The sequence below is a fragment of the Diabrotica virgifera genome, chromosome 1 (genome assembly GCF_917563875.1).
Source record: "Diabrotica virgifera virgifera chromosome 1, PGI_DIABVI_V3a".
NCBI lineage: Eukaryota > Metazoa > Arthropoda > Insecta > Coleoptera > Chrysomelidae > Diabrotica > Diabrotica virgifera.
The window spans coordinates 130,061,047-130,127,641 of NC_065443.1; the positions used below are offsets into that span (position 1 = coordinate 130,061,047).

The 66,595-nt window shown below is 32.8% G+C and overlaps 1 protein-coding gene across 1 annotated transcript; it reads right to left on the minus strand.

The window, feature by feature from the left end:
• Window positions 1–2,186: 2,186 nt before the first annotated feature.
• LOC114337215 (uncharacterized) lies at window positions 2,187–43,477 on the minus strand. The gene is made up of 6 exons (XM_028287622.2): window positions 42,891–43,477; window positions 21,535–21,674; window positions 19,695–19,943; window positions 14,649–15,018; window positions 11,700–11,866; window positions 2,187–2,519 (listed from the first exon to the last, which is right to left on the minus strand). Exons 1-6 carry the CDS (start codon window positions 43,336–43,338, stop codon window positions 2,493–2,495), a joined length of 1,401 nt encoding a protein of 466 aa, XP_028143423.2. The 5' UTR covers window positions 43,339–43,477; the 3' UTR covers window positions 2,187–2,492.
• Between the last annotated feature and the right edge of the window lie 23,118 nt (window positions 43,478–66,595).

The window sequence follows — 66,595 nt, forward strand, 5'->3', positions numbered from 1 at the left end:
TTCCTGAATATTATAAACGATCAAGAAGAGACAATAAAATTTACAATGGAAAAGGAATATAATAACACCCTGCCTTTCCTCGATGTTTTAGTCTTAAAGAAGGATACTGGATATGAGACTCAAGTGTATAGAAAACCAACACATACCAACAGATATCTCAATTACAAATCAAATCACAACATCAACGTTAAAAAGGGAATCATAAAATCCTTATATGATAGAGCCAAAATTACTTGTTCTAACGAAAATTCCTTTTTAGAAGAAAAACAATTCTTAACATCTGTTTTATTAAAAAATGATTATCCTTTATCGTTTATAAATAAGGAATTGTCAAGATTGGATCGAATGGAACAGAACAACATAGAACGGGATCCTACAACATTCACAAGAAATAATACGGGGAAAATATCAATACCATACATAAAAGGACTATCCGAGAAACTTAAAACAATAGGAAATAAATTCAACATTTCAACAACATTCAAAACAACCAACACATTGAGATCTATTCTATCTAAAACTAAACCTAACAATGAACAAGAAAGGACAAAGAATTGTATTTATAAAATACCTTGTGAATGCGAACAGTTTTATATAGGTGAAACATCAAGACCATTAAACGTTAGAATAAGTGAACATCAATCTTATATTAAAAATAGAGAATTTGATAGATCTCAAATATGTCAACACGCATGGGATAATGAACATAGAGTTCAGTGGAGAGATTCAAGTATAGTCCTGAAAGAAACAGATAGTAAAAAGAGAAAAATCAAAGAAGCGGCTCTAATTATGCTAAACGAAACCAATTGTGTCGCAAATTCCTCGGTGGAATGCAGTAGGATGTGGATACCCATACTGAAAGAGGAAGTCAATAGAAAGAAAATACCACAATTAGTAAGTCAATAACGAGTTAGTACATATTTTATATTTTAGTATTACTTATATACCCATGTATTATTGATATTATTTATAATTTAAACAAAATTATAGTAAAGTCAGAATTTGGTATTAATTTTGAGAGTAAATTAAATATAAGACCAAATACTTACGATGTCGGGATAGTATCACGAGGTTTTTCCTGGTTTTCCCTCGTGATTTACTATGAGATCTCTAACGCGAGAATTTTAATGTCACCGTTGCATGTGGTTGTCTTTTTAAAGACAGATCACATGCTATGATTTTTTTTGTGACGGATATTCTTGAGTTGGGGTTGATTTCATGTAATCGAATGAACTATCTTTCAGTAAAGTCGTCCCAGGAACGCAACTCATAAATATTGGCAATATCATTTTAAAGTCTTCTACTTTAAAATGTATCATATGTATCTGAATTGCCGATATAAATGAGTCAAATTAAATAAATTATTAGAAGAATTTTTTTTTACTAAGCAACAACATTTTTGTTTATATTAATAGTATTTTGTATTTTTATAATATGTTTAATTTTAGTCACTCGTAACTAAAGAAAAGCGTTTTTTAAAAATATTTTTTTCATATTTTTTTTATTTTGTACAGATATTTGCTGAAGTTGAAAACGCACTTTCTGTTGATGTAGGTCTGATGCTTTTTAGCGCAGTGAGTAATTTTTTTAAACGTACGGTCAGCTGATTTGCAACAATATAATAACGATAACGTATTAAATTTTCTATGTACTAATTTTTCATAAACATTATTTTAATTGAAAATAAATATTTATGTTATAATTCTGAGTGTTTCAAAATTAATCAGATCACCGCATAAACAAAAGAATATTTCTGTTAATGGATAAGATACATTCTGATTTAACGCCAAAATTAAAAGGTTTAATTTAATATATAATTGCAAAATAGGTAAATATTTTAAGTGGAATAATTTAAAATGATTATTAAGCAGACAAATTAATATTAATTGTAACAGAATCATTTATTCATTGCGAGTTAGCAATATCTCCGCTAATAATTTAAAATAAAATATTTAAAATATTTAAAAAATCCCGGGAAATCTGTAAGAATTCCCGGGAATCGGGATTTCCATTTTTTACTGATTTCCCGGGAATGCAGCTCTAGTCACTGGTTCAACTCCATCACTTGTTCTATTAACTGACCCTCCAGATTGAGGACTTCAGCATATTATTATGATAAAGACATATGGCATTTTAAACCCATTTTGGTATTTAGTATTGAAACACATTTTTTTGGCAATTAAAAATTTTATTTGTACAAATTTATATTAATCAACTCAAATATTTACTAATACGTCATTGTTTACAATTAATTTAAGTACATGTTCGCCTTATTCTAGGAACAGAACTAACCAAATTTCTTTGATTTAATTTTATTAACAAATATCTAAAAATTACACCAATTGAATGAGAAATACAATTATCACAGAAATGTTTTTCACTCAGTTCAGTTTTATATTGTATAGGTTGGTTCCATGCTGTCTTCCTCACAGCGATCCCGCCATCCGCCATCCAAATATTTTATTGTGTTAGGAGTTAAAATTGTACCATGGTTAACTAGGAAAATTTGATACTGATTTCTGCAAAAAAAGTATAATTAAGGAACCTTGTGTACAAATGGGAAAAGATAAACAAACATTGCAAGTTTCTTTTGGAAAATTATCTCGGTTCGTAATTTACCTTAACGAATATCGCACCTCCGCTCAAACAGTGTCATAAGTGTTTACTCTCTTATTGAACATTTCACTCCAGTTAAATATTTTAGTACTAAGAAATTTCCTTGTTGGTATTCTTCTGAGCCTAAGCAATTGTTAAACGAAAAAATAAAAGCTCATAAAATTTATAAAACCTTAAAGACTCCTCAAAGCTATGCTGATTTTTGTTATCTGATTTGTACATAAATTTCACCGAATTTTCTATACAAAATAACGCAAGGCATTTTTGGAAATTTGTAGGTAGCAAGCGTAAAAACAATTGTATACCTGACTCAATGACCCTGAATGACTATGTAGCTTCATGTGGCAATGATATTGCCAACTTATTTGCAGATCACTTTTCATCAGTTTATAGTGATATTACTTTAAATTGCAATGTCGACCATATCAGTCTCAACTCAATATCTCATCATATCGTATCCAGATTTCCAAAATTTACGAAAAGCTTTCATCATTAAGTGTCAACAAGGGTCCTGGGCCTGATGGTATACCACCTAATTTTCTTAGGGAATTCACTTTTGTACTATCGCGACCTTTGTTTCATATATTTAATAAATCTTTGGATGTAGGTCAGTTTCCAGACTTTTGGAAACTTTCTTATGTCACACCAATATATAAATCTGGCAATAAATCTAATATTAGTAATTACCGCCCTATATCTATTCTTAGTGTTATATCAAAGGTTTTTGAAAGTATTATAACTGATTTCCCCACCTTCGATAGCTCCGGGATCCTAAACTCTCAGCAATTTGGTTTTACTACAGGTAAGTCTGCTTAAAAATATTTTTTAAGCAAAAACTGAGCTTGTTGACCTATGTTCATTTTCTGTCTGAGGCCTTGGAAGAGGGACTTTAAGTTGATTCAATTTATACTGACTTTTCCAAGACCTTTGACAGAGTAAATCATGAACTCCTGATTCGAAAGCTTAGCTCCTATGGCATAAGTGGAGCTTTGTTACAGTGGTTACAGAGTTATTTAACCGAAAGATTTCAACAGGTCCGAGTGAACCACTTTTACTCACAAACTTTTTCAGTTAAGTCAGGTGTACCACAGGGGTCCCATTTGGGTCCATTACTCTTTAATATATTTATTAATGATATTACCAACTGTTTTCACGATTGTAACGCCTTGCTATTTGCTGATGACTTGAAGTGCTTTAAAGTTATAAAAAATCATTATGATGCTGCCATATTGCAATTAGAACTGACTAACCTCTCTGCATGGTGTTCACTTAACGGTATGAACCTTAATTCAAGCAAATGTCATGTAATTAACTTTAACCGTACTCACCACCCAATATTATCAAACTATTACATTGATGGCCAATTGCTCAACACTGTAAATAAAATCAAGGACTTGGAATTACACTGGAAAATTCTCTTTGTTTTAATACTCACATCATCAATGTCATTCAAACATCTATGAAAATGCCGGGTTTTGTAAAAAGAACAACTCGTGATTTTACAAACATATCCAGTATTAGAGTTCTTTACTTCTCTTTGGTCAGGTCTCACCTCGAGTACTGTTCTTCAGTGTGGTCCCCAGACTACATGGTCTACATTAGGAAACTTGAACAAGTCCAAAATAGTTTCTTCCGTTACATTGCTTTTAAGCTTCATACCTATCAAGATTACACTGTATGGCAGCATCAACTGCAGGTCCCCTCACTTGCAAGTCGGAGAAAACAAAGGAACCTTTTGCTATTATTCAAGATCTTAAATGGTATATGCAGTTGTTCTCAACTACTTAATAAGATCGCACTGTTTGTACCACCTCGCACCACTAGACAAGTGCGAACATTTTATGTACCATTCCATAGGTTTAATTATACACTTTTTTCGTTCGTACCCAGAGTCATGAATTTAGCAAACTCCCTTTACAATTTACAACTGTTCGACAACTCCATCAGTCGTTTTAAAAGAAATTTACATGGGATCAATATTTGAGTGAAACGTCTGTAATTTGTTAACTTGTTTTTATGATATTATTTCCTATTACATATTATTTACTTCTATATTATATTTATATTTCTGTATGTCTGTTTTTTATATTATATTATGTTATTGTTTTTATCTGTACACTATGTATTTATGTAACACATTATGTTCAATTAAAAAATGTAATGTATTTTTATAGAATTGGGCTTGCCCGTAAAATAAATAAATAAATATACAGGGTGTTTCATTAATAATTGTCCATATAGTAACTAAAACACTTAAATGGTTCCTTACCGAGTTACAGGGTGTTTTATCTAAAATATTAAAAACTATTTTTGCTCAGCATTTTAAAACTATTCGACGTATCCTTTTCATACTTGGCAGAAAGTGCGACTACTAGACACCCTACGAAATTATAATAAACAAACGTTTCTAGCTACTACCAGAGGCGTACGGCAGGGGATGGTGAATGGTTGACCCTTCTCAAATTCTACACCACTGGAGAAATTACTATTTTAGTGCCATTTTTAGATTCACCAATACTTTCTACGTAAATAATATGCTCTTCATTGGTAACGATAAAGTCATTAGTTTTCGAGATATTTGAAGTTAAATATGAAACGGCACAGTTATTTTGATTAATTTATGATATGATTCATATGATTAAAATTTTCAAATTATTTGTACCCAGTACTTTAAAACTATTTGGCGTATCCTTATCATACTTGGCAGAAAGTGTAGGTACTGTACACCCTACTAAATTAAGATAAACGTTTCTAGCTACTACCAGAGGCGTACGACAGGGGATAGTGGCTGGTTGACCCTTCCCAAATTCTACGCCACTGACGAAATCGCTATTTTAGTGTAATTTTTTCATTTTGAAATACTTTTTATGTAAATAATATACTCTTCATTCGTAACGAGAAAATGATTAGTTTTCGAGATATTTGAAAATAAAAATGAAGTGACACAATACATTAATCAAAATAACCGTGTCGTTTCATTTTTAACTCCAAATATCTCGAAAACTAATGACTTTATCGTTACGAATGAAAAGTATATTACTTTCATAGAAAGTATTGGAGAATCCAAAAATTGAACTATAATAGCAATTTCGCCAGTGGCGTAGAATTTGGAAAGGGTCAACCATTCACTTTTCCCCGTCGTACGCCTCTGGTAATAGCCACAAACGTTTGTTTGACATAATTTAGTAGTTTTTACAGCACCTATACTTCCTGCCAAGTATGAAAAGGATACGTCGGATAGTTTTAAAATGCTGAGCAAAAATAGTTTTTAAATTTTAAGATAAAACACCCTGTAACTCAGTAAGGAACCACATTTTATTTAATAACAAAAAAAAAGTGTTTTAGGTTAAATCTTCATATTTTGTGCTAATGTTTCTCCAGTTACTATATGGACAATTATTAATGAAACACCCTGTATAAGTCAAAAAAGCAAAGTATCGAGAAAACGACGTTTAAAATTTGTGCTAGAACTTTTTCGGGTTTAATTCAAAAATATTAAAAAAATGTTTTTTTTTGAGTTGTGACACTATACAGATAAAATAACTAAAAATTTACGAAATATTATTTATCAAAAGTGGCCCCTGCAGTACATATCTTTATTATTATCTGGTTAACAAACTTATACTTTTTAACGATGTAATTTTAAATACAAATAACAACATTAAACAAAAAGACTGCAAAAATAAGTGATAAATGTGTCGCTATTCTTGAGCACATCCACAGATTGTTTTGATTAAAGTAATCACATATACTGTCTTAACTCGACAAACGACTCTTTATACACATCTTAGATGGACAAATGCCTTGCACAAGTCGATATGTGACACTGTTTATGTTCGGTGCACCGTTGATTTTGGTTAATCATATAATGACACTAGTGTCATCTAACGACAAATACTTGAACTATAAACGTAACATTTTTTGAGATAATATTTTGTAGTTTTATTAAACTGTTGGTGCAATAAAACCGTTTTTAAATTTTGATTGTGACACTATTTGAGCGGAGGTGCGATATGGTAAGCAGATTGGATAAATATTATAAATTTAAATATAATAAAAAATAGACTTACAGTCCGTTCGCTCAACTAAGACGCGTTTTGACAGATTTAGAGTGGGAAATAGGAAACATACAAGATAAAAATTTCTACCTCACACTATTAACAGCTCAAATAAACTTACTCTTCCATTAAAAAAGAAGAATTATTGTAAATAGTGGGAATTGTCGCGTTGTCTTAACGTTTATTTTGATTGATATGGCTAATTTTGTGAAAATCTGAAAATATCGAGGGTATACCAGAAAAAAGCACTAAGTCAATTTTTTTAGTTATTCAACTATTAATGCAGTCCTATATAAAAAGATAGGCTCTATATACTGCAAAAACACACTAAGTCGTAATTATTATAATAGATAAAAATTTAATACTAAGTCAGTTTGACTGTTTCATTTACTAGCAGAATGCATTAAGTACTCTTAATGCAGTCTGCTTGTACTATTTTTGCGAAAACCGAACATACAACACTGCATTAACTTTGACTTAGAACATTCTGGTTGTACAATCTGTATACCTATCGTTAGGTTTAAATCAAAAGGTTAATATACGAAAAAGAAAAACCTTTTACCTAATTTAAGGGACATAAATGTGACAACTCATAGATCAATCCGTGCTAATCAACTATTTTTGAATATTGAAAATTTTCCAAAATTGTACTCTACGCCGATTAAAATTAGTTTTGCCAAAAAGAATGAGTTAATGCAGTTATGCGAGAAAAAAGTAATACCAGAAGCCAGAAGTATTTCACAGGTGGTACAAAGATTTGCCGTTTGATGAAAAAATGATGCCGGAACCTGATGTCTATGATTCATATTAGATCATCTAGCACTAAAATCACCGGAGTAAATAGATTTTAAATACAGCATCTAGAGACTTGCAACTTTTTGCATTGTGTTCAGGATGATGTCGGGAAAAAGTCTACAAAAGAAAAAGGGGTGGAAATGTATAATTGCAATTTAAACTGCATAACATGTATCGAAAAGTGCATAGACATGTCAATATAATTAAGGGATAGATTTTGTCACTCGGGGGCTTTTGGGGCCGCTGAATACGAATTCACCATCAGCACTGACCCTCGGGGTACCTAGGGCACAGTGTCACTGCTAAGGCACATCATCTTCTGGAGTTTAGAGGGGTTTCGGCATTAAATTGATGCAAACAGATAAGACGAATACACCTTCATAACGGACACCTGGTGTCTAGAATCACGCCATCTTCGAAGTTTCGAGGGATTTCGGCACTTAATGCCTGCAAATAGATTACCAGGCGGTTTTTGGAGTCACTTAGTACGAATACGCCATCAGAAACGAACCCAGACCACCTGGTGACCAAGGTCACTGCTAAAGGCATGTTATCTTATAGAGTTTGGAGGGTGTTTCTGCATCGGGGGTCGGTTCTGATGTTGTATTCTTATTCAGCGGTCCCAGAATCCCTCGAGTAATCTGTTTGCATCAATTTGCCGAGAACCCACGAAACTCCAGATCATGTGCCTTAGCAGTGAACCTAGGCAGCATGTGCTCCGGTGGTCGGTTCTGATGGCGTCAGCGACCAAAAACCATCGAGTGACAAAATCTGGCCCTCAATACACTCATTTGGATATGTTTATGCACCTTTGGATGCATTCTTTGCACTTTTAACATGCAAGTATGCATTTCCATCCATTTTTCTATTGTAGATTATTTTTCTGACATCATCTTGAACACAATTCAAAAAGTTACACGTTTCTATGTTCAGTATTTAAAATTCCTAAATGTCCTGGTCTAGATAAAGAAGACTAATCATATATTTGCTTTTTTTATTTGTTTTTTGTATCTAATAATTAAATTTCTGAAAATTTCTATTGTTCTTTTTTATTTTTATTTTTCAACAGGATTTTTTTAATGCCGAAATTCTAGTTGTCTAAGATTATAGGATAAAAAATTATAATCGTAAAATTGATACAACTAAAATTAACATTAAAATGGGATTAGTTGTGTGTCTACTTGTGTAAAATAGTAACATTATGAACAATCAGAATGCACTAAGTCAGTTCATTATTTATTAAAAAAATAATTACTAATTAACCAAAAACAATAACTGTGTTGTAATATATCACATTCTTTAAAATACCATTACTATTTCTATACAAGTAATAGAATTAAACTAAAAGTAATACCATTGTATAGAGGGTAATACTTTTTGTGTAATTTTGAATTATATTTAAAAATTTGACTAAAACTTGATTTTCTCAAATCAGTGATTTTTGACTTAGTGCAATCTGCTCGTATATACTCGATATTTGTATTTTGTACACTAAATAATTTTCTTATTTATTATCAATACATTGTCATTATATTATGGTGTAAATAAATAATTATTGATTGGCGTAAAATTTATGTTTTTTATGTTTTTTTACTCTTAATATTGGCGATGCCCACGTGTGCTTGGTTGTAGTAATTTCCAGCGACATTTAGGGCCGGTACTTTATGCAACTTTCTGTCCCGATTAAACCCCGGTTAGAGGAATTTTGTCATGTAAAATTCCGCTAACCAAGGTTTAATCGGGACAGAAAATTGCATAAAGTACCGGCCCTAAGTCTGTCAAAAGGTAACTAACTTTGCATTAGCAAACAGACTACATTTATAATCACTTTTAGTTACCCCAGACGACTGGTTTCGCTTTCTACAATATGCAAAGCATCATTAGGTCTCGGTACAGTAAACCAAAATGCTACAATTACAAAAAACCAGAACTAGTTTTAGTAGTACATTGTAATTGTAGCATTCAAGTTTACTGTACCGAGACCTGATGATGCTTCGCATATTGTGGGAAGCGAAACCGGTCATCTAGGGTAAATAAAAGTGATTGTAAGTCTATTTTTTATTTCATTTACTATGGACTCACATATGCAATATATTTAACATTTAAAAATTTGAACCTTAAAATCTACAATAAATTATGAAATATTTATACAGTAATGAAAAGTATACACACCCAAACTTATATGAAATCATCTGATATTTCTTATTATTTCAGGCGACTTTTAAAAAACGAACACACGAAGTCAAACAATATTTATTTTAAAGCAATTTAAGAAGTACTTTATTTTAAGTACATAACAATTAAATAAAACAATAAAGTATTTAACAAACAAATTGAATCTGGTTGTTTTACAGTCAATAGCATAAAAATTTTCAATGTAAAACGAATAATGTTTAAATTGTTTTTATTTATTTTATTTTTGCTTTTCTTGGATAGTCAGTGTTGTCACCTCTACTCCTTATGCAAGCTTCAGTTTGCGTGGGCACGCTTTTAATCAAATGATCAACATTTTGTTGTGGTAGGTTGCTCCATCCTTCAAGAGCAGCTTGAATTACCGTGCGGTGTTTTGTGGATTATCCCGGCGAGCTCTAAATTTTCTTTTAGGCATATCCCAGAAATACTCTATAGGGTTAAGCTAGGGTGAGCAAGCAGGCCACTCCAAGCAAGAGATACCTTCTGCTTCAATGATGTCTCTAGTCAATCTAATGGTATTTGGAGGTCCATTATCATGCAAGAACATTAAATTTTCTCCAGTTGCACCGTTTCAGAGCCTAACTACAGGTTATTAATATACCTGTGAGCACTTAACGTTGATTGGATGAAAACTAAAGGAGTTTTTTACGGATCATAATTCCTCTCCAGAACATTACACTTCCCCTTGTATATTTGTGAACAGAACTGACAGTTTTCGTTCTTGCTTGTCTTCCTCGACCTTTAAGTACACGATTTCGTGGGTCATCTGATTTTACACAAATCCTGACTTTTTCTGAAAATAGCATATTTTGTCTATTCCAAATACTTCAGTTTTGGTGGCGAATACACCAATTTAGGCGATCAATCTTGTGCTGCCTGGATAACTCGAGAACCCATAACTGTCTCGTGCTGTATACTTCTTGGCACCAACTCTTCTTCTTATCGTTTCGACTGAAAGAGTTACACCTGTAGCTTCTAAAAGCTGCCTTTGGAGCTACAAGTTAGAAATGGTTGAGTGTCTTCCAGCTGATTGGGCAATTAAACGATCGTGGCGAGCCGTTATTACTTTTTGGTGACTCCCCTTGCTTTATTTTCGGAATGGGGCGTTTCATCGCCGCCGTTTCGATGCCGCCGGTTCATCGCCAGTCCATTTCATCGCCGGCCGTTTCATCGCCAGTTAGTTAGTTGATCTTGTATTATGGGAGATGACACGACACGACGTTAAATTCAGTTCAAAACTTATGACAAATAAATAGATAAAAAATACTATTATATTAATTTACTGTTCTATTTCTACTTCCCCTAAATTTGATACTAAACAGTATTAAATTTGTAGTGTTAAATTATATTTTATATTATAAAAGTTTAAAAGTCTATTAAAAGATTAAGTATGGCAACGGGAATGGTCATATCTCGCATTTCCTAGAATTCCTAATTAATACTAAAAATAAATAATAAATGTAACTGTCGAAAATTGGTCGAAAATTCGGAAATATATCAGCGATTAACTGACTGGCGATGAACCGGCGGCATCGAAACGGCCGGCGATGAATCGGCCGGCGATGAACTGGCGGCATCGAAACGGCGGCGATGAACTGGCGGCGATGAAACGTCCTAGACCCCTTTATTTTTGAGCTTTCTTAGTCATGTTACCTAGCATAGGTTTTGGACAGAACGCCCTGTGTTACGCCTAGCTCTACAGCTATGTCCCTCTGAGAACATTACTTGGTCCACAAGACCAATAATATTTTCCCGTTGTAAGTTCTATAACCCCACATGACGCATATTTTCGTTTTTGGACCAAAAGTTAGTTTATTGATTTTCGTTTAATTTGCAACTCAAGCAAATAACCTATACCGTACCGAGCTGTACTATTTGATTGTCTTATAGATCTGTTTATTTTCAACAAAAACCTTTATTCTTCACAATAATAACAAGTTTTTTTCAAAAGAAAAAAATATTAGAAATACAAGGTGATTCCATATAAGTTTGGGTGTGTGTATATAGGAAAATCTATGTTTTACTACACTTTGTTACCTTTATCCCTGGTTCCTTTTGAAAATTAACATTGCCGTTCTTAAACTGCTGATTTAAAGATGTATTCGGGAGAGATGTAAAATGATCTTGCTCGTCTATAGAAGAAACAGTACCGCTACCAGCATAGCCGTTTATTTCTGCAATATGGATCTTCTCCAAGTTCAAAACTAAAACAAACTTATGTCTTTTAATACAATCATTTATAGTTTTTTAACTTCATTTATTGTAATCCGTTATCAATATAACAATAAACAATTTGTTTGAGGTAGAAAAATGACATAGTCGGTGCTACACCCAGACCCAATGGTTAGCATAATTTACCTACATTTAGTTTATATTATCAAATTTTTGACTTTTATACAAATAAGTAAAAATGTATAAACATTTTCAATTTCTGTGCAACATGAAAATGCAGCAGCTGCATAATACTCTGGTTAAATCGGAGAGTGCAGGAAGAGTCTATACCGGTTTCGGAGGTCTTTTCCCCATCATCAGTAGTCCCATATCCTCTTCTCTCCGATTTCTCCACGTATCATACTTTGAGCCTTTCCGAATTGCAAAGAAAGAAATGTCACGGATGAACTAGAGCCATCTACCGAAAAACAAAGTAAGTTATCAATCGAAGTAGCACAGGAAAGGACAATAAATATCGTTCCCATACCACCAGATTGACAACAAGTGGAATACTTTCTTTGGTTATACCTCCTGAGATTTTCAAAATTTATAAATCAAACAGGATGCCGAGGAAATTAAGATGAGAGAATTTTAAATAATTCACAACTCATCTGTCAGCGTGGTAAAAGTTCCAACAAGAAAGATTCCTTAATACTCCTACAAAAGAGTAAATGAATTAAAAATGTATAAACATTTTCAATTTCTTTGCAATACGAAAATGCTGCAGCTGCATAATACTCTGGTTAAATCGGAGAGTGCAAGAAGAGTCTATACTGGTTTCGGAGGTCTTTTCCCCCTCATCAGTAGTCCCATATCCTCTTCTCTCCGATTTCTCCACGTATCATACTTTGGGCCTTTCCGAATTGCAAAGAAAGAAATGTCACGGATATCTTCTTTGTTATACTATCATGGTAGCTGTCTATCTCCTACTGAAATTTAGTTTCTTTAGTTTGTTCTACGCGTTTGTATGTACAAACATTTGGCTTTGTGCAAGTAGTCAGGTTAAACTTCTTTTTACTTACTGAGTATAGTTTGAGACATTAAATTCTAAACTAAAGTAAAAAATATAGATCTAATGAAACTCACAAATAAAGAGAAATATCATTCTTTAACGTTACTTAAGAAAGGGAAGCAATGGACACTAGACAGATTAAAACTGTCAAACATCCTGAAAATATAATGGTATGGGGTGCGTTTAGTGGAAATAAAGGAAGGGCAGAGTTGTATTTCTTGCCTAAGATTGTTACAATGAGGGCAAGCCACTATTTGATTGTTCTAGAACATTTATTGAACTTTTGGGAAATTCACTAATGTGATTTTTACGCACAATGGTGCCTTTGCTCACAAGGCCAAGACAGTGAAAATGTTCTTGAATCATTACAATATCAACGTCTTGGAATGGCCGGATAACTCGCCCGACCTTAATCCTATTGAGAACGTCTGGAATATTATGGAAAATAAGGTTCAAGAGAGTGGACCGAATAACAAATCAGCTGAAAGAGAAGTTGAAGAGATTGTGGGTGACCATGATGGAGATTATTTTAAACGTCGTTCAATCCATGTCCAAGAGAATGCAACATATGCAAAATAATGTGTGTGTGCGTGTGAGAGAAAAAAATGGCTTGGATGCGGGTCCGTTAGCCACAGATTTTTATTTTATTTTTACCTCAATTTATTAGTTTTGTTATATTTATATCTTTACAGTTTTGTTATATTTTAAAATAATGATTATCCTGATTTATGCGTTTTATTCATTTTGTAAAAAAATTTTTGCCGGCACTGTATTTAATATACAGGGTGTCCCAAAAGTAGCGGAATGGTCAAATATTTCGCGAAATGGCTAAAAATTCCTGTTCAATATTTTTCAAAAATCTATCTAATGACACTAGTAAACACAACCCCCCTTGGAGGTGAGGTGGGGGGGGGGGAGCGGGTAACTTTGAAATCTCAAATGGAAACCCCCATTTTTTATTTGGATTCCCTACGTAAAAATAAGCAACTTTTATTCGAGCCATTTTTTCGAGTCGGGTAACTTTAAAATCTTAAATAGGAAGCCCCATTTTTTATTGCAGATTTGGATTCGCCATGAAAAAATAAGTACCTAACATTTATTGGAAACAACATTTTTTAGAATTGTTGATAGATGGCCCTATAATCAGAAAAATGCGATTTATTAGCGCCATATATCAACAATTATTCTAAAAAATGTTTCGCATAAATGTTACTTAATTTTTCAGAGGAAATCCAAATCTGCAATAAAAAACGGGGTTTTATATTTAAGATTTTAAAGTTACCCCCCACCCCACCTCCAGGGTGGGGGTCGTGTTTGGTGTCATTCGATAGGTTTTTGAAAAATATTAAACATGTGTATTTGGTTTTTCATTTTACACGTGAATTTCTCGAGATATTAGACCGTTTCTATAATTTGCCTATGGTATCACGATAAATGCGTCATCTACCGACAATCCGAAAAAATGTCTCGAATAAGAGTTGCTTATTTTTACGTAAGGAATCCAAATATGCAATAAAAAAATGGCGGTTTCTATTGAAAATTTTAAAGTTAGCCCCCTCTCATCACCAGGGGGTGGAGTGGGGGTTGTGTTTAGTGTCATTCGATAGATTTTTGAAAAATATTGAACAAGTATTTTTCAGTTTTTCGATCCGTTGTTCATTTCGCGAAATATTGGACCGTTCCGCAATTATTGCGACACCCTATATAAATATAAAGAAACTAATTAAAATAAAAATAATTAATAATACCTTAAATACCCTTACCTTCGCTATTGCTTCCAGTCTTCACTACATTCGTAAAAGCATGATTGTGTAATTCAATAAGTTGATCATTAACAACTTCTTGCAACTGATTCATTTCGGAACGGATCTCGTTGATTTGAGAATTTCTTAAATCCAAAATGGCGACGAACTTTTCTCGTTCTAACGCAGCTACTTCTATTTGATGCTTTAAGCTAATACATTTCTGTTCTAGGCCGTTTTTCTGACTTTTCAGTTCGGAAATTTGGGACTTGAGATCGTTTGATGAATGCTGCAATACTGTTTCTAGTTTGGCTGTAACTGTTTTTAATTTGGTTTCCAGTTTTTGCTTTTCGTCTTCAAGTTGTTTTACACGTGGTGTTAGAATTTCGTTCTATAAAAACATCGTATGTTAAATTAATAAACAAGTATGTCGATACCTCAGTTCCGTACAGATACAACTAAAAAATTTCGTATTTGGAGTTAACTACACTTCTCCAAGAAATTAACGCACCACCTTAAAAATGGGTCATTTTTGATGTCTCGAATTTTCTAAATCTGTTGTCCGATTTAAGTGATTTTTTAAATATGTTATAGGCTCTTAGGGCCCGGATAGCTCAGGCGGTAGGATGCCTGACTTCCATGCAGGTAGGCCGCGCTTCGAAACCCAGCGCCGGCGAGAACATCTAGACTCTAGACAATTTTAAATGTCTATAGGCCACAGGTCGACTCAGCCTGAATAAAATGAGTATCTTGGGTAAAACCAGGGGTAATAATAGGCGGTTGAAGCGTAGCACTGGCCCTGTTACCTTCCTTGTATACCGTAGGTCCTAGAGATAGCAGACTACCCTGCTATAATCCCAAAGCCGCGTTAGCGGTATAAAACGGGATACTATTGTGATAGGCTTATTCCTTAACGATATCGCTGTAATAATATTGTTGCTAGGCAGGTAAATTGTCATTGTATGCCGGATGTACCAATCAAACTGTGACATTTTTTCTCAATGGTCGCGTGGTTCTGTGGATTATTCTCGCATTTATAAAATACTGAAATTAAAACCCAACAACAGCCTTAGGTTTCCTTAATATTCTGTTTTTTGATTCATTCGCTTATGTTGGGTTGGATAATAAAAAAGTTAGGTACTTTAACAACTAGCCTTGTTTTTCGTCAATAAAGGGTGTTTTTAAATAACTATGACAAACTTAAGTGGTAAATCTACATAAAAAAATAATGACACTTTGCTTTATAAACATATGTCTGCAAATGCTTCGTTTCCGAAATAGGGGGTGTTAAAATTTTTCTTACAAACTGACGATTTATTTATTGCTCTCAAACCGGTTAAGATATACAAATTAAATTTGGTGCGTTTTAAGAGCTAGTTATTGCGCATTTTTTGATATACAATTAGGAATTTAATATTCATCATTGGCGCGCATACGGGTAATATGAGCCTTATGTGCGCCAATGGTGAACATAAAATTCTTAATGTTGTTCTGAAGCTATTTCCTTGTGGCATTTTTATAATTAAGTATTTTCTATGGGAAATAAGCCACAATTTTACTAAAAAATGAATTTATTAACGTTTCGAAGCCCAAATCGGGTTTCGTTGTCAAAATACAAAATACTATTAAAATAAACAAAAATGGTGTTGCTAAGTAAAAAAAATTCTTCTAATAATTTATTTAATCTGACTCATTTATATTGGCAATTCAGATGTATATGTATGTATTATACATTTTAAAGTAGCAGGCTTTAAAATGATATCGCCAATATTTATGAGTTGCGTTCCTGGGACAAAACTTGTATTTTGACAACGAAACCCGATTTGGGCTTCGAAACGTTAATAAATTCATTTTTTAGTAAAATTGTGGCTTATTTCCCATAGAAAATACTTAATTATAAAATTCTTAATTGTACGTCAAAAAATGCACAATAACTACCTCTTAAAACCCACCAAATTTCATTTGCATATCTCAACCGGTTTTAGAGCAATAAATCAAGTCAGTTTGTAAGAAAAATTTCAACGCCCCCTATCTCGGAAACGAAACCTTTGCGGACATACGTTTATCAAGCAAACTGTCATTATTTTGTCATGCAGAATTACATCTTAAAGTTTGCCATACTTATTTAAAAAAAAACACCTTGTATTGATGAACAACAAGGCTAGTTGTTAAAGTAGGTACCTAACTTTTTTATTATGCAACGTAAGCGAATGAATCAAAAAACAGTTTATAAATGTTAGAATATTCCACAAAGTGACGCTAACTTTGAGAAAAAATCACAGTTTGAATGGTACACCCGGTATGCAATGATAATGTACAGCTGGTTCCTAAAAAAACTGATACGACCCTTAGTAAGATTTGATCATTTTGAGCAGTGTATGATTAGTCTGACATTATATTATATTTATTATGACAGACAAATAATAAAATAAACAAACAAAGCCATTTTTTGAGGTTGACGTTATCTGACCAATTTTAAGATTTTTCAGTAACAGTAAATAATAAGTATTTATCCTTCAAAATATAATAAATTAAATATAATTAAACTCATATTCATTATATCACACCTCATCAAAAGCTGTTTACAAGAACATAGTCAGCGATTTTGATGTGGCTTAGTGCCAGACTACATCAAGATCGCCTATAAATCGTGCTGGTAATTGCCTTGCAGCGAGACCAAAAACAAAAAGAATAAGAAGAAGAAGAAGAAAGTACACTGCTCAATTTTCTACAAAATACGCTTTAAGAGTCGTATCAGTTTTTTTTTGGAACCAGCTGTACCTGTCTAGCAACAATATTATTACAGCGATATTGTTAAATAATAATAATGAATGAACATGTTTAAAAAATCACTTAAATCGGACAACAGGTTTAGGAAATTCGAGACATTAAAAATGACCAACTTTTAAGGTGGTGTGTTAATTTCTTGGAGAAGTGTATTAACATATTTATTTTGTTCGAGTTAATGTTATTGTTTAAATCTAATAACTCACTATACAAACGTCAGAAATTCGAGTCCTATACATTGTGATTTGTTACCTTGATAATAATAAAAGTAGAGAAAACTCAAATTTAAAATATTTATGTTTCCGATTACTTTGTCCCTTTCTGGCTAAAGGTAGCTCGTTGATTGGTGGTGTGGACAATTCGAAACCACTTAAATATTTAATATTGAATAGCTAATGGATTCGACCAATCATGAAAATACCATTTATAAATAAAATAATGACACCTACTGTTTCCCTGTTTTCAGAATGTTCACAATTTTTTTTAAGAACGACATTATATTATACAGTTGTTCTAAAGGATCTTTGCACAAACGTACTTAATGATTGATTTGCAAACAAGTTAAATCAAAACATAAAGTGAAACGTACATCAGCATTCCAGTGGACATATTTTATAAAGTTGTTTTATCCGAGTGTTTGATCTTTTTTCACTATTGATGAGATTGATGGACTCAACATTGAACAGTTTGAACATCATACCGACTATTATTAATATAAAGATAAAAATAAAACGGTAAAATATTACTTGGCTCATTAGCTTAAAAATAGATAATTACCAGACAGAAGTAAACAAATAAAAAAGCAACAGTAAGTCGTTCTAATAATTATGTTTGAAAATAAAAATTACAATGAAATGTATAAACATTAAAAGTTTAAATAATAGGTTTGTTCTAGCATCAGTTTCAAACGGTTTGAAACCATCAGCGAATAGTGGATCAGCGCGAGTAGAGGGGATAGCACTGGTGACTGTATTATGTCCTCTCATTGACCAACTGTTTGCTGACGGTTTCTGACTAGTTTGACTGTTTGCTAGAACAAACCTAATATGAAAAACCATTTAAACAAAAACAAATTCTTTAAAGTCACTCAAAATGATAAACGTCAACATTTTTAGTAAATACAGTGGGTGATCATAGCGTGTGATCCAAAATTATTGTCACCATAGGTGGCTCTGAACGACAGAGATAGCTATACAGTGCATGTATATTATTAATTCAGATATACTTTCCAGTTTATGTCAACTTTGACAGATACTTGTCAGTGTACGTACGTCAACTTAAAAAACACTATAATTGAACATAAAAAGTAGCAGAGGAAGCAAAATTTTAACTTTATACGAATTAAAAAGTCTTGAGATTGGATATCTTTTCAACGTGTTTTCAATCTTTATTCCTTGTTTGGAAAAGTGATCATAACAACACTGAACATAGCCGCAATTGGCCGTGACGTCACACTCCGGCGGTCTTTTAGATTAAAACAAGACATACGTAATTTTTTTCACGGATAGCTTTGATCCCAATAATTGTGGACCGCTCGTTATTATTAGAGCCACCTTAGAAAATTTTACTTTTGTTTAATAATGGTATGTAAGTTTTTTCTTTATACGGTCCACGTTGCCTTTGAAACTTTAGAAATGGATGCTATGCTTCTGTTGGAGTGATAAGTATTGAATATTGAAGTTTTTATTCCTGCTGTTTTCCTTGGTAAGATGTCTTTGGATTTCCCATGATGTTCTGCTACCACTAGTGTAACGAACGCGCAATTTTTACTAAATTCGCAAAACATAGTATAGGCCTGTCAGAGTTTCACTAGAGAGCAATTGAAACTCGCAAAGTTTATTATAACTCTAAATACCAAGAACACAAAATAGTAGGCACACTAGTTGCAAGCCGCTGGGCAGCACTGACAAACAATGGCATCTAAGTCACGCATTGCCACATATGCGTGTTGCCACTATTGTCAGACTATTTATTGCACTTTCATAAAGTGTAACAAAACAGCCAAATGGAAACAAATCCATTAATATATGATATAGCTCAATTATATACCCTTCCTCTTAAACATTGAATGTTATTAGGTGGCTCTAATAATATGATCACCCACTGTAATGTATCAAAGACATAGCTTTTCCTTGTTTAACTTATTCTGGTTTCTACAGACGAGTGGCTTAATTTTGCGATACTAGTAAAAAAAGAGTCCTGGCATAAAAAGTAATGCGTGAATAATTTCATGCATGGGCAAATATCCGATGAAAGAACTCTATATACTTCTATACTCACGTTTTCTAGTTCCAAATCTAATATCTTCTTTTTTAAAGCTTTGTCGCTACGTTTAGCTTCAACTAAGTGACCTTCCAATTTAGTTTTTTCATTCGTCAGCTCGACACAAAGCCTTTCCATATCTTTACAGCTTTTTTCTAGTTTTAATGTGCCTTCTTCCATTCTTTGTTGCAACCTTTCATTATTTTCAACAGGTTTGAGAGGCACAGTTTGGACACCACAATCAACAGTATGAACACATAATTTCTCCTAAAAAATACAGAAAAAGTAATAGCCATGAATCTTAAAATATCTTAGAGGTTATTTAAATTGTCATTTAAAAAAAGTTAAGAACTGTAACACTAAAAATTAGACCATATTTTACATTACATTTTGATGTCAACACTAAATTTAATATTAATAATATATAGATAAAAATAGATAGATGATATTGTTAGACAGAGTTTCCTACTGCTCACTTGGAGTACTGAATTAACTGATCACATAAATCTCTACAAAGAACTAGGATAAGACTTAATTGTGGACTTAGTCTTAAAATATATTCCAAAATGGTAATGTGCTATGCAATTGGTCGCAATTCTATTGAGGTCGTTGGTACATCATATTGGGGGTTCTCCTGGCTTCGCTTGTCTGTCTGTGGTCTTCAATCAAGCAACCTTGTTGCCTACCTGTCGTCTTTCATTTTTGCAACATGTCCCGCCCATTTCTATTTTTTGCATTGTAATACTTATATGTTCAATAATGCCTTCCACTTTGGTTTGTCTATGAACTTCCTCATTCCTTGGTCTATTTCTCAAGCATCGAAGATAGTAAGTTGAAATAAATTATTTAGACCAACAGAATAGTAAAGTCTCATGATTGTTATTGCATAAAAATAAAGATTGTTTATTGATATAATATATAATACAAAAACATGGTATGCACAAACATGAGAGCTGGAAATGTTAAGGCAGATCTAATTGTCAATTTGAAGCAGTCAAAGAGTTCATATATCTAGGGGCATAGTACAATACTAACACAGAAGAAAAAAAAAGGAAATAAAAATACTTAGCTAACTAACTGATATTTCAAAAAATTCTTATAAGACTGTATAGAACACTGATAGTCCCCATTCTCACATATGGATCAGAAGCATGGACCCTAACCAAAGCAGATCAATACTCCCTATAATTTTTTTTAAAGGAAGGTATGATTTAAGATATTCGGAGTGGTCTGTGGAAAGGGAATATGGAGGTGTAGATATAACTTTGAACTGCAGAGTAGGTATCTACAAGCATATGTTTGGTGAAAAAGATATTACCACTAAAATCAAGCGAAACCGTCTGCGGTGGGTAGGACATGTAGCCTGGGCCCCATAAACGAACATGATAAAAGATTCTGACAGTGCAACTGGTGGCAAAAAGAAGAAGCTGAGGTAGATAGATGGGGTAACAGAGTGTTAGCCAGAGTGTTAGACTGTGTTGCTAGCTGGAAATCCAAGCAAGGGACAGAGCAGAATAGAGCAGAAAGATCGAAGATTGAGAAGGTCGAAGTAGCCACTTTAAGGGCTGTAGCACTGTAATGATGATGAGATTGATGTTTAAACATTCATATTTGAACATAGCGCTCTTTAGTTTTTTAGTTCATCCTTTTTGTCCAGATCAATTTGAATTTATCTTGGTTGTTTACCTCTACACAATATTAAGTAGTTGACAAAACTTATTTTGAATAAGAGGTCCCTGCATAAATGTGATGTGTTTTTATGACAATCAAATAAAGACAAAAAAGTTTAAAACAAAGATAGCTTTATGTTTATGATCTTGCAACACACTATAATTGATAATAAGTAAATTGTACTTACAGGTCTTATATTAGTATGACTAGTACTTCTAGGTCGTGAATCAAAAGCTTGCTGTAAATGAATTGTTGAAGCAATTTCTGGAGGTATCCTTTTCAACGCATATTGCATATCTTTAACCATTTGTTGTATTGTGTTATCCTCTAAAACAAACATTGAATGCTTTAAAAAATCCATAAGAACTAAAATAACAACAGTAATATCAAGTCCTAATAGTTTTCAATCAATCACTACAGTGAATTAAGACTGAAGATAAATAAACTAAATAGGAGAAAAAATGTAAAATTTATCAACTAACAAAATAATCTAACATATAAGCGAATATTACGAAATAGGTACATAAAATAAGAGTAAAATGTTGTGTAAAATAGAAATGGTTGGAAAATTCTAATTGTTATTTTAATGTTGAGGACGATTTCCAGAATGGGAAAGGTTCAGTAGTTAATTAAGAAAGGTAAGTTTCATTACACCAACAATAATTGAGGCGCTCAGAGCAACAGAGGCCTAAGCCACAAATTGAGCATTTTTAGATTAATACCTATATCTCAATAAAAACAGCAACATTAAATCTTTGGATTAACAAGGGTCTACACAACCTACCTTTATATTTGGCTAAATGGCGCTACATAATTTGTAGCGTCATCCCATAAGCATAATGGAAATACGAATGCAAAGATTGCATTTATCTCATAAATTCGTTTTTGGGATTAGGCCACTGTTGCTCTAAGCGCCTCAATTGTTATGGCTCAATTATTATGGCTGAATTCCATATAAACATAATACTATGCTAACCACCTATGCTGTATCATTTCAGCATTAATTAGTGTACCTATTTATTATCAAACTTAATTATTCTAACTTTGACATTGCAAAGTTCTTATAATAATAATTATCATTGATTACCATTAATTTCTCAGATGGATGAGACATATAGAACAAAGAAATCCAGAAGCAGTTATCAAGAAAATCACCAAATGGTGACAAGTATCAGGCAGACCATGAGGAAGACCAAAAACGAGATGGGAGAACCAGATAATTGTGGACCTTAAGAAGATGGAAGTTAGAGAATGCACAACCATAAGCAAAAACAGAAACGAATAGAGAAATAGAGAATCCGCCATACTGGCTGAGTCTTAATATATATTCAAAGTAGTTATGAGTATTCTGTTGTGAAAACTTTTGTTCTGAACAAAAATTATTGGTGCAAGGTTGTTAAAATTAACTTTTTATCATCTATTTGGTTGGTGGGTTGTCTCAATCATTCGCCTTCAAGTTCTGATGCTAAGTTCTTGGATGATTTTGAAAATATGTGTGATTGTATCATTGCTAGGAATTACAATTTTGTATTAATCGGTGACTTTAATTTGAATTTTTTTGCTGATACTTTTTATGTTAGGAAGGTTAAAAACCTATTATCAAACTATGGTATAAGACAGGTAATAGACAAACCAACACGCATAACAAATACAAGTAAAACGTTAGTTGATTATGTACTTACAAATGAGGATCAAATCACATCCAACGTTCATGATTCTCCTAAAATTAGTGATCACTCAGTAATATCAGTAAATCTTAATAATACGAAATCCACATCTAATATGATTATTAAACAATATAGAAATTTAAATGAAAAAAATTATTTGAAAATAAAAACTAACTTAATTTCATATAACTGGAATTTGGATTCTACTGATGTGGATGTTATCTACCAACAAATACATGAAAATTGTAAAATTGAAATTGATAATAATGCACCTATTCAGACTTGTAAACATAATCCTAAATTACCATGGTTTGATAATGAGGTTTATAAAAAAATTAAAATTCGTGATGATGCATATAAGAATTTCAAATCATGTGGTCATGAAACACAAAAACAAGTTATGTGGAATAATTTCAAAAAACACAGAAATGATGTAGTTAGTACTTTAAAGTCCAAAAAATCTGCATACTATTATAATCAAATAGATAATTATAGATCAAATCCTAAAAAAATGTGGAAGACACTAAAAAAACTGGTCAATACAAATACAAAAGATACACCTAAATGTGTTCAATTTCGATGTAACATCACTGGTGAAATAGCCGTTAAAAGAGACAGTATGGACATATCTATGGGTTTTAATGAATATTTTGTTGAGAGTATTTCTAGTATTGTAAGTCATGCAGATTTTTTTAATGATTGGATAAATGTAAATTGTAATCTTTATTTGCCATTTGACAATTTTGTACAATTAACTTTGTAATTTTATTTATAAATGTGTTGGATAATAAATATTCTAACTATGAAATTTTAAATGGTAGAACGTTAAAGGAAATTTATGAGACAATTGGTCACATCATACTAAACTTAATTAATATGTCACTGGATGCTGGTAAGGTGCCAAATCAGCTTAAAACTAGTACAATTATTCCTATCCAAAAGATCAGTAATACAAATAAGGCTGAGGAATTTAGACCTATTAATACATTACCGACAATTGAGAAACTCCTTGAGCTAGTTGTTTATGAGCAATTAATGGAACATGTAAAAAGGAATTCAATTTTAAAAGAAAATCAATCTGGGTTTAGAAAGAACCATTCTTGTGAAACTGCATTACAACTAACAATCTGCAAGCTAAAGAATGATATAAAAGATGGTAAATATACTATTGGAGTTTTTTTGGATCTGAAAAGAGCTTTTGAAACCATTGATAGAAACATTTTATTAGCTAAAATTGAACAATATGGAGTTTCCGGTAAGGTTTTAAGTTGGTTTGAAGATTATCTAAGCAATCGCAGGCAAAAGGTATGTTTTAATAATACAGTATCGACTGAGAAAGACATTTTGGTAGGGGTACCTCAAGGTAGTGTCCTTGGACCACTCCTCTTCATACTGTATATTTTTTTTTGGTTTATTGGCATTGGGAAGAACCCGTTTTGCCACGAAAATTTATCACATTTAAAAGTATATACATATAACTGAACACAATTTGGTACAAATACAATTTTTACAAATCTGTACATATAAATACAGTAACTGAATACAATTATTTGGTACAAATACAGTTTTTACAAATCTATACATATATATTTAATACCTAACTGAATACAATTTGGATTGGTTGATACAGACCTAAAAGTTGAGGAAATTATAAGCGTCTCCTCGTACGACCCAAAAAGTTACAAAAAATAGCTCTTACTTAGGGACTATGGATGCACTCCAGCATAATGGAAAGATAATTTTGAGGAAACGGGATTTTTAGTTTAGTTAGTTCCGTAATAAGGTAAGAGGTGGCATTAGAATTATGACTGCATTGAAAAATCCAGTGATTAAAGTCGTCAAAACTGTCACTGCAGTCACAGAGGGGGGATGTGGCCAATTTCATCTTATAAAGCTTAGAGTTGACTGCTCCGTGTCCAAAGAGGCACCTAATGTATTTGGTGTTAATTTTTCTATTGGGATGGCTTCTTTTAGCAAGCTTTGTAGAAGGAAGTGTTGGAAAAAGCGTGCAGTACTGAAATGCATTGTTAGATCTAATTGTTGTCCATTTGTCTGCCCATTTAGTTCTTAAGATTTGCTTACATATAGATAATGCGTCTTGTAGCGTTAATTCGGGGGCTTGTTTGCCATCAGTGATAGCTCTTTTTGCCAGTTTGTCAGCTGTTTCGTTTCCCGTTATGGAGGAATGCCCTTTGGCCCATATGAAGAATGTATTTATCTGTTTATAATCTAAGGCTCTTAAGGTTGTCAAAATTTCCACGATTATTGAGTTATTGTATATGGAGGTAACCGGGTACACCAGAGCTGATAAAACAGATTTCGAATCCGATATTATAGCCAAGTTTGACAAGGGTAGCAGTGAATTGTTTGCCCAATCCAAAGCCTTAAATATAGCAAGTGCCTCTGCTGTAAAGATTGTAGAGTTTTTTTTTTTTTTTTTTTTTTTTTTTTTTTTTTTTGTTTATTGGCTTTGGGAAGAACCCGTTTTGCCACGAAAATTTATAACATTTAAAAGACTATACATATAACTGAACACAATTTGGTACAAATACAATTTTTACAAATCTGTACATATAAATACAGTAACTGAATACAATTATTTGGTACAAATACAGTTTTTACAAATCTATACATATATATTTAATACCTAACTGAATAAAATTTGGATTGGTTGATACAGACCTAAAAGTTGAGGAAATTATAAGCGTCTCCTCGTAAGACCTAAAAAGTTACAAAAAATAGCTCTTACTTCGGGATTATGGATGCACTCCAGCATAACGGAAAGATAATTTTGAGGAAACGGGATTTTTAGTTTCGTTAGTTCCGTAATAAGGTAAGAGGTGGCATTAGAATTATGACTGCATTGAAAAATCCAGTGATTAAAGTCGTCAAAACTGTCACTGCAGTCACAGAGGGGGGATGTGGCCAATTTCATCTTATAAAGCTTAGAGTTGACTGCTCCGTGTCCAAAGAGGCACCTAATGTATTTGGTGTTAATTTTTCTATTGGGATGGCTTCTTTTAGCAAGCTTTGTAGAAGGAAGTGTTGGAAAAAGCGTGCAGTACTGAAATGCATTGTTAGATCTAATTGTTGTCCATTTGTCTGCCCATTTAGTTCTTAAGTTTTGCTTACATATAGATAATGCGTCTTGTAGCGTTAATTCGGGGACTTGTTTACCATCAGTGATAGCTCTTTTTGCCAGTTTGTCAGCTGTTTCGTTTCCCGTTATGGAGGAATGCCCTTTGGCCCATATGAAGAATGTATTTATCTGTTTATAATCTAAGGCTCTTAAGGTTGTCAAAATTTCCACGATTATTGAGTTATTGTATATGGAGGTAACCGGGTACACCAGAGCTGATAAAACAGATTTCGAATCCGATATTATAGCCAAGTTTGACAAGGGTAGCAGTGAATTGTTTGCCCAATCCAAAGCCTTAAATATAGCAAGTGCCTCTGCTGTAAAGATTGTAGAGTTTTTGTTTAGTTTAAACAACAAACTTTCGTTTGTGTTTTCCCTGTACACTGCACATCCTGTTCCAGTAGGGGATTTGGATCCGTCTGTAAAAAATTTATGTACATTACCTAATTTCTCTAATTCTATTTGCATAGATATGTTATTAATTGCTGGGTTATCATTATATTCTGGAAAAATAATATTTGGTTGTGTAAGACATATATCGAATTTAGCCGTGAAGAACGGCAAACCAGAATCATCACGTAGTTCGATGTTTGAGACTGTTGCAAATGCATCAGCTAGAGGGGGACAGTTTCTGTTGTGCCAGTATTTATTAGTGTAGCTATATGCAGTTAATATGCCTAAATTTTTAATAAGGTCGTTGTGTGTAAATCGTTTTTGTTTAACGACGAATTTTTCAGCTAGTAACTGTCGTCGAAGTTGCATGGGGGGTTCGCCACACTCTGCAAGGAGAGCAGCTGTGGGAGTGGATTTAAATGCACCAAGAACAATGCGTAGAGCCTTGAACTGTACTCTATCTATTTGTGAAAGTCTGGAATTAGTGGCTGATCCATACAAGAAACAACCATAATCTAGGATAGATCGAGTGTACGCTCGGTAGAAAATCAAGTTAATGTTAGGGTCAGCGCCCCAATGATATCTGTTAATTGCTCTTAGGATATTAAGACTTTTTTCACTTTTCTTAATGCATCTTGATATGTGATCAGACCAGGTCAGTTTGCAATCAAATGTGATACCCAAATATGTGTATGTTTTGCAAACAGGTATAGTGTGATTTTGAATTGTAAGGCTATTAAGTTCTGGCAATTGGTGTCTGGTAAAAAATACAATAGCAGATTTATGAGGTGATATTTCAAATCCCTGTTCAGGAAAGTATTTAAAGCAGCAATGCACTATATACTTAAGATTACTAACACATTGAGAGTAGTTTTTATGAGTAGTGTATATAGAAAAATCGTCAGCATATTGTAAAATTCTTGCGTTCATACCAAGGTTGTGAACATCGAGGGTATAGATATTAAATAGAAGCGGGCTCAACACCGACCCCTGTGGCAGACCAGAGTTAACCTCTCTAGGACCTAGAGTATTTGTATTGCATTTTATAAAGATCTGTCGTCTGAGGAACATATTAATAAGAACAAATGCAAATTGTGGTGGTATATGGATGTATGTTAACTTTTCATATAAACAATCCAACAGCACGCTTTCATAAGCACTAGAGATATCTAAAAATAAGGCAGCTGAATAATGGTTTTCTGAAAAAGCCAACTGAATTTCCGTTGCAAGATTGGCTGCACAGTCGAGAGTACCTTTACCTCGCCGAAAACCAAACTGGGATTGGGGGAGGATGTTATTATTTTCTAACCACCATTCTAATCTGAGTTTGATAATTCTTTCCAAAGTTTTTAATACACAAGACATTAGAGAAATGGGTCGCAGAGCTTTGTTGTCACTGACCTTAGGAATAGGAATAATTAGACACTGTTTTAGTGAGGGGTAATCCGTATCTCCTGAAAGTATATTGTTATATATTTTGCAAAGAAAGTGTTTCGCCGAGTCAGGGAGCTTTTTAATCATCATGTAATTGATGCCATCTAAGCCTGGAGCAGTAAGTTTTGACGATTTGATATTAAGTTCTAACTCTCTTAGTGTAACTGGGGCTAGAAGAGAATGATCATGATTACTGGTGGGTGTGTAGTGAATGTAAGGACTAACAAAACTTGGAGCTAATTTATGAAAAAGTATTTCCGCCTCATCTTCTTCACATGGTTGGATATCATTTTTCTTCTTTTGAAATCTATTAATCCGGCGCCAAATTTCCGAGGGATTTGAATTCCTATTAAGTTGAGTACAATAGTCTGCCCAAGCCTGTTTGGCTTTCAATTTGAAGGTTCTTTTGCAGAGCGCATCTATTTTTTTTACATTGATATAATTTGAAGTTATCATATTGCGCTTGTACGTTTTGTAAGCTTCCTTCCTTTGGGTAACTAACTGTTGACATTCCTCATCCCACCAAGGGGGATGAGGAGCCTTTTTAGGAGAGAAGGGGTAAGTTTTTTTAAGAGCTGAATCCGCCGAGGATGTCATTGAATTGGTGATAAAGTTAATCATTTCGTTAGTATTGTTGAAAAGCGGAATCTCGGAGAAATCTTTATCAATTTTTGTTTGAAACAATGCCCAATCAGCTTCTCGCATAGACCATTTATGAATGGGGGTAATATTAATATTATCAATTCTGAGTTGTTGTAACACAAATGTGATAGCATAATGGTCAGAGCCATACGTATCTGCTTTAACAGACCAAGAGAATTGTGAGCTAAAGTTGGACGAAATGAGGGTAAGATCAACACATGATGGAGGAGAGCCAGGGGCAGATACTCTGGTAGGAGATCCGTCATTTGCAATGATAAAGTTGTCGAAGTATTCTAAAGCTTCCATGAGTATGTTACCGCTATGATCATTGTTTATAGAGCCCCAGGCTCCATGATGGGCGTTAAAGTCGCCACCAATAATAAAATTATGCGGAATTTGTTGAAAAAGAGAAACATAGTCGTTCACTGTGACTGCAATGCTACCTGGACGATAAATACTAACCACAGATATTTTGGTGCCATTGACATCAATATCAATGCCACAAACTTCAATATTTTTATTAAATGTTTGGTTGAATACTATATTATTGTATTTAATATTATTAGAGATAATTATGCTAACACCTCCACCTCGTTTATTACGTCTATCTTTTCTAATAATATTAAATCCCTGTAAGGACATTTCATACTTAGGTTTGTACCAAGTTTCCGAAATAAGAGCTATATCAAAGTGTTCTTCTGTAAAAAGTTGCGTAATAGAGTTTTTATTAGAGTACGCTGATCTAGCGTTCCACTGGACAATTTTTAAACCGGCCATATCAGGTAAAGAAATGTTTAATCACGCTGTTAATTATATTTTCTACATCTTGTATAGAGGGAACTGAACTATTAATCGCAGGGTTTCGAGCAGGAATGTCTGAAAAGAAATTATTGATTGAATCCTTCAAAGTAGTAGCGAATTCATTTTTAAGATGTTCATCGTTATTTTTAGATACATTTTTATTATAGTTTCCGAACTGGAATACGGGGCTAGCACAAAAGCTAAATTCGCTTGGAGCGGTAATAAGCGTAGGAGACGATGGGTGTATTTTTCGTTTTTTTCTAGTAGAAGCTGCAGTATTTGAAATATTTGCAATGGAAGGCAAATGTTTTGATGAGCTTTGAGCAATATTGGAATAGGTATTTGGCCTGGAAACTAATGAAGCGAATTCAGTAGTGGATGACAGTAACGGAGCAAATCTGTTTTTTTGAACAATACTAGTGTAGGCAGGATTGTCAATAACTTTTTCGGCCTCTTTGAAAGAAATATTAAGGTGTGCCATTGCTTCCTTAGTTCGTTTTTGTTTTTTATACTCTGAACAATCTCGATTTGTCGAGTTGTGTGAATTAGAGTTACAAAAAATGCAGAAGTTATCACATTGAGTGCATTCGTTATCATTTTCTTTGCCGCAGTTTCGGCATTTCTTTTTTCCTTTACATTGAGATGCAGAGTGACCGTAACGAAGACAATTGTAACACTGCATAACAGGATGAACGTACGTGTCTACAGGACATCTCACTTTATTTATATAAATAAATTGGGGAATTTTGTTCCCTGCAAATGTGACAATTATCATTTGACGGGGGATTTTTTCAATCACTCCGTCTTTTATTACTTTTCGAAACATTCTTTGAACCTTACGAACAGAACACTCTGATTTTATAACTTTAACAAGATCATTTTCAGTCAGATATGTATCGACCGATCTCACAATACCTTTTTTTTCAGTTAAATGTGAGGGGATATAAGCTATCAGTTTATTGTCTTTGAATACCGAATTTTCCACTAATTTGTTCGCAACTAACCCTGAATTAACTTCAATTTTAAGTCTGTTACGACCCACGCTACTAATTTCTAAGATCGATTTTTCGTATTCCGAAAGTGCTAACAGTTTTTCACCAAGTCTCATTGGATGCAATCTTCCCACATTCAAAACTTCGTGTTCCACAAAAATTAAGTACGGACCTGTATCTCTTGACGTAAATCGATTATTAATGGAAATATCGCGTCTGAAAGACTGGTTTGGCTGGTCTAAATTACTTGCTGTTGTTGTTAATGAGCTTTTATTGTTATCATTATCTGCTGGAAAAACTTGATTTTTGTCCCCTGTTGCAATATTATTCTTATCGGCTTCTGTAAATCCACGAAAACCATCTTGATTAATATTTACATTTGAATCGTCGAGTTCCATGCCATCCAGAACCCTGATATCCTCGATTCTTATATTTGAAGATCGCGGCGGCTTCCCGCCGCCAGGTGAAGTTCCCGACATCCGTCCCAGACAGAAGTCGGATTTTTAAGTATAATTTCCCAGGACAAATTAAGTAATGAATCGACTTACTTGTAGAAATCCAAAAAACTTAACCAAATAAATGAGTAAAAGGTAAACAAACTGTGTATTTTTTGCGGCTATTAGTGAATCGACTTTTAAATCAAACACGTCTAATCACTAAGAGACTTGATAGACGACTGTGTAGAGTTTTTGTTTAGTTTAAACAACAAACTTTCGTTTGTGTTTTCCCTGTACACTGCACATCCTGTTCCAGTAGGGGATTTGGATCCGTCTGTAAAAAATTTATGTACATTACCTAATTTCTCTGTATATAAATGATATAGATTTGTTTTTGGATTGTGAATTTATCAATCTTTTTGCTGATGATACTTTGATAGCATGTAGTGATGTTAAGTTAGAGAATGCTGTAGAGAAGATGAACAGAACACTTGATCGAGTTAATAAATACCTCAACATGAATAAATTAAAACTAAATATTGATAAAACCAAAGCTGTTATTTTTACTACTAAATATAAGTATAGTTTAATCAATTTAAATCTGATTAATTTACACATTAACAATGAAGAGATCAAAATTGTTAAAACGGCAAAATATTTAGGTTTTCAGCTTGATAACGTGCTGTCATTTGATGGACATTTTGAGTATATAAGTAAAAAAAAATTTCAAAAAAAAAATTGTACTTTTTCACCAGAATAGCTCAAAATCTGTCGACTGAGACTAAAGTAACTGTATATAATACAATAATACAGCCACACTTTGATTACTGTGGATCGATTGTATATTTATTCAGTCTTAATAAAATTAATCAGTTACAAAAACTTCAAAATAGAGGGATGCGCATCATATTAAGAACTAGTAGAATAACGCCAATATTGATTATGTTAAAATCACTTGAATGGTTGTCAGTTCGTCAACGTTTGCATTACCGAACCATGGTTTTTGTGTATAAAATATTGAACTCGTTGGCTCCATCTTACTTTCAAAAATATGTTTCTTTTCAGAGAGATGTACATGATTATAATACAAGGGGTACAAATAATCTACATATTGTTGAGTTTAAAAATAGCTTTATGATTAATTCTTTAATTTGCAAAGGGTTAGAATATAATGAACTACCTCTCGATTTAAGAACTTGTAGAAACATTAATACATTCAGGTACAGTTTAAAAAAATATATTATAGAGAATAAGATGTGTTGAATGTATTTGTGTTGCCTTGTATGTATACTTATTGTGCTTACATTAATCGCATTGGTATTTTATTCAAATGTTTGTGGCTTTCGATATTGACATTTTAATTAGTTTCAGTTTTTTACTTTTTAAATTTTAAATTATCAAATGTTTGTGGCTTTAGGTATTGACATTTTAAATTAGTTTTAGTTTTTTACTTTTTGAATTATGTTATGGACTATATCAATACTTGTATTGTTTTGACTATATTTACTTTAGCATGTTTATATTAGGTTATCCTATTTCAAATAAAGTATTATATTATATAAGAAATATTGTAGTAGAAGATGCCAAGTCACACAACCAATTATTGTAAATTCAAAATGTTAATACGCACTGATTCCCAGTAACAAATGAATGGAAAGAGCCCAAAGAGGGCGGCAATCACTCTGCTAGGAGTGTAGATACCATGATCATAATTAATTTATTAGAATAAAATAGAATAGAATAGAATAATTTTTATTTGCATAAAATTTTTACAAATTTGAGCAAATAACGTCAAGTAAAAGTAAAAGTAAAAAAAAAGAGATTGTATAAATCTAAAGTACATAGAACAATTATCATAATTAAAATTAGAAATTAGACATTACATGTTACAAAAACAAAACAAAACTAATACTCCAGGTATTCCACCACAGTATATGGTTCTACAATGACCAGATATTTAAATAACTCTCATTTAAATCTTCCAAATTGAATCTCTTGTTTTAACGCTGTGTAAGCCTGTGTCTAGGGATAGTTAGGTTTAGAGCTCTTGTGTGATGGGTATGATTGGGGATGTAATGGTTAAATAATGAAGGGTTCTTAAAAAAAAACTTTAAACATTCATAAATGTAGATGGCTGGAAAAGTAAGTATATTTACTAGTTTAAATTTCCCCCTGCATGAGTCCTTATTTTCATCCCAAGAATAATCTGTACTACTTTTTTCTGAATGATAAGAAGCTCTGATGTTGCCACTGCATTTCCCCAGAACATGATTCCATAACATAGTCGAGAATAAAAGTTAGCATAATAAACAGTAAGAAGAGTATCCTGCTGTAAGTACTCTTATTGCTGTAAGTACTCTTATTGTAATTGCACTCTTATTGAGCAGCATGCAGAGTTCAGTTTTTTACATAACTGCAATAGGTGTACATCCCATTGCAGATATTGGTCAATGTAGATACCCAGGAATTTGACAGAGTTGGATGTTTCTATGTGGTCTGATTGAATATTTACCACATTTGTGATCGGACCTAGAGACTAAATAGTTCTAAAATAGATTAAGACAGTCTTATTACAGTTCAACAATAATTTGTTCCCACAAACCATCTCTCAGCCCTCTCCAGATTTTCACCCGTTTTTAAGAGCAACTCTTCAACAGTTTTGGCCCAAATCAGATAATTTGAGTCATCAGCGAAATTAATAAGGCTAGATGATGCATCTGTTACAGATTCAGCAAGATCATTGAGGTATACAAGAAATAAAAAAGGTCCAAGAACACTTCCCTGGGGTACCCCCAAGTCGGGATTAAGTGCTTCTGAGAGTGTTCTTTCACCATTAGTCTCCAGGAGTAGGACATTTACTTTTTATTCTTTATTTAAATGACATAGAACTCTTTGTTGATTGTGAATTTATTAATCTTTTTGCCGATGACACTGTGTTAGCTTTAGCTGACACAGATTTAAATTCAGCAGTTGCAAAAATGAATAGGGTATTGCAAAAAGTGGATATTTTTCTTAAAAGCAATAAACTAAAGATAAATGTCAATAAAACAAAAGCAATTATTTTTACAACCAAATATAAATTTAATCTGTTGAATTTAAATAACGTCAGGATAGCGATTGATGGTGAGCAAATTGAAGTAGTATCAACTATTAAATATTTGGGTTTTCAATTGGATAGCTTTCTCAATTTCGATGAACATTTTAATTACATTAATAAAAAAATTAGTAAAAAATTATACTTTTTTTCAAGAATTGCAAAAAACTTGTCAACGTTCACTAAAATAACGGTGTACAACACCATCATCCAACCTCACTTCGATTATTGTGCTTCTGTTCTACATCTATTTAATCTAAATAAAATGAACCAACTTCAGAAACTCCAAAATCATGGTATGCATATTATATTAAAAATTAATCGTTATACTTCTACAGTAACTATGTTAAAGACGCTTCAGTGGTTTTCAGTAAAGCAGAGACTGTACTATTTTACAATGTTGTTAATTTATAAAATAATTAACTGCTTAGCTCCACCTTATTTTTACCAGTTTATTTGTTTTCATAGTAACATACATGACCATGACACAAGAAATAAAAACAACATTTATGTAAACAGAGTAACAGCCGGTTTCCGAAACGTTATTCAAATCTCCGATCATCTAATCGGCTGTCAGATTTGATCAACTGTTAACCTGTGATGGGTTTCTCAAACGCCAATTATTGTAAAATTGCATGATCATAGATCATGTAATCGATGATCTGACATACGATTTGGTAGCGATACTGTCACAATTGGCTGTTATCCTTCAAAATTTCAATTATATTAACCTCTAAATCCAAACTTGTATCTTTAGATTCTAAAGGTGCATTCTCTCTTACGTACTGTCACTTTTGTTTGGAGCAAGAATTGAACGGAGCATTTTAAAAATGAGGCTAGGTTATGTGACGGGAGTTGGAGATATAAAACAGTTTATTTATGATCTATAATATTTTATAATCGTATTTTCATTTTTGGTCTATATATTTACTTTTTATATTTATTTTTAATTTATTTACCGGCTGTTTTATTGTCTTCAAAGTTAGCTGCTATAATTTCTCACACGTTTTCCCTCTTATTTACATCGCTATAATCATTATGTTCTGCTTTTTAGAGCTCTGGCCTCTCAAAAAATAGCTCTATGAGTCTAGCATCCTTGTTATCTTACATTTTTAAAAGAAAAAAAATATAAATTATATAATAAAATATAAAAAATGTCCGAGATATCCATGTTCTGCAAGTTAAATAAATATTTTAAATTATTTCTTCCATAAAAAAATCTTATTTTTATTGAATAATATGATTTATATCATTTATATATGTGTTATTTGACAATTTTTTCCCGGTATTTGTTAATTACAGTAATTAAAAAACTAAAAAAACTCTTAACAGCTCGTTAATCGACGGATAGTCGCAGATTAGGTAACAGTCCATTTTTACCGCCGTTTGACAAGCGAAACTGGTTAATCGACCTTTCGTAGACTCAAAACACTCATGATCGGCTGTTAACTAACGATTAATCTTTTGTCAGGTGATCGACTATTGTTAAAACTAGTTTGGTTGACGTTTCTGACGCATTTAATCTATTGTTAATCGTCGATTACATAATTTTTGAGATGATCATCCTTTCGGAAACCGGGCGTTAATCTAACTAACTCAATGTTATCTTTATTATTTAGGAGTTTTCAAGAATATAATGAACTACCCATGCATTTGAAGGATTGTAAGTCATTTTTATTATTTAAAAGTGAATTAAGGAAATATATAAAAGATTTGTGAAACTATAACTGCAAATTTTGGATTTATCTTTTATCAACGTTGTATGATGTATCTTTTTGTTGACTTTATGTTTGTTGTTGTTTGTTTGGGTTTATATGACTGCGGACACTAAATCCATTCGCCAATTTTACTATTTTTTATTTTATTAGTCATTTTTTCGTATCTTATCCTAAAACTAATACTAATATAATAAACAATTCTACTAATAAATAATTATTTTTGTATTTTTTTTTAATAATTTTTTATATATATATATATATATTTTTATTAATTTTTTTCCAAATGATGTTCTCAGAGTTCCACAGCAAAAACTGCAACATTCTTCTTTAGCCCTCTACTTCATTCGAAAGCTATTTTACTATGGACTGTCCAAGTTCGTCATTCATTTTTATCTACATATTTTTTTATATTTTTTTAATTATTATATTTTTTTTTCTATTTTTTTTTATATCTTTTTTTATATTTTTTCTTTCTTTTTTTTTATTTTTTTATTTTTTTTTATTTTTTTTTTATTTTTATTTTATTATTTTTTTTTATATTTCTTTTCTTTTTTTTTCTTTTCTTTTCTTTTCTTTTTCTTTTAACATATAACAATTTACAAACTTACTCTATATTTTACAATTACAATTTAAGCTTAATATCTAAAATATGTTTATACAATAGTCGGTATACCAACTCATTATTTTCTAATGTTAATAAATAATTTAAATTAATGGGATGGTGGACATCAGTCAAAGAATACAGTGAATTTAAAAACATATTAACTTTATTAGAGATAAGAGAACAGGTCAAAATTTTGTGTTGTAGATTGCCCAACTGTCCACAAATACATTGTGGACTATCAGCTATATTAATTTTAAATAAATATGATGGAGTAAGACAGTGGTCAAATCTCATTCTGCATATGGTTCTTATCATATCTTTTGTCGACTCCATTTTAGAAAACCAAGGTTTATCCGTTATATAGTTTCTGATTGATCTGTAGTGGTTTCCTGTATTTACGTTTTCATCAATATACCTTTCTTTGCATTCTTTCTTAATCTCTTTGAATAAATTTGATTCAATATCTTTTGGCGTACAAAGATAATGGGTTAATACTCCTTGTGTCACCGCGTTTTTAGCCAATTCATCTACCATTTCATTTCCAGTTATTCCACAGTGGCTTTTAACCCATGCCAACTTAACAGACTTTCCTTGTTGCTGAAGTTCTTTAATTTTATTTATGATATATAATTCAATGTAGTTCACTTTTGATTTAGGATTTATAGCACTAATTTTACTAAGAGAACTTTTACTGTCACTAAAAATTATAAACTTTGAATGATTTATATTAGATAAATATTTTAGTGCTTCCATTATCGCTATTAATTCAGCTGTGTATATACTCATAATAGAATTTAGTTTAAACATTTTACTAATTTTATTACTGCTATCCCAATAGGCACATCCCACACCTTCAATATTTTTTGATGCATCTGTATATAGCATACAATAATCTTTGAACATTTGTGAACTGTCGGGGATAAACACTAATTTTCTTAAAGATATGGGCAACTTGCTATAGTCCCTTAAAAAGTATACCTGAACTTGTTCCATACTATTAAAGTCAATATTATAATTTGGGTTTATGTCATATTTATAAAGTTGTTTATCATATATTGTCATTTTTGAATATAAATCTACCATATTTAGAGTTTTCTTTTTTATCCAATATTTTTCTGTCAAGTCTGCTAAAAACAGTTGATGTATTTTGGAAATTAAACTTGCCTTTTTTTCATACAATCTAACTAAAAGGTTGATGCCAAGTTTTTTTCGTCTTATATCCATCGGCATTTCACAGCATTCAACTTGTAGATTATTTATCGGTGTACTTCTTAGGGCTCCTATACACAATCTAAGGGATTTATTAATGATTTTGTCTATTTTATTTAAATGACACTGTGATGCGTCACTGTATAATATTGATCCGTAGTCGAATATAGCTCTTATATTATTTTTAAATAACAACAAAGAAATATTTGGATCTGCTCCCCAACGTAAGTGTGATACGAATCGAAGAAGGTTTATTCCTTTTTCTGTTTTTTTAACTATATGGTCTATATGTTCTTTCCAGAGAAGCTGTCTATCCAGAGTAATACCCAAATATTTAACATAACTTTGTACAGGATAGGATATATTGTTTATTAAGATGTGATTGGGTATTTCTTTTCGTTTTCTTGTAAAAATACATAATTTGGTTTTGGAATCAGATATATTTAGTCCATGTAATTCACTCCATATTTTAATATGTTTGTCTCCTTCTTCAATGGATTTGACTGCATTTTCTATTTTAATGTTTTCTTGATAAATAACTATATCATCTGCAAATTGTAAAATTTTTGTTGAGTTTAAATTTTTTTCTATATCAGAAGTGTAAATTAAATATAACAAAGGGCTTAATATTCCTCCTTGAGGTAAACCACCCATCGCTAGTCTTGGACCAAATGTGTTATTATTTACCGATATATAAATTTTTCTACAGTCATACAATTTTATTATTTTTTGACAGAAGCATTCTGGCAGACCTATTTGTATCATTTTGTTATATAGTATATTTAAATTAACGTTGTCGTATGCTGCTTCAACATCTAATAAATAATAACTTTATGTTTTATAAATAATAACTTTATGTTTAATATTTAAATAATAACTTTATGTTTTATATATATGTTTTTAATTTTATTATAATATATTATATTACCTATGATTTTATGTCTTAACTTAACTTTAACTTCATATTGTAATTTTTGTTTTAAATTTATGTATATTAGGTTATCCTATTTCAAATAAAGATCTGTCTACCTATAATCCTCTCGATACAGCTCATTATTGGCACTTAAAGTGAACAAAATATCCAGCCGCGATTTACAGGAAGTAACCTCTGGTGCACTTGTCCAACTCTCTTTAAGATTTTTGCTATTAAATCTTTTTGTAGAAAAACATTGATGAAATAATGTTTCTATAATATTATTAAATTCTTCCCTTCTAAATTCTTCTTCTTTATTAACTCTATTGACCTGTTTAATGGTAAAACTTATGCAACTATTTGTTTGTTTGAAAAATAATTACTATATACAATAGACTCTCTCTATAACGAACATGGGTATTACTAGGTTTCGCTTATAACGAGGTACACTAGTTGTCCCCTGAAATTCCTATTGAACTATAAATAACACAAATCGAAGAATATATTTCTTTACCTGTTTTTGGCATGTTGATGGCCATAAATAAATACCATAACTGCCTGTATACAGGAATGCCCAACATCTTTGTGCTTATTAACCTTCGGATGACCAAGCAGGGGAAATTGTGACCCCAGCGTATGTTTTTGTTTAATAAATTCAAAAGTATTTTCACTTTTTAACTCATTATTTTTTTATTTGACTTTAATACCATTCTAGATATCCTCGTATTTTGAAATAAAAAAATTCCCTATATTTTACGAATAAAAAATATATTCTGAAGTTGATGTTTAGTAAAATATCGTCTATTATGTATAATTCCAAGTAGTTTTACACTAATGACGTCGACTTTGCAAAGTAAAAAGACACTTACTCAACATACACACTACACATGACACTAATACTCATGTTGTGACTGGCTGAATGACATAAGTCCATGCCACAAAAAAAATGAAAAAAAAACACTTCATTTTTTTGTTAATTGTCGTTTTTGACATTTTTGACCTGGGGTCATTTCCCCCCCCCCCCCCCCTTGGTCATCGTGTAACAAAAAAAGATTGGTCATCGGAAGGTTAAGACCAGTGCTGTAATAAATTCCACTGCCGGTAATAAACTTCTTCCTTCTTGTTTATCTATCGACTGATATTGAATATTGCAGAAAATTTACAATTTACGATGGCCATATCGACACCTGATATGAAAAACATTGTAACTCACTTTTGCTTAGTTTACAGGAGAGCGATTTAAAGAAATTTCCAAAACATTTTATTTTTTTACTGTGTCAGCTTTTATATTTTTTGTAATGTTCTTAATCCATATTTTATAACTATTTCTCAGCTTTTCACTTTTACATATTACATTGATGTCAACATTACTGGTCCTGATTTAGGTCGAGTTACAATAGCAAATTTTTTCAGAATTTTAGGTGAAGATCATTGTAAGTGATATAAGTAAATATCCAAATAAAGATATTATAATTAATTTATTTTATTGGTTTTACGTGAAACGTGATTTTTTTGCTCAGCAAGTAGTATTTAAGAATGTACGTCATACATACTAACAAGAAGTAGGTAAATAAAATAATATCTTTTAGATTTATTTATTACAAAATGAACATTTACAAATTATAAAACAGTTTATATTCTATTAAAAAATAAACAAAATTAACCCCTAGCAAACTTTTATTCAGAGTCATCATCCGAATATTCTGTTTGTTGAGAGTGGGGAAGTAAATAAAAACTGCAATCTTGCTCTGGTATAGGTTTACCAGAGCACAAAGCAACAAGATCTTTATATTTTGAAGTGGTTATGGGAAGTAACCCATTATATGCTAAAGGAATTTGTAATTCCCATAAATCGTGTATATTTTTATTCCTGGATTTGGTAGCCCTTTTGCTCGATTTTGGTTTGCATTCTAAGTTTATAAACGATAACTGATCAGAAATAAGATCGTACTGAAAACTAATAATATGTGGTTGTTCTTTATATATTTTTATGTATTGTATTTTCGACCAGAAAACTTGGCGTTTATCTATATCTAAATCCCAATTCGGTATTTTCTTTAACATTGATTTAAAGTCCAAGATGTCATTTTGACTTAGTTCTTTCAAATCGTATGGTTTTCCTGTCACTTTAGCAAACCTTATCAGTGTATATTACTGTCGTGGTACATAAACAACTTGGTTCTTTTGTCTTCGCACAATAAGGGCGTGCATTGAATCACCCTCAGCTTGAGAGTGGTCCACCTCAAAAAACGTGTGTGTAATATTAATATTCATGATCTTAGCTGCATAAATATACATTAAAAATATTATTCGATTTCGATTTTGTCCTCCACAACAATCTGAATAAAATCTAAACTCTAATGCTCCACCAGCAACTTTTCTCTTACTAAAATCAAATAGCGCACTACTTATTTCAGTAGGCCCCTTTTTACCTGTGGTTTCATCCCATGCATAAAAATAACCTTCCGCAGATCCAAGATCAAAGATAGTAAAGTTATACACTTTAAACTTCCTTTTATAATAAAACAATGATACCTCTGATTGGAGCGTAGTTAATATTTTTTGCAAATCAAAGCAGGCAGTTACATACAACCGTTTCTGTTTTCTTAGAAACCTCTTTATAGCGATTTTTGGTTTCACATGCAACACATTTATTTACAATATGTAAAGTATATTCTTTTTCTATTTGGTCTTTCTTTGCTTTAGTGTTGTGTAGATTGCAAGTAACACACATATCTTTTTTCGGTGCAAAAAAACCGATATTAAACTCAGTATTGAATAGGTTTCTGTACTGACTTTTGGTGGCTGGTTCATCGCATGGGTGATTCTCTAACATCCATTCATTATATATTATAGTGAATACAATTTGGAAAAAGTTAAAGACTAATCAAAATACATCTTACTTGTTCTTTGTCTTACGTAATGGGATTCTTTTGCTGGAACAGAATAACAGAGTTTATATGCGCACGAATCGAATTTTTAATACTTATACTTATACTCCCTCCGCCTTCATGACTATCAATTTTTTTGAATAGTGTAATTAACCACATATCTGTTATGTTAAAAGTGTCCAAAAATGTTTTCTTACAAACTTGAAGTCGATGTTTTGCCAACTGCAAATTATATTCATATATCCAGTATCTTCTGGACTCTTTTAGCTTTGCAACTTTCCTCTCTTGTCTGAGAACATATCTACATAAATATTCGCTTTGTTGGTCATGATCAGCCATTGCCCAAAAATTATTAAATAAATTGAGTCTATCATTTTCAGATAATTTCGATTTACATTTTCTGATACATTTATTGTTACATCCAGGTCCCAGTTCTCTAATTTTAGATAATTTTACAGTTTTTCCAGTATATTCTCGGCCAGAGTTCCTCAGTTTCTTCAAGACATTCATTTTCCAAACACTAGGATCCCTTTGCTCTTCCTTCCAAGATTTTTCTTCTTGGGGTATTGTTTTTTCTTAGCAGACGTATCTAATGGTGAACTTGTATCTTCGGTGCATGTAGAAGTTTCCACTGTCGATGTATCTTGAGCGTGCAATCTACTGTGACCATTGATTATCCTGAGTTTCATCAGTAGAAGTTAGTTCAGCAGTGAATGATATGTTTTATTATTTTTGTTTGAAATTCTAAACTAGTATTTTTACGTGAGTTTTTACGATTTGAGGCATGCTTACTATGCTCAGCAGTTAATAATGTAGAATTTACTTCCTGACTACATTGACTTACAATGTTGTTCATCGTAATATTCCACTACATTGCTTTCTTGTATCACAACTCACAATGCAGTTATAAAAACTTACTCAATAAATGTTTCGAGAAAAACATTGTATCCCATGTTACAATGTTTTTGTAAAAAAATTTCATCAATAATAAAAAATTTTAATATTGTAACATTGGTTACAACGTTTTTTCCACCCAGTGATAAAAAATTTGCACTTACAATAAGGTTATTTTGTTAAGTAACTTTATAATTACATAAGATAGAATATAAGTTCTTAGACCAAATTGAAGGTTATCGTTTATAGATGCTATTTAAGCCATAGTTGAAAAACATTGTAAGTCGAGATACAATGTTTTTCATATCAGGTGTCGATATTTCATTGTTGAGGACAACCATCAACGCCTAATAAACTACGTTAAAGGCATTAAAAAATTTCAGTGGTGGTGGTATGCACAATATTATTGTTGTCTGATATAACGAGATCCGCTTATAATGAGGTAATTAGTCTGCCATTTCAGTTCTCGTTACAGAGGGAGTGTACTGTATATACTAAAAAATTTGAATCTTTACCTTGCTTTATAAAAGTATCAGTTTACTAAACCAAATATTGGCTTGTTACTAATGACTTCATGATAATATTATCAATATCTCACCATTAAAACTCAAGCAAAACTGTATAGGTAAGGATTGATAATTTTTAAAGAAATGTTTATTAAATCTATTTCTATTATAAAATGGTAAATGAATACTAAAATTGTTTAAATAATTACCTGGCAATACACTTTGAAGCTGAAATTGTAATTCTTTGGCAAGGAAATGTAGAGTTCGAAGAGGATCAAAGTTTCCAAAAATTGAGATTTTATCTCCACTTTTTTGATTTTTTAATGCTTGATCCCATGTGCCAGTATCCACTGCAGAAGATCTAGATCTTGGCCTTGTATTCATTTTATCTTGAATGGGATGATCTGAACACTGATTGATTTGAAAAGGATTTCTGTGTTTACCTGGCAAAGGAAAATTTTGTTGTTTCACATTTGGTCGACATTTCATTAACTCATTTTGGTTGCTTGACGAAACAGTCCTACTGCTCCTTTCTCTACTTCTAACTGATAATGCGGCAGGGGTTCTTGTTCTTGGGTTCTCTTTGGACAAAAACCTTGTTAAAAATTTTTCACAAATTGGTACATCGTTCGAAATGTTTGAAAAAGGATGTGTCATAACTGAGGTACAACACCACAAAAAAGCTTTCAATAAATCATTACTGTTAATATTATAACGTAAAAAATCTAAAAAATTTACAAAACAATAATTTAGGTTAGCCGTTAGTAGATTTGATTATTTACTTTTTGACGTTTCTAACCCGCCACAGATCGTTGCGCACTCTGCTCGAAGTGGCTCGAAGCTATTAATATAAGGTAACTGTATTGTTTGGTTTATTCAGTTTTCTTTTTATTTATTATTTTTGATTTTTAATTATTTTTGTTTCTATTTTTAATATAATATAGTACGTACATTTAATATAATACATGGTAAAATGGCTTTTGTTTTTAAGTTTCATAAATATAAAATTATTTGTCTACTAAGTATTAATTATTTCTAAAGATTTGAGATAAAAAAAAATTATACCTAGATAAAAAACTATAGAAGTAGTAACGACAAACTACCTATAAGATGTAGAAAATAAATTATAGATGTAGAACTGGAGAAAAATAAGAGATGCTGATTTTTAAAGTTTAGTGTGCGTGTTGTACGCTAGGTGAAACAAATAATAAGGAGACAAAAAAAATGTAAACAATATTATTTGAAATTTTACTTGTTTTCCATGATATTCACATAAAATTTTGTGAGAGTGCTTTTTTAAGTCTAGAAATACTATCCTGGTCGAAAATACTGATTTTTGACTTTTACTAGTTAGTCCATATGGTGAGACCGCTCCCGTCTGAAAAAATTTCTGATTCGGTTTCTTTGTGGATTCCTATTCAAAAATGTCTCCTTTAAACAAATCTGAAGGGTGCCGGGCGGAATTTTTGGGCAGAAATTGTTTGAACATTTTTTTTAAACAAAGACAAAAGATCACGTTTTTTTGCTCTGGAGCCTATTTAGGTTTTTTTGGGTCATTCTAAACAAGAAAAGTATCTTTTAATTTTTCTTTAAAATTGATGGTTTTCGAGTTATAGGCGATTTAAAATCTGAAAAATGCGAAAATACGCATTTTCGAGGCTTAAAAACTCATATTTAAATTAGTATTTTTGAGGTAGCCAGATACGTAAATTGAAGATTAAACATTCATCTTCAAGATTCTGAAGAGTGATCGCGTCTAATCTTAATTTATACCGTTGTTTTTTAATTGTTAAATATGCGTGTTTATCCGATTTTTTTGCCGGTGCGGCGCGTTCTTTTTTAAAAATCTCCTATTTTCCTCCGAAAAATATTTTTTCTAGTTTCTTTGGGATATTCTAAATAAAATAAGTTTCTTGAAATTTTTCTTAAAAGTTAATAGTTTTAAAGTTATAAGCGATTTAAAATCAGAAAAATGCCAAAAAAACGCGTTTTTGGATTTTAAATCGCTTACAACTTTAAAACTGTTAACTTTTGAGAAAAATGCCAAGAAACTTATTTTATTTAGAATGTCCCAAAGTATCTATAAAAACTATGTTTCGGAGGAAAATTGGAGATTTTTGAAATAGAGCGCGCCGCACCGGCAAAAAAATCGGATGGACATGCATATTTTACAATTAAAAAACAACGGTTTAAATTAAGGTTAGACGCAATCACTCTTCAGTATCTTGAAGCTGAATGTCTAATCTTCAATTTGAGTATCTGGCAACCTCAAAAATAATAATGTAAATATGAGTTTTTAGGCCTCGAAAATGCGTATTTTCGCATTTTTTAGATTTTAAATCGCCTATAACTCGAAAACTATCAATTTTTGAGAAAATTTACAAGATACCTTTCTTGTTTAGAATTACCCACAAAATTTAAAAATATATGTTCCAGAACAAAAAAACGTGATCTTTTATATTTGTTTAAAAAAATTGTTTAACCCGCCAGTGGTCGCTATATGAGATTTCCTCTCACGGTTTCAGAAAATTGCGCACAACTTTTTTTCTGGGAAATTTAACGCGCTGTAGTTCCTTCTAGTCTCCTAACTATCCTCCCTCGACTATCTAATAGACTCGTCCGCTCAGATAGTGACTCAGTTTTCTCAGTATAACCATATTGTTGAGTCAGTGAGCTTCATATGAGAGATTCTCTCATCAAGCGACCACCGGCGTCACCAACTGTGTATAAAAATTAATTTTATTTTTCCCATTAAAACCTAAAATAATATCCTTTTATGATGTAATAAAAGGCGCCGTGGATGTGGTCGATGATATGAAAATCCTATATTGTGTTTCACGGGTTAGTTGTAGATGGTCACTTACCATATATTTTTCAATGTTAAATATTGGCGGCATCAATAGTCACATTTTATATACTGTAGCGTGATTAGTGTAATTACTTCTAATTACAATAAAACTAGCGGTTCGTAATTTATATACGACTTTATTTATATAAGTTACAGACGAATTTATCTTATACACTAAACTTATTCACAAAATATGCCCGTATTTATACCCAGTTGTTATTCTGGAACAATCGACTCCCATCTCGAGCTATCGGCTTGTTCCGCCTACGTGACGTACCTTCCAGAATTCTCCGGCGAGGCCTAGCACATCCGATTACGTCATTCTCGAGGTGTTTACTGTTATACGGCGATCGGCCAAGATTTCTCTTCCGCTACACTGCTCCCCTCTTAAGATCTGAGCGTCTCGATCAGCAACTCTAAATGAAGGCCCAGGATGGCGGAATCTACACGACTCTCCAGCTCTGCATACACCCTTCAAGAAGAAATAACAGTCTACTGTCTTTGAAGGGTACGACATCTTCGGGTTCATGCAACACACAGTGATTTGTACACCAGTTCCTCTGAAGACCACTTCAAGCATGCTTCTCACAATCTTCCAATCCAGATTTTCTACTGCATGGCCTATTTTTGGTAAAGCCAAATTTTTGATGTCATAATTACACACGATTTTCTTCAAATTAGTTAGAGCACGCCATATGTTCTCGTAGCTTGGCGTGTCCGTATAAGACTTTCTGGTCACCATATACAGCAAAGATCGAGGACCATCTTCCAATCGCAGTACTCTTCCAATTTTAGGCTGCTGATTTCTTAACTCGTCCAGGCGGCCGAACTTTCTATTGAATACGGACGATATTCCTTTAGTCATCTCGAGGTCTTGGGCAACACAGTGGGCCAGAGAGACGTTTTCTGGAACACCAAACAGATCTTGCTGAACTTCTGTGGTCACGCCGAATCTAGCACTCTTTCTCGCTGCGTAATTTGACATAAATTGATTAAAACTTGGCTGTGCGACATCTTTCATCTCCTGTTGGAGGACTCGTGCTTCTTCTGTTTCATTTGAGCCAGCATATGGTGCAAGACGATTTATGTGAATAACTTTTGGTTTGCCGTTTGGTAACTTCTTAATTCTATATATTACGTCATTTATTTTCTTCTTAACTTCATATGGACCTTCCCATTGTCTTTGCAGTTTAGGACATAAGCCTCGACGACGTTGCGGATTATAAAGCCAGACAAGATCACCTACTTCGAAGCTTTCATTCTTGCATCGAGAATCATATTGATCTTTCATTCTGTCACTGGCTATCTGGATGTGTTGTCGGGCAAGTTCATGAATGTTGTTCATTCGTAATTTCAGGCGGTCAACGTAGTCTTCGCCTGCAACATGATCCTCGGAAGGTCCGCAGCCAAACTCTAGGTCGCAGGGCAACCGAACTTCACGACCCAACATCAGGCAGGTTGGTGTTTGACCTGTAGTTTCATTTACGGCCGAGCGGTAGGCCATCAGGAATAAATGAATGTGTTGGTCCCAATCTCGCTGATGTTCAGATACAACTTTGGACAAGTGTTTACCCATCGTTCGGTTCATCCTCTCGACCATCCCATCTGATTGAGGATGCAGGGGTGTTGTTCTGGTCTTATTGGCACCAATCAATTTACAAACGTTTTGGAAAAGAGCTGACTCAAAGTTTCGCCCTTGGTCGGAGTGGATCTCCAAGGGAACACCAAATCGGCTGAAGAATTCTTTAACAAGTACCTCTGCAACGGTAGCAGCTTCTTGATTCGGTAATGCATAGGCCTCGGTCCATTTCGTAAAATAGTCCATGGCTACCAGAATGTATTTATTTCCAGTATCGGTTTCTGGAAATGGACCTGCAATGTCGATTGCTACTCTTTCCATAGAACTTCCAACATTGTACTGTCTCATGGGTGCTCTCTTTTTACCAACTGGACCATTACCGGATGCACACAGTTCACATTTCCGGCACCATCTTCTTACATCATCTTTACAGTTCACCCAATAGAACCGTTCTCGAACCTTTTGCAGAGTCTTCGTAATACCAAAGTGTCCACCTGATGTACCGTCATGCAACTGACGCAATACTTCTGACACTTTACTTTTAGGTACAATCAACTGAAGCTTAGATTCTGTACCATCATCGTTCTCAAAGGTTCTGTACAGAAGATCATCTTTTAGTATCAGGCAATTCCATTGGCTCCAGTAGGCCTTGACTTCCGGACTACATGCACTAATGTTTTGCCAACTAGGTGTCTCACCTCGACGCATCCAATCCAATACTCTTTTTATACATGGATCGTCTTCTTGGGCTTCTTGTAACTGTTGTGGCTGCCATTGCTCATTAACGACGGTGGTTCGTCTCACGGGGCAAAATCGTTCCTCTAATTTGGCACAGTGATTACAATTTGCACTGCATGGTCGTCTCGAAAGGGCATCAGCATTTGAATGAACTCTTCCGGCCCTGTGTTCTATCTCATAATCATATTCTTGAAGTCGTTCTAACCATCTTGCCATCTGGCCCTCTGGATTACGGAATTGTATGAGCCATTTTAGAGCAGCGTGATCTGTTCTAAGAAGGAACTTTCTGCCGTACAAGTATTTATGGAAATGTTCGCAAGCCTTCACTACACCCAGCAGTTCTCTTCTGGTAACGCAATAGTTTCTTTCTGGTTTCGACAGGACTTTGCTGAAATAAGCGATGACTTTTTCCTGTCCATCCTGGATTTGTGAGAGAACAGCTCCTATGGCACTGTTGCTAGCATCGGTATCCAAAACAAATTTTCCTGCCTGTCTCGGGTAGCTTAATATCGGTGCACTGATCAGAGCCCTTTGTAGTTGTTCGAAAGCTTTTTGACACTCCTCACTCCATGTATATTCTTTGCCCTCCTCCGTCAACTTTGTTAGGGGCTTGGAGATATTGGCAAATCCTTTGACAAATCGTCGGTAATATGTACATAGGCCAAGGAAACTTCTAATTTCATGTTTATCTTTTGGTACTGGCCAATCTTTAATTGCATCAATCTTTTCAGGATCAGCTGTTACACCATTACTCGATACAATATGTCCTAAGTACTTAACTTCTCGTCGAAACATGTGACATTTCTTCGGACTTAACTTCAAGTTCGCTGCCCTCAATCGTTGAAAGACGTCTATTAGATTCTTGGCATGTTCATCAAAGGACCTTCCAACCACAATTACATCATCCAAGTAAACCAGGCATGTTTTCCATGTTAGACCTCTTAAAACTGCCTCCATTAATCTTTCAAATGTGGCAGGGGCATTACATAAACCAAACGGCATAGCCGTAAACTGCCAAAGCCCTGATCCTATCGAAAATGCGGTTTTCTCCCGATCGGCTGGCTCCATGTCTACTTGCCAATATCCACTTTTTAAATCGAGTGTGGAAAACCAACGAGAACCGGAGAGAGTATCCAATGTATCGTCTATTCTGGGCAAAGGATAACTATCTTTTTTTGTTACCGCATTGAGCTGGCGGTAGTCCATACAAAAACGCGTTGAACCATCTTTCTTCTTTACCAGAACTACTGGTGATGTCCATGGACTGTTCGATGGTTCAATTACCCCTTGTTTGTCCATATCCTTGATAATCTCTTCGGCTTCATCTCTTTTCGCAAATGGAAGTCGTCTAGGCCGTTGTCTGATTGGCTGAGCGTCTCCGGTATTTATTTTATGCGTTACTATGCTTGTTTTTCCCTTATCCTTCGTGTCAATAGCAAAAACATCTTGATACTCTATCAGCATAGATGTCACTTTTTCCGTTCGTTCATGATCAAGATCTTGGCATCTTTCAATGATCATCTCAACAAGCTCCTTTGGATACTTCGCCTTCGATGATTTCTCATTGGTATTCACAGAGCAAATTGAAGCCACGGGAACACACTGCCCGATCAAAGCTCCTCTACTTAACTTGATAGCAGTTTCCCTTAAATTCATAACTCTTACAGGGATCACATCTCGAACTTTTACCAAAGTTTTCGCCGTTAGGAACTCGACATTATCCACATCTTCGACCATCCTTAAACTTCCCTCTCGGCAGTGTCCATCAAGCATGGTCATCAGAATTTTCTCACTATTACCGGGTATGGTTACGTCGCATGTAGTAAGTATGCGGATGACATCTTCTTTGTCGTCGTGAAAGGGCAACTCTTCACCATTGATCTTGAGAACTCCATTTTGAACATCCAATATTGCCCCCACTTTCCTTAGTACGTCCATCCCCAATATGAATTCGTCGGAGATCTCGGCAATTAATACTTGATGTTCAACTGTGGTCTGGCCAATGGATACTGACATATTAGCCTCGCCATATGTATTAATTAGCTCACCAGTCGCTGTTCTAAGCTTTACTGTTGCAGGTGATAATTTATTATGGTCTCGTACTACATCTGGACGTGCGATAGTTCTCGTTGCACCTGTATCCACCAAAAATGATCTACATCTATTACTGATACGACCTTCGATGTATAAGTTGTGGATTCCACCGGAGGACGTAAGGTTGACAGTTACTATGGGGGCTCTAGTTCTCGAGGTCGGCAGTTGCCCCTTGGTGTCGACCCGCTCTAGTTTTCCGACGGCTGTACGATCTTCTTACAATTACGACGAATGTGGCCTACGTCTCCACAATTCCAACATCTAGGCTCGCGTCTCTTTGGCATCTGATTACTTAATACTCTCCGTATCATTTCCTCCAGACGTTCATCGTTGTGTTCGTCACTTTCTTCAATGGTTCTTACTCTATGGCCTCGTGAAGTTTGACTAGCCGTTTCGTGTTCCAATGCAATAGCAAGTGCTTCATCTAAAACTTTCGGTCTTGCTAGTCGTAAAGCTTTCTGTAGTTCATTATCTTTCAGCCCATTGACGAAGGTATCTACTGCAATTTCTTCTAAAACGCTATCTGGCACCTCTGGATAAGCCAACCGCACCACACGAGCCACATCTGCTTCAAATTCTTGCAGATTCTCACTTGCTCGTTGACTTCTACTTCGCAGTTGTGCTTTGTATACTTGTTGTAGATGGGCATCTCCATAGCGTTTTTCTAGACGAGTGAACAAGGTCTGGTAACAATTTTCTTGACCCTTGGGAATTGACCTTAATATATCTGCAGCATCACCTCGTAAAGCAGCAGTCAAGGAAACAGCCTTTTCTTGTTCGGTCCAATGATTGGCGGTCGCAATAGCTTCAAACTGTCTAAGATATATAGACCAAGAGGACTTTCCATCAAATGGTGGTAATTTGAATCTCATATTATGCGACGTTTCGTCTCTCGGTAGTTCATCTTTCACTAAAGGATCTAACGTTGCTGCATTAACTGATGGTTGTACTTTTGTATCGGTTATCCTTCTCTCTAGCTGTTTGATCTTTTCTTCTACGGTCTCTACACTTTTCTGCATCTTATCGAATGTTCTAGAAACTTCTTCAAATTTCTCATTGTTCTGTTTACAAACTTCTTCTAGTTTTTCGTTGTTTTGCCTACAGACCTCTTTAATTATTTGAGAAGTCTCATTGAATCTTTTAGCAACATTTTCGAATTTCTCGTCGCTTTTTCTACTAACTTCTTCAAGTTTCTCGTCGCTTTTTCTAGAAGTTTCATCGATCTTTTGAGAAACACTTTCAAATTTCTCGTTGTTCTGTCTAGAAGTTTCATCGATCTTTTGAGAAACACTTTCAAATTTCTCGTTGCTTATCTTAGAAGTATCATCAATCGTTTCAGAAACAGTTTTTAATTTCGATAAGATTGCTTGTTCTGCTGACTGGAAGTGGAACGTCTCTGGATCATCTCCGTTCTTCGTTAGGACTTCCTCGAGTCGTGCTTGTAGAACTATCTTGAGCCCACTGCTGTCCAGATCCCGTTCCTCGAGCTGTTCACGGAGCTGTTTTACTGTAAGTTCTCGTAGCAACATCTTTGGTCGGCACACACGTACTTTCCAAAATGTCTTTTAAAAGTCTTTCCGAATACCGAACAATCAACGCACTTTAACTATTCCCGACGAATAAAGTCCAAAAGTCTTTTAAAGTCTTTCCGAATACCGAACAATTAACGCACTCCGGTTATTCCCGACGAATAAAGTTCAAAAGTCTTTTAAAGTCTCTCTGTAATTCACTTATTTATATCGCACTAAGTTAACCGAACACCGACACCAACTGTAGCGTGATTAGTGTAATTACTTCTAATTACAATAAAACTAGCGGTTCGTAATTTATATACGACTTTATTTATATAAGTTACAGACGAATTTATCTTATACACTAAACTTATTCACAAAATATGCCCGTATTTATACCCAGTTGTTATTCTGGAACAATCGACTCCCATCTCGAGCTATCGGCTTGTTCCGCCTACGTGACGTACCTTCCAGAATTCTCCGGCGAGGCCTAGCACATCCGATTACGTCATTCTCGAGGTGTTTACTGTTATACGGCGATCGGCCAAGATTTCTCTTCCGCTACAATACAGATAATAATAATAAAACAGAAAAACGTCGTGTCTTTTTAAAGCAAATGGCTTTATCCTTGATGAAACCTCATCTTTTTTGTAAAATTTTGTAAAGAAAGGCAAAAGTTGGATATGTGAGAGAAAATCTCACGCGCGACCACTCGCGTAACAACCTACCTAGCGACCAATGCCGGGTTAAACAATTTCTGCCCAAAAATTCCGCCCGGCACCCTCCAAATTTGTTTAAAGGGGACATTTTTGAATAGGAATCCACAAAGAAACCGAATCAGAAATTTTTCCAGACGGGAGCGCCGGTCTCACCACATGGACTAAGTGTATATATACTTACTTCGTCTAATTTACTTACCATTGTAGGTCATCCGCGTAATAGCCTGTGACGTCACATAATACCAACACGAAAGACGAAATATTTAGGCGGTAGGTGTGTTCTTTTTTACAATCATTTTGGCTAGTACACTGGAATTACAGCCACTATTTAGACATATTTTATTATATAGGTACGGGTAGAAATAATATTTGAAGATTTCTATTATAATGTTAAGCTAAAGAAATACACAATAATATGTTTCATTTAATTTGTATAAATGGATTATAAAGCGTTTTTATGAAGCACATTTGCTCGGAACACACTGTAACTGTAATCGAACGAAGGTGACATTATTTAATAACAGTTGCGGTGATGACACTTCATATTTGTTTCTATTATTTACTGTAAGTATTTGTTTTATTATATTTAGTCCAGGAACCGAAGCTTTTCACCTCGCAATTTTTACAGAATGGATCGATTTGCTTGAAAATTTGAGAATAGCTAGTGGATACTCCAAGGATCAAAATCTATATGACATCGAAAGGCGCTTTTACCATGGAGGTGGTTGCCACCCCATTTTGGGGGTTGAAATTTTTTATTATATTTTACCTGCAAAAGTTTATAAAACCATTCATTTTAAGCAAAAAATGCTTTATAAATTTTTTTGATAAAATTAATATTTTTCTGTATATTCGCTATCGAAAGTGTTAGTTTTATATCAAAAAAATTAATGTTTTTCGATATTATACTCATTTACGATTCACTCAATTTTTACCTTAGAAAATTTTTTTTAAAACCAAGTTCTTGGGAATTAAATAACCTACAATTTCATATTCAAACATTTTTTCGTATCTCTGATGCTAATCTTTCTATTCTGAAGAAAATGGCATTTTTTACCAAACTACAAAAATTCGTTATTCGCTTTTAACTCTAGTTTTTTAAAAACTAATCATTCTAAGCCAGTCAAACTTCTGGAATCTATTACTAATACATAAATAAAGAAGTATGAATAAGGCCAATGACTAAAAACACCGCCAACTTACATTATTAAGCTTACAATTGGATTTCTCTTTTTTTTTCAAAAAAATATATTGATTTTTTAACCGTAACTTTTTTCTCTTATATCCTAGAAAGTTTGGCAAAAAAGAATTCTGTAGGTTTCTACAAGATCTATAAGGTTATTAATATTAAATCGTTTTAAAATCGACAGTCGCAAATAAAGGTGACTGTAAAAGGGTTGGTATAGGTGGTTTTTGCCTGTTATTACAAGATTTAATTGTCAATAGCTCACTCAGTTTTTGCTATAGAAAAAATGTTTGCTAACCCCGTTCTTGGGAATTAAATAAGCGACAATTTTAGATTTAGATATGTTTTTGTATCTCTGACGCTAATCTTTCTATTCTGAAGAAAAAAGCATTTCTTACCAAACTATAAAAAATCGTTATTCGCTTTTAAATCCATTTTATTAAAAACTAATCATTCTAAGCCGGTCAAACCTCTATAATCTATTAATCATACATAAATATAGAAGACCAAATAAGGTCAATGACTTATTTCAATTAGGGTGGTACGTAGGGAGAAGTTTCCGATCACTTTTTCGCTGAAAAAAATAGAGACTGACATTATTTTCATAATAAGTCACTTAATTTTTGAGCTAGAGAGTTTATTTTTATTTCTGTAGATAGATATTTTTAAATACTTTAAATTAGTTTGAACAGGTTATCCTCGAAAAATGCACAGTTTACCCGTCTTTTGATTTTAAATCTACAATATTTAGCATTTGACGAAGAAGAGCTAACATATAATAAACTACAGCTCGATTACTATTGGTCTTAAAAAAATAAAAAAAACTATTTTGTTTATTTTTTTAAAAGATACATTTTTGTTAAGCAAAGTTGTTTTGATAAAACGAAAACTTTTTGACTTATTAGCAAAAAACTGATTAAAAACACTGATTTTTTCGATATAAAACTAACACTGTCGATAGCGAATAAATCGAAAACTACTAATTTTATCAAAAAAATATATAGAACGTTTTTTGCTTATAATGAATGTTTTTACCAACTTTTGTGGTCAAAATATAATAAAAAATTTCCACCCCCGACACGGGGTGGCAACCACCCTCATGCTAAAAGCGCATGTCGGCATCATATAGATTTTGATCCTTGGACTATCCACTACTTATTCTCAAATTTTCAAGCAAATCGATCCATTCTGTAAAAATTGCGAGGTTTTGTCCTATTTTAAGCTTCATTACTTGGACTAATTTACTGTTTTTAAACGCTTTTATTTAGTTCAATAGTTTGCGTCAAATCTTTAGACGTTAATTTGACTGTCTTTTCTTCAATGCAAATGAACGAAAATTTGCAGACATATGCATTCGCGAGAACAATACACGAATAGTCAATAAAAAAATTTGTTCATGTTTATTAATTGTTTAAATAAAAAAAAACGATGTTAGTGGAAAATGGTTAAATTCTCTTGTTTTTTACAATGTAAAAACTTGAAACTTTTACGGATTGTATAGCTAATGATATGAACAATACATAATTTCACTTTTTACGTTAATTATTTACGTTATGCTTCATTAATAAACAATAAAGTTTTAAATTTTTTGCCGATTCCGACTACTTTTCATGTTAGTACATCATATGTTATTTATACATATTTTAATAAACATGATGATATATTTTAATGTTTGAAAAGTGTAAGACTAAAAAGTAAAAAATAAAAAAATATGAAAATAAAATTTTTTAAGAAACGCTTTTCTTTAGTTACGAGTGACTGAAATTAAAAATATTATAAAAAAATCAACCAAAAAGCAAAAAATAAAAAAAACTGAAAAATCTAACACATTCGTTAAAGAAAAGCGTGGGGCGAAAACCGTTTATTCCATGAACACGCGCCACGCTTTTCTTTGACGGATGTGTTAGATTTTTTCAATTTTTTTTTTATTTTTTGCTTTTTGGTTGATTTTTTTATAATATTTTTAATTTTAGTCACTCGTAACTAAAGAAAAGCGTTTTTTAAAAAAAATTATTTCATATTTTTTTATTATTATTTACTTTAAAGTAAGAGTATAAATTAATTCTTGTTTTGTATTTCTAAAATTTTTATTGATCTACATTGAATATTAATTTGTTTTGTTGTATAATCCATGTTTACAATAATTATGTGATATATTTGATTTAAAATGGATTCAGGATTTTTTTATACTTTTGCAACTATGTCAACTTAGATCTCTGGCGTAGATAATGACGTGCAACGGTAAGTAAATTAGACGAACTGTACTTTTAAAACATACCTACTTAATTAGAATAGTTAAGATACAGTTTATTCTTTGTATTTTGTGGTTTAGAATAATAATTCTATAAAAATGGTTCGGTCATGCAGTGCGTTTGATATATGGTACTATAAACAAAAAATAAGTACAATAAACTCCAAAACAACTTTTATTTCGGTGGGTTTTACCTAAAGCCTATTAATTTAAACCTTGTTCTTGGAATCTTGGAAACTGGTAATGTCAGTATAATGTCCGTTCGCTAAACTCAGACACAATTGGCTAGTGATTTTAGTAAGTAATTTTGCCAATTTGGTAAAATTGGCAAAAGAGTTGTTACTAAATAGTTAAGAATTACTAATAAATAATTAGTAATTTTGTCAATTTTGGCAAAATTGGTCAAAAACAAAATAGTTACCAACTAAAATCAGTAGCCAGATGTGTCATGAGTTTAGCGAACGAACATTACTTTAAAAATGATTCGTATAGTTATTAAAGCGTCTAGTGTTGTGAAGTTTGGCCCTGAAACCAAAAAAGTTAAGTTTTCCATTTTATTGGGGATTTTCCATGTTTTAATTAAATTATCCAATACCAAAAATGGTTTTTTCCGATTCTAGCGCCATCTATCCATAATTCGAAAAACGTCTCACTTAAAAGTTTCTTATTTTTAAGCATGCGAACCCAAATCCCCCATTTCCTTACGCCCCGCTCAAATCGTCAGATTTTTGCAATTTATACTGTTCTTCATAACTTACCTTGTCTTAATCTAACGTTTTCGAGTTTTTCTGAGAACAGATTTTTTTACGGACTGTCCCTCAACGCACGCCCCTGTATTAAGAGTCCATATTATGGTAGGGGTCTATTCATGATACTTACTATAAATGCTATAAATAACGAGATAGTATCTTGCCGTAGTGCAAATACGTCCGAGTTCGCGCATGATGACGTAACTGGAGACCGGAAGTTGAATTTGAATTCTTTGTTAAAGTTAAATGCGATTTGTATGCATTCTGTGATGAAATTATTCAATTAGCACAATAACATTATACTTCAATGTATTCGAAAACAATTTAGTGTTGAGATTCCTTTCAAAGATACTTACGTCACGACTTCAGGATGTGCAATATATTATCTTGTTATTTATAGTATCTTGGGTACATTACAGGGTACAAGGTTTCTCCCCATGTGATAATCTATGACGCGCTCGAATAACTGTAAAAATCCCCACTTGGGCTCGCCTACCATACTCACCGCATTCTCGTGTAAATGCGAGAACAGCAAGTTCTGATTCCTTGCCTATTAGGCGCAGAACTTCTTCGTTTGAGGTGGGTATGCGATGTCAAAATTGCATATTCTGAAAATACTCACTCTGTAAAAAATTTCATGTGTTTGTTTTGCAATGATAATTAATTTTTTTAAGAAGAGATAAGTAGGTACTTTGTAAAATTATGTTTCATAGTATGATAAATCAATCAATCTTTCAAATAAATTTTCCCGACGTTTACTTGTTGAAAATACTGAAAAAATCAACCCCAATGGGTTGAAATCACCCCGAACTCAACCAATAATATAGAATATTTTAGTTTTACTATAAAAACATGTGTCGCCTTAGTCGCACTATACTTTTATGTTTTAAAAAATAATTAAGAAATCTTCCCCATAGGGTTGAACATACATTTTACTATTACCCTATTACCGTTCTAGATACATACATATAATATGTATCAAATATTTTTGACCTATTTTTGGGCTTTAAGAGATTGTTATTAAAATACCATTTTTGTAATTTCCAGATTCCACTGAGTACACGTATTTCAGTTTAATAAAAATATAGTCTTCTAACTCTTCTAATAAGTAACAACTGTATGCTTCTTTGCCTATAGTGACGGTATAATTCATGGAACAGTGGAAACGCCCCTCACCGGCCGATCTTGACGTCACGCCTGCTGAAAGGTTGCCTAGTAACCGGGACGTCATTATCATGCTCCTGGGGTTAGAGTTGGGCGTAGACCAGTTATTTCAAATATATTTAAGCTTAAAATTCGGATGTACCGTCTTGAAATGTCCATATATATAGTTTGGGTACATTGGGAGAAGTAGTTCAACAGACTTTCTTCTTCTTTTAGTGCCTATTCGTTTCGAATATTGGCGATCATTCTGGCTATAATTATTTTATTAACTGATGCTTTAAATAGATTAGTTGTTGTTGTGGAGAACCATTTCCTCAGGTTCTTTAACCATGATATTCTTCTTCTCCCAATTCCTCGCTTTCCGAATACTTTACCTTAAAGGATTACCTTCAGTAATCGCTATTTAATGCCGTTTCTCATTATGTGTCCGAGATATTCTAACTTTCTTCTTTTAATGGTATAAATCACCTCTCTTTCTTTGCTTAGTCTTCGTAATACGGTCTCGTTGGTTATCTTGTCCGTCCATGATATTCTTAGGATTGGCCTGTATAGCCACATCTCGAAGACTTCAAGTTTTTTCTCCATTGCTTCAGTGAGTGTCCAGGATTCAACTCCGTAATACAATATTGAGAAGATATAACATCGTAGGAGCCTTACTTTTATCTCCAGATTAACTTTATTAACAGACTTTATCAACACTCTTATATCCTATTGTGTTAATATTGAATTAACATAAAAAAAATATTAGCGAAAGGAGGGGTAATGTAGCGCTGTTAAGCGGAAACATCCAAGACATTTACATTTTACGCAATTAACAGTTAACAAATTGGCAAACTCTGCACAAATATATTTGGTTTAAGATGTTAAAAGAGTAAAAAAATACTTATATTACATACTAAAATATTATACCGACAAATATGCAACACGTGTTTTCAAGGCCCCCGCTACCATATGTGCAAATTGTGCAATGCACACGGGCGCCATCGTTTAGGGGCGCCAAACCCAGGGTCAAAAATTGAAAAATAATTTGCAAAAAATAAAAATTAATTTTAAAACAAAAGTTGAGAAATTAAATAGGAATAGGTATAAATACACACGAAACATATTTAAATTAAGTGTGATAGCGATCTTTAAAAACGTTGTTTTGTTCTTGAAGAATGACTGACAGAACAGGATAATAAGGACAGGTATAGACTCCAATGATTTGTAATGCAATTAAAAAGTTATTTTCATTACCTGATGATACTGACTCCTTAAGTATTTTACAATATATATTTGAAAACAATTTAAGCTTCAACCTTCCAAACGTAAGCATTTCACTAAGAATTCTTTTGACACTACCTGTATCTTTAGCTGCTGTGACGAGAGATATTTTTCAAAGTTAAAAATCATTTGGACAATGCTTCAAGAACGATTGCCTGGGCTAGCAACATTAGCAACTGAACAAGAAATTTTTTATGGTATAAATGTTAAGAGATGTAATTGATGAATTTGCAACAGCAATGTCTCAGAAAATATCGCTACTACATTATTTTTCTATTGTACCTATAGCCCAGTAAATGGACGTGAAATACGGCGATACCGTGTAATTTTCAGGGTGACCAACAAATTGCACGAAGATTTGGATGTAGGTTCTACCCTTATCCTCCACTTCAACTTTAAAGTTGAACTTTGTCGACGGTTGCTTTTGCTTGGGAAGTGAATAAAACCCCTTCTCGGTGGTGAAAAAATATAGGTTTAAAAGTTATTTAGTGAGTTTTTTGCAAGTTAAAATGTTTATTTCTCAACAAAAAAAAATGTTTGTAGACGGTTTTCCGTAAATAACTCAAAAACTAAGTATTTTATCGAAAAATATTGTTATCAAAAATGTAGCTTATAAAAAAACGAAAAAAATGGTGTATTCATGAAGTCTATAGACCTAGTGAAAGCAAAATTGGAGCTGATGAGAAAAACGTTCTTATTCATCAAATTCCAAATCGGATATTTCAACGTGAAATAACCAAAAAAATTAAGCACTTTCGGGGAAAACTCATTATGACTTCTAAACTTCAGTTTTTTGCTTTATTTCAAGCTTTTGCTTTATTGACCTATCGACCTACCTTCCAAAAAATAAATAAATAAATATGAACTAAAATGCCTAAGAGGCGCCAAAAACCTTTTTTGCACACAGGCGCCATCAACCCTTACGGGGGCCCTGCGTGTTTTTCGCGGTATTGACCCACCCGGTGGGACAATATTGCTTAGCTAGTGGGGCAATATCGTATTTGAGCTGGAAGAATATCAAAAAATAAAAATACATTCATAGGCTACAGAAGGATTGTGATATTATTGTATTTCACAGAGATCCGAATGGTTACTATCTAACAAATCCATTTCTAAAGACGAGTCAGGATTATCGTCATCTTCAATATGTCTTTCTTTTTCCGTAGTTTTACAACTATTTTTAGCAACATTAGCTTTTCGTTTAAATTTTTTTTGTGTACTTATTTACTGGTGTAGCAGTCCAAATTTCTGAGTGTTTATTTTTTTTGTAGGAGACTTTGTAAATGATTTATTTGGGATAGAAACTACATGTAAAACTTTAACAATACTTGAATATGAAGGTAAATTCTGTGGATGTTGATGGTGTTTGCTCCACAGAACCTCTTGATGTTGATGGTGTCTGTTCCGCAGTAGCTCTTGATGTTTATGGTGTTGATTCAGCAATGTTTTCATTTTCTCCCCGTTTAGTCTCTAAAACAAGTTTTTTTAAAATTATTTAGTTCGTGCAAAGTATTCCTCCGAAAACTTACTGTAGTTAAAATGACAGTAGTGTAACTATGCTGGTTCAACGCCAAAAGTTGCACATTCTCCGCCAGATGACGGAGAAAAGCAGATAAGCAGAAATAGAAAATGGCGTAAATTAAAAATAGCCGCCTAGCGACTAATAGCTGAACTATGACAGTCCATAATGTAGATTCGAAAAGCGATAACGGCGCATGAGAGAATATACTTATCCTCCGTTTGATAGAGGTCGCTACAACTAAATTGGTTTAAATTTAAAATTAAAATTAAAATAGTGCCATCTGGCGAAGAATTTGGAACTTTTGGCGTAGAACCGGCATAGTTACACTACTAATGACTATTCCGCTTGTTCTGAAACCTGATATTCGCTTTTCCATAGTTGTTGCCTTTATGTATGCTTGTTTGAATAGCGAGCCAGATAGTACACCGTGATCTTCTCATGTGAAGTCGAAGTCGAAATCATATGAAAATCATAAATAGCAAAGAGAGCTTCTTTTCGATGCCCAAAAATATCAAATCTATAATAACAATACATAATTTCACTTTTTACGTTAATTGTTTACGTTATGCTTCATTAATAAACAATAAAGTTTCAAATTTTTTGCCGATTCCGACTACTTTTCATTTTAGTACATCATATGTTTTATACATATTTTAATAAACATAACGATATATTTTAATGTTTGAAAAGTATAAGACTAAAACGTAAAAAATAAAAAAATATGAAAAATTTTTTTTAAGAAACGCTTTTCTTTAGTTACGAGTGACTAAAATTAAAAATATTATAAAAAAAGCAACTAAAAAGCAAAAAATAAAAAAAATTGAAAAAATCTAAGCATTCGTTAATGAAAAGCGTGGGGCGAAAACCGTTTATTCGATGAACACGCGCCACGCTTTTTATTAACGAATGTTTAGATTTTTTCAATTTTTTTTTATTTTTTACTTTTTAGTTGACTAAAAGAAAAGCGTTTCTTAAAAATTTCTTTTTCATATTTTTTTTTATTATGTATAAAAATACTTAGCAGGTAACTTTAACAGAAGCCTTAGAAAAACTCATTTTTATGTATCAATTATAAAACTATTGCACTATGCCCAGAAAAATTTTAAACAATCAACCGAGATCGGCCAAACCACTAGTAATAAGAGTGAAAATCAAACAAATTTTTTTTTTCGAATTTTGTTACATATTTTCTTATCAAAATTTAAAAGAAAATTTATATTAGAATTCGATAATTATGTTTAAAGTGGCAACGAGGCTGGGCGAAGGCCAGTTCGATTCGGGCCTATACACCAAGCATAACACGACAAATAAAATCATTGTCCGGCAAGCTGCTTAACTTCAAACGCTTTTTGTACGGAGATCTTATGTGAGCTAGGTCGGCCTGGTGCGAGCGGGCCTATTAATGATATTTAAAATGCCTGAATACGATTCAATGCTTTCTGTGATAATATAATAACAAAGTTGTCTTAACGGACACTGATGTATTGAGTGATTTAGTACATTTAAAAGTTAATTACATGCTTTAACATAATTTTTGAATATATCTTTTTCAATTTTAAAGCTCTTAAAATTATTAGGTAGGCCCGGCCTATCCTGCCTACCCCCAAAAGCCGCCACTGATAGTTGGCCATTCGTCTTGTCAGGTGAGATGTTAGATGGTCAGCATTACATTATTCTGTTTTTAGTAGAATTGCGAAGCATTCATGGCGATTAGGCCTAAATTGATTAATAGCAAGCTGAAAATTTGTTAGTTGCTTAACGGTGTCTAGTTGGACAAACTTTGATGTACGGGAACACTGGAACAGGGAGTGTTTTGTGGAACGTGTTATCCTGACAAGTTTATGATTGTGAAAACTAGCAGCAAAAAATGTTTGTCCGATAAATATGTTGTCCGACTAGACACCGTTAAGCTATTAACAAATTTTCAGCTTGCTTGTACTTTTTTTGAAGTCATAAGTAGGTACTTCTTTAGGCGCGATTGAGAGTAAAATTTCATAATACTGCGCGCATGCGCACACAGACAGTATGGCGTTTAGTTGCTAAATCTTTCTAGTTATGTATAAATATATCAGTGCAAGAATAGGTGTGAAAAGAATACCTATATTAGTGTTATTAGTAAATATATTTATTATAATTTTTGTGTCTTAGGATTTGTCTTCCTCAGGAGTAAGATGAGTATTATTAAAATTAAAACATTTTATTGTATATTTATTTTACATCACCTTGTCTGTTTGTTACCGTAAATTGTCATTAGGTACGTTCGAACCGATACAGACACAGTCTTCGTAGCGTATTTGATATAGCATTCGGCCAGAGATCGAGAGGTCTTGAGTTTGAATCCAGTGCAATCCTATACTTTTTTTTAAATTTTTTTGAAAGTATAGAAGTATGACTTCTTACGTGCGTACAAAGTACACACACATTCTTTTTTTTGGTACGCGGGATCCAGGCCTATATAAATTCCTGTCTATTGGCGAATATTACCCTCTATCTTTCCTTCTATCAAACTACAATGATGATGTACCTATAGATCCAAAATTCGACTCTGAAATATGCATCGCAACAATAAATTTTGTGACATTTAAAAAAGAGTAGTTAATTTAAATACTTTTTGTATAAAATATAATATATTACAAAATTAAATTGCTCAATTAAAATTCTTACAAATTATTATGGAAAAATAGGAGTTACTAAATACCAAAACGGAAATACCTTCACACCTCTATCGCAGGACCGTTTAATGGCTGGAATATTCCTGGTTTTAGTTGGCCCATATATCTGGTCCCAAAATAGTTTAGCAAAAGATAACCAGGGCAACTTTTTGCTGGTATTTTTTGTCTTTTCCAAGTTTGGCCGAATTTCGTGAAAATTAGACAAGAGTTTGTCTGAACTAAAGCAAATAAAGAGCAGATGCTAAGGGAGATAAAAAATGGCGTTTTTTAAAAAACTAAATTTGTTCATGATTGTATTAGTTTTGTAGATATTATTTCAATACCAAAGTTTACCTATGGTATGTTTAGTATTTGTACGTCCAAAAAATATTTGCAATTTTTTTATTCTAAGGTGTTTTGTCAAATTAAATAATAGGTACATATAGATGAACTAATTCGAAAAAAATGTATTTATAGTCTAGAAGTATCATTTTGGTTGTTTAAATCTCGTACAGCCCTCTCAGTGTCATGGTCTCCTCAACGTACTTGGTCCAACTTCTTTGTTATCTTCCAATGTTCCTTCTCTTCATATTTCAGTAGATATTTAGTCATAGACCTTTTTTATCATCTAACGTCAACTGATTTGTCCTCTATCATATCTGTGATAGTACCTGTTACATTCATCATCATCATCATCATCTTTGTCAATGTCCGTTGCCATTTTGTTAGGTTTTTAGCTACCACCTGTTGCCTTCCTCTGATGTTTAGTATCCTTAAGTCGGTCTCAACTCCATCTAACCAACTAATTCCTGGTCTGTCTCTAATTTTTCTTCTTATCAGGTATTCCTGTGGTTAGCTTTTTAGCAATCGTGTTGTCTGCCACATTACACATTGTGTCCAGACCTTTTTAATTCGCTGTGTTTTAGTGAAAGTTACGACGTCCGGTTCATTAACCCTTAAGCTCCTAGCGTTACATATATGAAACGCAGAAACCGCTAAAATCTTAAGCCTTAAATTCGGGAAGTGATTATAATTTTAACTAGATGATAATGCAAGACTTTCAAGGGACACTTGTTTACTAGTTTTCTACAGTTGGTTCGAGGATTTGATCTAACCTGTTTATTTAGTTGAGTGTTTTATGTGACGGTGTTTATTATTTATGGTAAAAATGGATCTCAAGTTTGAGTAAGTATATTTTTACTATTCTTTTGTTATTATATTTTGTTTAAAGTGTTGTCAATTGAGAATAAATTAATGCCTTTTCTTATTGATAATATAAATGTTTAGAAATTTTATCCTGGTTTTGTAAAAAAGCCTTTAATTTTTGGTGTTATATATAATATGTAACGCTAGGAACATAAGGGAGCAAAAATTGGAACTCTTGGAATTGTAACGTATTGTTTGTTCCAGAAAAGGGTTTTCTCTTCAAGAAGCGCTGGAGATGCAGAAGATGTTTGATGCCGTTGAAATTTTAGGCGTTGATGCTAGAGGTATTGAAACCCCAGAATTGAATGTGCTTACAGACGAGGAGTTTGGTGATGAGGAATATAATGATTTTAACAGGCTGTCCGAGAGAATTCTAAGAGCACCTGTTGAACTTGTTTTACGAAATAGTGAAAGAGATTTCGAATTATATGATGATATTGACGAGGCTCAGTCTTCCAGATCATCAGCAAAAGCCAAAAAACTAGTGAAAGGAAAGTTGAAGTTGATCTTATGGGCCATAATGTAGCTAAATACCAAGTAGGAATTTGCTCTAAAAAATGATGGTGGTGTCTATTTACATTGATGCTGGACATAACTGGACATAATAGATCCTATGATCCTATGCCACAACTAGAATTTCAAAGGTATCTAGTAACATCGTATGTTACGAAATATGGTACCAAACCAAAAGATGCAGGCAGGCCATTTTCGTCCAAAGTAGTCGTAGATTATAAGATATGATAAGATTGATCATCTCCAGACCTATATTCCTGATAAAAAAAGGAGATGTTTTGCAGATGAATCCTGTAGTTCATATGTGCGTACCATGGGTTGCAAGTGCAATGTGGAAGTGTGCATCAAGTGCAACATAGATTTTCATCTACAATAACTTGATTACGATTTTTCATTTATCTAGTTTTGTATTTGTTTGATATTTTGAAATTTATAATCGGAAATATTTTAAATATGTTTGCTCCTATATCTTCATAGCGTTACATATATGTAAAGGCAATTTTCTAAAAAATCAAAAATAATTAAGAAAACAAATGTATGTAGGTATTTTGTTTAATACCTTCTCCTGAATACATCAAAATAAAAAAAAAATAAAATTTTCTAAATAAATTAATTCAGGATATTAAGGGTTAAAGAATTGGTACAATATAATGCGAAGAAATCAACAAAATTTTCATACCAATAATAGCGAATTAAAAGACAGTCGTAGACATATCTATATTAGAATTATAGATAATGCATTTACAACACACAAAACACAAAGTTAGAATTTATAAATACACAATATATAAAGAAATAATACAAAAACTCACAAAATAGTCCAAATCTGATGACCCGAGGGTACAAAAAACACCCTCAGATTTTTTCAACTAAAATCATGGCAGTGCCTAGAAAAAAGTCGACCTTACTGTGAAAGTGTGAGTGAAAACAGAAAAGTCAAACAGTAGTTAAAAATGTAAATTTCATTACAATCAATAAATCGTGGCTCAATGCTCAATCCCATATAATAGTAAACATATTATATTTAAATATAAAACAATTTTAAAATGTATTATAGTACATTCTTTCACGGTTTTTGCTCTAAATTTTAAAGAACTGCTTGGATTGACATGCAATTTGGCATACATATAGCTTACATGTCAAAGAAAAAAAGTGATATTGTGCCGATGCGTGCTTTCGCCCTGGGGGTGACTTTCACCTCTCTTTTGGGTGAAAAAAAATATGTCCAAAATAAGTCTGGAAATGGGTAAACTGACTAATTTGAAGTAACTTTTGTTCTATAGAGATTTTTCGCTAAGTCAACACTATTCGAGTTATTTGCGAGTGAATATGTTCATTTTTCAACAAAATAACCACATTTTTAGACGGTTTTTCGCAAATAACTCAAAAGGTAAGTACTTTGTCGAAAAAACGTTCTTAGCAAAAATATCTCTATAAAAAAGTAAAAAAAAGGTGATTCATATTCACCAAATTTCAAATAGAATATTTCGACGTGAAATATCCAAAAAATTAAGCACTTTTTGGGGAAAACCCCTTATAACTTTCTTAAAGTGTTTAAAAAAAGCTTTATTTCTGTTTTTACAAATAGTTTCTAGCATTAAATTTAGGCAAGTTACGCTCAAAATAAAGTTGGTCCCTTTTGTTTTGGCAAAAAAAAATCGGGAAGACCACCCCCTAATTAGCAACTTAAATGAAATTAATCGTTACCGCTCCACAAATTATTTTACTTATGTTGTGTTTATATGATCTGTAAGTTTCATTGATTCAAAGTGCTTATTTTTGAAAAAATTTGGTTTCAAAATAAAATTTTTAAAAATTTTAATTTTGAAAAATATGCTTTTTTTCACTAGTAATACCACTAGAGGTCAAATTATTTCCGGAAATTTTTTTGAGATCATGAATATTTTGAAAATTTCCCGA

Bases quoted from the DNA above. Each gene is read 5' to 3' on its own strand.
- LOC114337215 (XM_028287622.2), bottom strand. From the start codon at position 43,338: ATGACACATCCTTTTTCAAACATTTCGAACGATGTACCAATTTGTGAA. The intron at 21,675-42,890 runs GTAATTATTTAA...TGTTTGTTTTAG, and splicing joins GCTTCAAAGTGTATTGCCAG to AGGATAACACAATACAACAA. The intron at 11,867-14,648 runs GTAAGGGTATTT...AGTTTGTTTTAG, and splicing joins GACTGGAAGCAATAGCGAAG to TTTTGAACTTGGAGAAGATC.